Genomic DNA, 72,089 nt, shown 5'->3' with positions numbered 1-72,089 from the left:
ACAACGGCCGAGACTGTCTGTCTCCACCCAGCAACCTTCCGATTACAAGATGAACTGCCAACTGCCACGATTTCCCCTATATCACTTTAGGAAGTCCACCCCAGCCTGCATAACTAACTTCTTTTTAAGTTTGCCTTGGAGCTAGCCGAGGTGCCAACGCATAAAGCATGGTTTTAGAAGTGTGCTACTGCTGGTCAGTCAGCAGAGTGTTTGCAAAGACTTTAAGAGGAGGAACATTACACCAGGAATGAGCTACCTTATTCTCATCAAGCAGCATGTCACAGCAATCTCAGCTCAGCAACAGCAACTTCTTCCTAGGGACATCCCCAGAACCATACATCCCTACATCCATGTTTTTTCTCACCCTACACCGAACTTGAGGTCAGGGTGTGGCTGTGACAGGCCAGGTAACCCGGATGGGTCACCAACACATGGAGACCAGAGATGGGCTCCATCTGATTACTTTTTTCAAGTAACGAGTAAAGTAAGGGATTACTATTGCAAAAACGGTAATTAGATTACCGTTACTTTCCCGTAGGAACGCTGCGTTACTGCGTTACTAAAACCGTGATATTTTTTGCGAGAATGTCTCACGACAGTGACGTAAGCGAGTGCGACGTTCGTGACAACAGCTGTGTGCAGATCAACAGTGGATTACATATCGATTGTGGGAGAGAGTATGAGCGTGCAGCGTTTAAAGCGTGGAAGTACTGACCTTACTTTGAGTTTGATTCCATAAAAAGTGACAAAAACATTAGTGTCCGCTGTGCGTGGGAAGAAAACTTCTTTTTACAGCGAAAAAAAACCCTAAACTTCCAACAAGCACCGAGTAGCTACGACGTAATGGGAAACTCACAGAGAAACTCGCAGATTCTTCCACTGACCGCGGCACACCTGCACCAGGGTAAACCTCCGCCTACCCCACTCCTGCTTTACAGGTGAAAATAGAGCAACAGGACCGCTGAGTCTTTGACTTTATTTATTTTCTGCTGTGTTTTACTTGCATCTATTTGAAAGACTGAGTGTAAACACACACACAAAAAAAATTTATGTGCTGAAATGTGCAGAAAATAGGTTTAAATGTTAAACAAATTTCTTCCAGTCAGAGAATGTTGCAGATAATAAAATGTTTGCTTAAAGTTAAAAGATTAAAACTAATAAAACAAGTTTTAAAAAGAGACTTTTCCATTTGATTACATTTTGTATGATGGATTATGTAGAAAAAGAAGAATTGGGCTGAAAGATCTATCACTTTATCACCTATTCAGGTTGTAAATCGTGTTTTTAAAAAGTAACTAACTAAGTAATTAATTACTTTTGAAAATAAGTAATCAGTAAAGTAACGGGATTACTTTTTGGGGGAAGTAATCAGTAATTAGTTACTGATTACTTTTTTCAAGTAACTTGACCAACACTGATGGAGACAGACAACCATGCAGTACCATCAGATAACTTAACAAGCACTGGACTCAGGGTGGAAGCCGGGGCACCCAGGGGAAAACATTAGAGCAAATTCTATGTAAACAGCAAAGAGGAAAATTGGACTGAAGCAAAGGGAATAAATCATTCTAAATTATAAAATGTCACTGATATATGTCAAAGAATGAGCTTTTCTTAAAGGTGGAAAGGGGCCATAATATTATCATTTGGGAGTAACTGCCCTAGCTAAAAAGTTTGCCATCAGTACAGGCATTTGTGTGTGTGAGGAGTCAGCAAGAAGTGTGTCAGTTCAGTGGAACCAAATAAGCCTGTGAGCAGTCAGCAAATTATACTGGAAACAATGGCGAACAACCTTGGGGCACATCCAGTTCCCTTAATAGCTGGTGTTCAGGGTACTTGAACAAACATTAGGATAAATATGGAGTCTCACATCATGAAAGTGTTTAGTCAGGTTACTAGTCAGGTGTAGAACTCTACAAAGCTTTGACTTTAACTGTTTAACTTTAGCAACCCAGTAGAAGCAGTTGGTGTTAACAAAGCACAGTCCCACACTGCACCAGGTAGTGAGTATTATACAGCACTGATATTAGGGCAGTCTTTCAAAGAGTTTGAAAAACATGCAGATGTAACCAAAGCCATCAAATATTAACTGGAGTAACAACAAAAGAAAGATGCTATCGCAGTTGTGTCTAGCTAAGAGGCATAACAACCTTTAAGATGTGAATTCTCTCAGAAGCAGCTGATCAGTTCTGCAGTGCACCAAGAATGCAGCCTTAACAATCTTTGGGTCCGGTACAATGGCTCCATGTGTTTGTCCTAGCCCCAACCTCGCACATTCTCCAAGTGCATTGATGTGTATGTCCTGCTGCCTGTCTAAGATGACAGAGATGGCACGGTGCCCGAAGACCCTTTGCTGCATTCCAATGGCCATTAATTGAGTACCTGCCCGTCATCTTGTCCCTGATTGATGACATAATTAGAGACGGGCCTGTTTGATGGAGATGCCTGGCAAACTCCTCTGTCTGTTGGCCTTTGTGAGGTTGTGAGGCCCAGGTCCCCAGAGCTTTGGTGTGTCGCTAACCTTGCCTCAGCACAAAGAGGACTATGCCTTCATGTGCCTGTGTGTGTGTGTGTGTGTGTGTGTGTGTACATGTGTGGACAGTGTTCCCTGGTCCTGCTCTCCTTAACAATGAGCACAGCTTCAAGCTTGGGGAAGCTGATTAAATTAAAGTGCCTCACAGGCAATCATGCCAAGGTCAAAGAGATGCTGTGCAAACTGCTTTTGGCACCAACTTTCCTCGGTGTGCGGAGACGCTTATCAGCAGATGTGTGTGGTTTGGTTTCGGGAGTGGCTGAACACTCGTGGATCGTGGAAAATTGAATTGTCACTGTTGATTTTGCTGCTTGCATATCAGGGAGAAAATGAACTTTCAACAATAGCACAATATGAGGTCCTGGTCTGCACTTTGGATGATAAAGACGAGCGAGAGAATGGGCCCTGCCTGTATCAGTGAGATTCAGTCGAGTGTTTTTGGTTGTTGTTGGTTTTGTTTCTTTTTTTGGTTTCTTACACCATGCGTCTTTTGTCCTGTCTCCCTGCATTCAGCTCCAACCATTCATGGGAGATGAAAAGGTTTCCTGCAGCTTGAATCTACCAGAGGTGTCTTCCTGTTTAAAGGGAGTTTTTCCTCCTCACTGTTGCCAACTGCTCTGTTGCCTTATTGTTGGTCTTTCTCTGTACTATTGTACCTTACATCATAAAGCACCTCGAGATGACTCTTGTTGTTATTTGGTGCTAGTGGTGCAACGGATCAAAAATGTCACGGTTCGGTTTGGATCGGATCGGATCACGGTTTTAAGTCACGGATCGGATCAATTTTCGGATCAGCAAAAAAAAAAAAAAAAGTCAAAAATGTAACATTTACTTATTTACTTATTGAAGTATTTTTTGCCTGTTAAAAACATTCAACTCTAGACTCATTCCATGCAATTATTAAAAAAGAATGATGATACAATATAGGGCAGTATAGGTCTTTGTATCTACCACTCAATTCAATTCAATTTTATTTATAAAGCGCAAAAATCACAACAACAGTCGCCTCAAGGCGCTTTATATTGTAAGGTAGACCCTACAATAATACATACCGCTCATTATATCGCACTCCGCTGTGATACAACGAGCGGTCACGTAGCTTTCCGTTGACCTGGAGCTCCACCCATTTGTAGTAGTTGGGCAACAGAAGATGCCTGGGACAGTTCAGCCATAACTTAAATCTTTTCCTGCTCATACATGCTTGGAACGATCTTGCCACTAAAGTGGACGCGCAACAAGATATCATAGCGTGGCTCAAGCACGTTCATCGTAGTTTAAACCGCTTGTTTTGCACAGCAGAATACGGCCTCCCGTCTGCAGCTAAACACCCCAGCAGCTTCTGTAATAGCTTTAGCCCGGTCGGACTGGGCAGCAAAGGGCTGCTTAAATACCACAAACTCCTCTGCTCCTCCGCTTGGACCGCTAGCGCTGGCCATAACTATCGCTGGACTGACCCAATACGATACCATACACGTATTTTTTTTCTTTTTTTTCGAATCTTCGGATCACGTGCGTACCGAACCGTGGAGTGGGATCGGTTCGGATTACGTATCAACCGTGATCCGTTGCACCACTATTTGGTGCTATATGAATAAAATTGTATTGAAAGCTGTAGTGTAGCTATATTTTTGTTAAGCTATGCTAACAGTAGCATATAGTGAGTCATAACGTTAACAAATTGATTGGAAAGTTAAAGAGACAAAGAGCTGTTTTGTATGCCACCAAAAATCAAAACCATTCGAGGGATTTAAATTAAATATCACACGTATATACGTCGACCAGTACTATTCAGAGTACTGTGATTCTTTTCCATCCCATTACACCGTCAGGCAGGTAATGCTGCAAAATTATTGTCAGACCAACAAACCTGAAAGTGGAATCATTTTTGGAGTTATTATTCTTAACATTAACATTAAAATTATTCTGCAGAATACTCAGAAAATAAATAACCTCTTAGGGTACAATAGCTTGTCACTGGGGGGCTACCCTCTAACGCTGCCATTGTACGCTTGAGAGCAGGTACATGTTTTTGCTTTGTACCTTACAGCTGAGGTGGTGACAAATCTTTTATAACAATAATGATTTTTTTAAATAAGACGTAAAAATCTGAAGCTTGCTTTTCATCTGGATGTCGAATTAAAAAAGAAACACAATGTAACACAGTGCACAGCAGTGCTCAGCAGTGCCGGCAGCATCGGCGGTTTGTCTCTTTCTTAACATAGCATTAAACATGCATTGTAGAATTCTCCATCAAGGCTTTGAAAGGCATCTGTGGCCACTAAAGGGCGAAAGGTTCAGCAGCTCCCTTGTGCAGAAAGAGTGCTTACTGTAGAATTTCCTCTCAGTGAAGTGAGTGTTGGCAGGACCACAAAGTCTCACATTCAGAGACTTGTGGTGACTCTTGATCACTTCCCTGAGAGAATTTTCCCTCGACTCTAAAACCTTGGCTAAAATGATGCTGCTGATTTGAGTGTGGCGGCGAACGGAGCCTTCAGAAAAAAGCAAAATCGATACAAAAGGTTTTCTGTCTGGTGGAAAGATAAAACAGGGGGGGGAAATGCTATCGCTGAAGCAAGCTCCCTTAATGCATTTGATTACTCGTCCACCTCGTTCATATTTGCTTGTTTACCAGGAATAACTGCTTTGTTTGAGGACCTCTCCTGTGGCTCGGCTTCTTGTGGTGTTGACACAAGAAGTGGCGGCACAGTTATTGTTTGTCTGTCCTCTCTGTGGCCTCATAAATGCAAACCCTTTTCTGTGTTTCTTACTGTGATCGAGCTGGCTATTACAATTGCAACAATACTAAATAAGTCCAATAATTACTACCTGTAATAACAAATTTGTGCCTTAATGTAACAGTAAAAAAAAAGTTTGAGTACAGTATTTATTTTTTTTATTTATTTAATTAGCTATTAAGTAGCTAGCTTTAGATTTGTATTTGTATACCACTTTGTTTTAGTCTGATGATGAACCTCTTCATCATCACGCTGATGACATGTAAACATATACAGAAGAAAACAAGTCTCAAAGTATTCACTGCTTTTCATTTAATTTAGATGAAGAATATCTAAATGTAAAATTGACATTCATATGGATTTCTTCCTTTTCAGCGAGGGGGGCACCACAGACTGTCTCACCTTCCTCACTCTAGTGACGATTCCACCTGAAGGTTCAGAAATGAACTCATTCTATAGCCCATATGTTCTTATACCTATACACCAATTTAGTGTACAGCATATTGCATTATTTATCTTGTGTGGTGAACACAGATGCTTCCATGCAGGGTACACAGTGTCACTGAGTGGTTTAATGAGTGCTAAAAGATCTGAAACATGCTGTATGCTATAGCCTTCAAAGTCACCCAATCTCCCAGAATCCAATTAAACTCCTACATAAGAATTCAGAGGAATACGCTCTTCAACATCAAAACACCACATGAGCGAACATCATTTGAGAGACTGTTGCTTCATTCGGTCCCTGTTAAAAAACTGTGTAACAAGATCACAGAACACAATTCTAAATGTCTAACCAAAAACAAATTTATTAATGTATTTAAATATATTATATTTATTTAAGTTAATTAAAGTCTGTTTTTTTCTTTTCTGTACATTTCAGTAGTCATCACATTTTAAGATTAAGTTTTCATGGTTAAAAGTCTATATGAGAAAGGCACGATTAAAAGAGGCCATGTTGAGATATTGTAGCAATAGAATTGTGTGATAATAGCACACTGACTGCTACATAAGCAAAAACACTATCCCCAAAGTCTGGTGGCAGTCATTATGCTGCAGGGGAAGCGTCTCTGCAGCTTGTTCTGAACAACTTGTGAAAGAAAAGGTCATCTAAAAAACAAATAATAATAAAGTGTGCAAATCGGTCTCTAAAAAGATAAAAAAAATTAAGGTCAAGTAACAGCAAAACATTATCACACCGACTGTCATGACACAGGCACACAAGAATGCAGATGGACTGCCTCACGCAGCTTCACAGAGCTGGAACAGTTTGGCAAAGAAAAATGTGGAAATTCTGCAGCGTCTTGGCTAAAACCTGAGACAGACTGATACGCACAGAGGCAGGCCTACAACTGCTGCCAAAGACGCCTCGACTGAGTATTGATATAAAGTGGGTGAATTATGCAATCAATTGTTTTGTGTTTTTTCCTTGGGCTTAATTTAGATCAATTTGTAGAGATTTCTTTTCACTTTGAGATTTTTTCAATTTTTTAGAATAAAGCTTAATTAAACATACTCTGAGTCAATGTAGTAAACACTGCTCAGTGGCACACCACCGGTCCTATCTCCCCTGCCATGCAAGACAGTGTAACAATTTCTTGGATGCGCACATGCGCACACACATACACAAAGATGTACTAAACAACCACAAAGATGCACTAAACAAAAAAAAGAGACACTAAACAACCAAAAAGATGCACTAAACAAAAAAAAGAGACACTAAACAACCACAAAGATGCACTAAACAACCACAAAGAGACACTAAACAACCACAAAGATGCACTAAACAAAAAAAGAGACACTAAACAACCACAAAGAGACACTAAACAACCACAAAGATGCACTAAACAACCACAAAGAGACACTAAACAACCACAAACAAATCAAAACAACCACAAACAAATCAAAACAACCACAAAGAGACACTAAACAAAAACAAAGAGACACTAAACAACCACAAACAAATCAAAACAACCACAAACAAATCAAAACAACCACAAAGAGACACTAAACAAAAACAAAGAGACACTAAACAACCACAAACAAATCAAAACAACCACAAACAAATCAAAACAACCACAAAGAGACACTAAACAACCACAAACAAATCAAAACAACCACAAACAAATCAAAACAACCACAAAGAGACACTAAACAAAAACAAAGAGACACTAAACAACCACAAACAAATCAAAACAACCACAAAGAGACACTAAACAACAAAGATACTAAACTACAAAGGAACTACAAAGGGATCAAAACTCCAGACTTTGTAAATAGACACAAAGATCCAGTAAACAGCAAAGAGGATACTCTAAACAACCCCAAAAGACACACTAAATAGCTACAAAGAGCTCAAAACAGCCACAGAGACAAACTAAACACCAGAAAATGCATTAAACAACTAAAAGATACAATAAATACCAGAAGAGATCAAAACAACCACGTGCCTTGGTACGACTTGCTAAACAAACACAGAAAATGCACTAAATAGCAATAAGAAAACTCTAAATGACCACAAAGAGGCACTAAATAACTACAAAGAAAACTAAAAAGCCACAAAGATGCTCTAAATAACATCAAAAGGAGATCTAAGCAACCACAATGGCTCCCTGATCAAATACCAACAAATACTACTATGTGTCCCTACAGATGATGAAGTCCTGTCGTAGAAAATGTGACCAGAAATAATGAAACTTCGTTATTATTATTATTATTACTAGTAGGCGTATGTCTCAGGCGGCACGGCGGCGGTGCTCTGGACCAAAATGGTGCACAACGCTCAGTGTTTTGCACATTTCTATTGCACTGTTGTGTCTGTATCGTTCTGTTCTGTCTGCTGTTGCACTGTCTTTGTTTGTTTTGCACTTTTTGCACACTTGCACTTCAGTAGTCCTGTGTTGATTGTCTGTTATATTTCATATGTAGCACCATGGTCTCATTTTACTGTGTACTGTGCCACTGCACATGGTTTGAATGACAACAAAGCCACGTGACTTGACTGGTATTACGTTTTAACATTATTAGACGTCAACACTTCCTTGTTTTAACTGATCAAATGGAGTATTTGCTCTATTTGCCTTTTTAGGATTTCACCTCAGACGCTGTCGTTTCAGTTTCTTCACTCATAAAATGTTCCGGCTTTTGATTGATACTTGCTGTCCACAATCCATTTAGAATGATTGTGATTCACTAACAGCTACACAAAGATAAGAACTAAGCTGTTTTATGTCCTTATTTTCTGCACAAGATATGAGCATATCTATACATATACACTGATGTGACAAAGATCCAAACCTACAATGTCCTGTGTGAAGATGTGATTTTTTTGATGATCTAAAACATTTAAGTGTGAAAAACATACCAAACAAATAGGAAATGAAGCGGGGGCAAACACGGTATTAGTGAATGAGCCCCACTGTTTTCATCTTCTTAAGAAAAATACCAAAAACTGCTCCAAATTTAGATATCTGTCTGGATCCAGGCACTCAATTCATGCATTGTGCTAGTGGAAGTTTGGTGCTTGGAGGGGGTATACAGCCTCACATTGATCCTAAGACGGGCGAGGACCCTTTGGAAGCCTGTGGCCTGGAGCACCTAATTGGATAATCTGTTCGTGGCTGTGAGATATTTGTATTAATAGCACATCATTTAATCTAATAATTGTCATACCAGAGCTGAGGACCAAAACAGGTTTATGTTTTTCTGTATTGCCTAAACTGTGACAGTAGAATAACTGAAGCTGTATATTTCATTTTATATGCAATGTATTTATTAATAATACAGCATTTAGCTATAACCGCAGCTTATCTCGTATGCAGTTTATAAATCGACAGCTCTTCGTTAAAACGGTGCCTCAGGCTGAAACCTCAATTCAAAAGTTTCTAAATCTACTCTGATTGTATACACGAGCTGCAAAAACACACAAGAAAACTCTGAAAGAGTATCAATGTTTCTAAAGGTAATCCATATTAGAGTGCAGTATTTTCCCTCCACATCAGTATTAACACCTCTTTAATCACAAGCCACTCAGCACTTTGCAGAGCAATTGAAGAGGTAAGGCGCTGGAGTGTTGTTTGCTTACATGTTTACAGGCAAACACCATCATCATCACCACCAAGTGTTTGACTAAGCAGATGAGTGACGAACAGTGAGCCCGTCATAAAAGGACGGCGCTGATTGAGCGGTATCCAATCAGCAGCTGCTTTTATTCCTCTGTGGTTTTCAGGGGTTGTCTGTGGCTAATGACTCACCATTGGAGTGCCTCCACGTCCCATGGAGAGATTCAGATCTGCAGGCCAAGCTTGAACGCTATCAGATGCTTGTGTGTGAACACCAGTGGCGTCTGTAGCATATGCTTAATTGGCAGTTTGAGCCTCTGCTCTGCTGTGTGTTCCAAGTCATTAACATGTAATGTGCACTCCGGACCCGGGGCTCGTAAGAACCATTCCTAGTCGCCATAACATTTAAACAGTTTTGAGGCGCACTTCCCCCAGCTGTGAGACAAAGAGCTTCTGCTTTTTGTCGTGCAGTCTCCTCGCCAGTATCGCCGTGTGAACTGTCACCACCTCTCCCCCAGCGAAAGCCTCCTTTCACTGCGTTTTCTCGTGGGATCGCGCTCCCGTTCGGGCCACGGCTGTTTTTTGTCTCTGCTATTTACAGCAAAAAAGGGAGAGGAAAGAGAGAGGATGGGGAACAGCCAGAGTTGTTAACAGCTTGTTAAACATGTCTGTTTAATTCAACACCACTCTCACCCCTCGGCCGGCCTCAAATGCAGCGTTTGTCTTCTCTAATGCTAATGCACTCAGCTTTTATAGTCCAGATATAGAGAAAATCAATTCATAATATCTCGCTGTTCTGTGCTTTGAGTGGATGTGTGAGACCCTAATGAGCTCCCAATTTAGACTGAAATGTTTGTTTGGGGCTGGAAAAATTTGAGAGGAAGTAGGCAGGTTCAGGGAAAAGACCAAAAAATAAATAAAAAGGCGTTTAAGAGAATAAAACAGGCACTTTAATTCCCAACAGGTTTAGATATTTTGTGTGTGCAGGTAGTTAAAGAGTGGTGGAAACCTCAGCAGGACATTTACTGTATTCCTCAAAGTAAAGCGAATGCTACAGGAATCATCAATAAAAACATGCACTGTAGCTAACACGCACACAGCGACACACATACTTTGTTAAAAATCATGTGAAGAGCTTAGAGCTCATTAGGTACTGCAAGCTCCGGGGAAAAAGAAAACAACTATTGCATGACAGGAAATGAACAAAAATAATATTCTTCAATTATGTGGAAACCAAAATTTTCCACATGATTTAGAATCAACATGATCACGAAGAGATAAATATTTGGAAACAAGTGTCTGGATTTTTCCCTTTTTCCCTCTGCTTTGGGAAGAAAATATAAACTCTGGTATTCAAAAGAGTATGAGGTCAAATTAGGGATACAGAGTATTTGTGGCAACAGTGTTACATGCCAGGATTGCTGGATTACCCTAAGACCCTCCCCCAAAAAACTGCCTAAAGTTGGAGATGTGTCTTATAGAGATTTACATGATAATGTTGAATATTGGATATACTCATATATTTGTATTGTTCATGCTATGAATGTTAAGAGACATAAAAGTATAGGTGTCTAAGCCTGCATTCTTTGAAATGGTCAGCAGGGGGCATTAAAAAAGACTTCTGATTGTTTAGAAGTATATGGACAAACGGAACTCCGCCCCCTGCTCTGTGACTTCCTTTACAGCTTTATGGGCTCAACACCTAGTTTCCAGGTAATCCTGAATAAAACCTGAGTGTCATTTTTTTAAATTAGCGTCATTTTAGAATCAGAAAGGAGGGCTATCCAGTGTACACTTTGATTTTAGATCAGATCAGCGCCCAATGGGAATGGAGAACACGCTTCAAACTGGGTCGTCAGTAACCAGTGCGTGAGATCATGGTGGCGCCGTCCATAGTTTTTACTGTCTACATTAAGAAAGCTAGCTGTAGTGCGTTTTCCTGTACGTAACCTACAGGTGTATTTCAACAAGATGAATGTATTTATAAGCTTGTGCGCTTTTGGCTACCTAGCGCCCACTTGCAAGGTGTTAGCATAAATATCCTGGGTGTGATGTAATGTTTACTGTAAGCTCAGTGACTGCATTGTCCAAGCTGACAGGAAAGGCTAAGAAGTGTAACCATGACCTTTTGTTCATATCCACAATTTGATTCACAAACAGCAAGGGTGTCATGAAGGAGTCAGAGAGCGCGAGCTTGCATCATTAACTGCTACTGCTGCCGATAGGAGTAGAGCGTCGAGAGTGGACGTGATGCGGACAGGTGTTACAAACTGTTAGCCAATAATGTTCGTCTTTATACCACAGATAATCCTCCAATCTGAAACACGGCATGATCAAGATTTACAAAAGAGATTTACTTTTTTTATTCAGTAGAACCCAAAATGAGAGACTGAGCCCATAACCTCCACAAGACAGTGCATAGAGAGGTCAAGACCTATAGACTCCTGCACAACATATTCCACATGTTCTCCTTAATGATTCATCATTTTTTTATATACTGAAAACAAACCCTGCCAGTCAGAACCAAGCTGCCATCCCACAGAGAGCGTCAGCGATGACGGCACTCTCGCAGCTAAACATAAATAGAACTTCTCAAAGGTAAATCAAGTGAACTGTATTTATTTAAGAATCCCTTCTTTGGATGCAGTTTTGGATCAATTCAGTGAAGTCGATTAAGGACGTGCACAGCAACTCGTGATTTCTAACAGACTGCAAATGAGCGCACATCAAAAGCAACTTTCCTGCGTTACATCGACTGCAGATGTTTGCCTGGCGACAACCACTCAGCACTCTTTCCATCACAAATGGGGGAATGTTTTGCTCATCAAAGCCGTGTTTCTGGGCCAGCAGTACTGCAGCACCACGGGTTTTACTTTCTCCAAGGAGGGTATTTATGACTTCGGCCTGAAGAATGCAGCTGTGAACAAGGAGTTCATGACTCGGGGAGATTACGTGACTCGCAACGATCCTCGCTGCGGTCTCGCATCGCAGTTGAGCACTTTCTCATGTCGCTGTGGTAAAACTTGGAGGCAGCTTTGTATGCAAACCTACATTTGCTTATTCGATAAAGTACGTAGAAAAGTAGAAAGCTGACAAGATGAAATGAAACACAACCAGCACAGGTTGCTAGTCATTCACCAAGCTTAATTGCCAGTTAAATCAGTTTGGTTGCTGACGTTTTATATATCACTATTGGACCATTTCAAAGCAGTGGTGAGGTTTGACCCACGTCACACTCGGCTGGGGACGATGGATAATTATCATATTTTAAATCTTGTTCTGAGGAACCTATTATAGCTCCAGAAAGGCGCAAACTGGCTAATATTATTTCTTTGTCTTTTGATTGGTCAGATAAACACAGCTGAGGTGAAACTCAAAGAACAGCCAGTTTAGTCTCAGGATTTCCTTCCATTGGTGATATTCACCCTCATAGACGCTTCAACCCTACAGAGGTTAGATTTTCTGCTTCTTTTTAGATGTTTCTAAATGTGAGCAAAAGAATAATTATAACACATTTTCTTTTGCTTTCTCTAAAGCAAAACTTCACCCAATCGTCTCAGCAGAGCTTCAGTGATGTCGGTGAACCTCTCTGGGCTGAGACCTTGCACATGCTGAACTTAGATCTAACATGAAAACAAAGAGAGAGAGACCATTTCCTCCTGGTCACCTCCAGAAAGCTGGGAGAACTTTGCTTTCACTATTCATCACAGTCTCCATTCATTATGGGCACTACCAGACGGCGAGTAGCGCTCAAGGTCACAGCTGCTCCGTCCCACCTGGAACGGCTACTCCTCTGACCCACTGGCCCGGCATATGGAAGTGCTATCTTGCTCCGTGTGCTCCAGGAGAGAAAGTTAAACTTTAATCTGGCTGGCTACTGGGGAATTTGCTCAAAGTTTCCTTGGCAGGTGGCGTTTTAATTATTTAAAATGTTCACATTTAGTCTTGCCACAAATGACTTCTGAAGAACAACAACTCGAAGCCAGAACGACCAATTTATTCCATTTCGCCCTTCCTCCTTGTTGTGATTGCTGCGCATGCATAAACATCTTCTCTATTAAAAAAAACTCATCCAGCTCAACATCATTAATATTGTATTTTTTTTTTTTTTTATTTCAAGCGTGCCAGACGCACAATTCCTTTCAATCAAGCAAACCAGACAGAGACGAAGTGCTGTTCAGGTCCAAGCCAATTATTCCTCTATACTTGTGTTAGAAGACATCACCTTTCTTATGATAACAGGTTCCCCGAGGAAGCCAACACCGCAATGTAAGCTAGACAGAGAAATCACCAATTAGCATACAAATGCGCACAAGTTCCACTCTGCACAGCTTCATGGAAAAAAGACAGTGAGGACATGTACATATATTGTGAGCTTGAAAAACAAGCTAAATTAGCAGGTCAACGTGAGAGTTTTTACCTGGCAGTACGACACAGAGCTGTGCTGTTACAGGCGTCCAATCAAAAGCAGTTTAGGCAGCGTTTCAAATACTGTGGATGCTGCAGTTTGTAATAATCTCTGTAAACTCATTGAGCTAGCATGGCAGGTTACTTATCTTTCTATGAAACATTAAAACCAACATGCTACACTTCATAGATCTCAATAAATATACATGTTTTTCTTTCATGTGAGGCGCACATCCTGAGGGGGGTGCAAGTGAGTTGGCTATAGAAAGTTGAGACTGTGAGTTAAAAGTGCATTCAAACCTCTCAGCACACAATATGCATCATTAATACTTCCACTTTAAAAGACGGGGTTGGATAAAGTGGGCCTACGTTTGTAAAATGTGCAACATTATACTTTCTATTGATGCACAAAGTGTCCAGATTATGGCAACAGTAGATTTAACACAAGGCCAAAATAAGACAAATAATATTAGTAGATGGCAAAACCTATTAAAATGATTACTAACCATCTTGATTCATACCTTAGATACAGTTCACTGCAATCTGCTACCATTGGCCGGTCAGCTCTATTATTGCCTCCAGGAAACTGCCGCAACACAAGCTGACCATTATAAGCTTCACAATTGCACCATTTGTTGCAATTGTTGTCTGGTTGTGGGTTGCATCACACTGTAAACAGCGGGGGCTGCTTTTTAGTGTGTCTGCACCTGTAAACACCACCCAGGTCAGGCAGCCACACAGCAGTTTTCAGTGTAACCCCTTATCTTGTCACCAATTACAGTGCTCAGTATAGCTGGTGGGCAACTTTTCATAAGTTGTAAAAGGGAAGAAAACAGTTCATATTATGGAGAGTGCTGCAGTTTTTAAAGGCAAGTCTCCTCACAGACACTAAACAGCTTGTCAGGCCTGATTTAATGCACTCATTTCAGTGCTGAAAATATCTTTCTTATTTTAATGGTGCCGAGCACATTTTCTGTGCTGAGATACAGAGAAAGAAAAAAAAGGCTGTTCGCAGCTCACATGGCAATCTGTCGCCGAAAAATCTAAATTCAGAAGGACAAATTGAATTTACATTTCAAAACGGTCCACTGATCAACAACCGCTGAAAAGACCACCCCGCGTTCAACCCTTAAACACTGCCAGAGGAATTCCTGCAGTGTCAGTGCTGTGTTTGCTTTAAACTCAGAACATCCCATTTTAATGGCCGGCATCAAAAAGGGCGAGCACCTTCAGCAAACAGTGTCGCTTCGTGAAAGGGAAAAGTCGCCGGGCCTTTTTTCCTCCTTCACCTTCACGCAGGAATAATCACACACAGTGCTGCCTGTTCAGACCAATTTTCCATTCATTTACTTTCCATATAATTTCATCACACAGCAAGGTGATCCTAAATTGATTTGGGTGGTTTTTACTTAATGTTCATTGTGTCCACTCTTGGCAACCAATAGGCGGAGTCCAGTGACCCATTGTGACACACAATTAGCCCGACATATTGTGAAAGAGGCAAAGGCTTCACCTGCATTCAGGCTTTAATTAAACACTACTGAGGGCAATGAAAGACGGGATAACGCTGGAACGCAGCTTTAAACCAATCAGTTCAATGTTAATTCTGCCAGATGTCGACGTTTGTAATACCTGGAATAAGATTGCTTTAATGACTTTTCCACCATATTGAGGCTGATTAGAAGATGCTTAAATGTGGATCACAAAGTAAGGCTGTTATGGAGCTTTTACAAGGCACAAAATTGAAAATTCCTTTAGGGGAGCGAAAAAAATAAAGCTACTCGGCGCTAACACCTGTTCACGGAACGATTCAAAGGCAGAAATTCACATTTGATTAGTTGCAGCCATATGGAATATGACAAACCACTTTCTTTGAAATGATTTACAGTATTCACAAAAAACATGTTCTAGAAAACTGAGCGTACCAACTCTGTTCTTAGTGAGGACTTATCTCTGAGTTTTCAGATAAGTACTCACTGGGTAGGTGACTACTCAGCAGAGCTTACCAAATCAATAGATAAGATGGGTTGTAGCACAAATAAGAGTTTTTAACAAGAGATTAGTTTTCACCAGACTGTACGCAGAATAGTCTGTCCTTTACTTACAATACATAGGAGCATAAAAGAAATATATAACAGTGAAATGCTTCTTAAGCAGCACTAATATTAAAAAATTTAAGTGTTACAACCCTATAAACTAATTATTATAACTAATGGTTAAGCAGCACTTTATCATAATAATACATGTTATAGGTTTATGCATATAAACGTCCCTCTATAATGCAGAGCAATACTGAAATTAGCTGACAGCTAAGGGAAATAAGAGATCATATAATTAAGTTAGCGAATTTAACAGATTCAGGATATTGTTGTTCTCATTTGCATAGCCTAACGTGATAATCGTGTGGTTAAAAATCAGATTAATTTCTACACTTAATTATGTGTGTTGCTAATTTTAGCAGCGTCTATTTTATACTTCAATGTAAAATATAAAGCAGCAAGAAAACAATAAAGTCAATACTTCAAATATACCTGCTCGATTAAATGTAGGTTTTAAGCTCCAACACTGACAACGGATGAAGCACCGAGTAACGTGTAACTAACACAACGAACTAGCTAAAGTATCGTTAGCTAATTTGACCAGGTTCAAATTTAAGGTCATGTGGTTGATGCGTCTGGAACCTGACATTTAATGTCATAACCAGACCACTGTAACAACTGTAAACTGTTTTAAGATATATAACAATAAAATTAGCCAAAATGAATTAGCTTAGCAAAATTTGACAGTTCTCGGTTCCATTTTTATTTATTCTGAAAAGCTGTTTCTTAACTTTGAATACTTTACATGGTTTGGACGTTTCTGTTAACATATAATTTTCCCTCCTGAAATTGTACTTTTAAACATTTGCTACAGTTTGCTACATTTCTTGATGGCAGTTCTGATTTTCTTGCAAACATTTGTACACATCACTAAAGATTTTAATGATTAATCCAAGCTGCGTGAATAATTTCTTTATGACTAGCTTCACCTCAGTGAAGAAGCCAGTCCTGGAAAATGCACAGGGGGGAGATTATACACTAAATCTTTCAAAGCAAGAGTTGCACAACACAGAAAGAGGGAGGAACAGACAGCGGATGATCCGAGCGCCAAAGCCTCGATTCTTTTAACCACTTGGCCTCCACGTAAAGCCGACAATTCCGCAATAACAAATCACATTTTGACATTTGGGGATTTTAAGAAATATACCCATTTCCAGCTCAAAATACCAGAGTGGCACACCCTTTTGTTTCAGCTGTGGTTAATTGTCATAGTGAATTAAGACTCTGCTAACGTGGGCTTCTTAGCAGGCTGGAGGTTACAGAGGCCACACTGGGATGCGGTCACGTGGAGGGAAAAAAGTTGGACTTCGAGATCGAGCCCATCCTGGGGTTTAGTTGTGCCATACAAGCAGAATAAGAGAGTCTCCTGGATTCTCCCCAGCTGAATGCTAAGCTGCAGTGGCTACGCTAAGACGGCACAAGCTTCCCATATAGAAATAAGAGGATAACTTGGCATGTTGCGCACAGCACAAATCTTTGACACAGTATTGCCAGTGTCTGACCCAAAATAGATTTCGCTCCGAGTGTGTTTTTGGGGAACATGTAGAGCAACAAGAATGCAGGATCACTCCAAAGAACACATTCACTTCTTTGCTGGATACAAGGAAACGAGTGATCGCTCAAATCCAATGGCTCTTTTATTTTCAAAAAGCTTCACTTAAGTATTTACAGTTTGTGCAAAAACATTTAAAGGTTTCAAGGACTTTACATTGTAAGTTCAACCTCAAGGCACATACATGGAACAACATCAATATTTCATCATGAGAACAGAAATTTAACTTTGGTTCCTAAGAAAACGTCTCGGTGTGGATGGCTAACGTAACACTGTGTCTTGGATGAGAAGCCAGAAACCAGGATGGCGACGTATCCCAACATAGCCATTTTACATGCACTGTAAGTTTCCAGCCTACTTCCTCTACACCAAAGAAAATCTCTGCGTGCTGCATCTCAACCGCGTGTGGCGATCGACTGGGAAGAAGAAATATTTGAAAGTCCAAACCTCGGTGTGATAACAAATGAAAGGCTATGAAGCTAAATACAGTACATGCAAAAAATTCTTGAATGAACATCACTGGCTAATAGATATTTGCAGCAAAGGTTCTGCCTGCAGGAAGAAACGGGCGACTTTCCACCTTTTCAATTTCACGTGTTCTGTCTGAGGTGACCTCTCAATGATTAAACATAATTATTCCAACGTGAATCAATGAGCTTCTCGGCACCCTGAAACTGTAATAAGACGACATTCGCAGCCGTGTGTAAATTCCATTGGCTATGGCACTGCAGTCTCTTGATCGAAATTAAGAGTAATGTATGCTGCAAAACAACCACCAAAGCCTCTTCCCAGTCTGGCTGAATCATTAGCAGTGCACCGCTTAATTTCTGGCACTATGGATGAACAGTCTCTTCGTTAGCTAGTGTGTGTGTCACGCTTCCTGTTAACGCCGTTATTGTTACTGCAGTCGATCGGAGAAATGTGCTTTCTGTTCTTGCTGCCGTCTCTTTATGTCTCATGTTTTCTACTCCCCTTTCTTCCTCCCACTTAACTCCCTCGCTCTCTCTCCCTCTCGTTAATTATTCATTCCTGCATAAAAGGTAAGGCAAATATCTGTCTCCGTTACACATTCACAGACAGGGGGAGATGCTAAATGTTGCAATGGATTCACCTGGCTTGCTTGATCGTGGGACTAAAATAGGGCTTTATATCTAAAATGAAAGAAAAAAAAATCCCAGTGGTAGCATGTTCAAGTGCTGCGTGGGATTATGGTCAGCTGTTAAAGCATGTAGCGAACAGTACATGGTGAACTGTCGGTTAGGTACCCAGCAGGGGAAAGCCGAGCACAGGTCAGGGCAGCCTGGTGTGTCTCGATGGACAGCATGTATTGGGTTGGCTGATATGTGTATTAGTAGAAAAAGAATTAAACAAAAAGTAGAGATACTTTGATAACCACAGAAGATGTAGAACAACTTGAGATAATTTTTAAAAATGATTTACATACTTGAATAGGAGCTGAGGAGTGAAAGATGGGGTTTGCCGTTTTACAAAGTTCACTTTTTTTTTGCTGAGATTAATGAGAAGACTCACATCACTTTCATGTCTGTATAGCTTAATTCAGTGATAAGCTAAAACTGTTATGTTCAACTCACCATTTACCAGCACCAATGCCAACACCACTAATGAGCACATTAGTTCACATTTGTTTTTAATCTGTGCAAAAATATGAAGTCTAAAAACAACATTTTATAGTAAAGTTTTTTAGCATTAGCCTGAGCACACTAGCTATTTTCCAGTTTTCAGACTTGAAGCTCAACTAGGATAATAGGCAGCCAGTGACAGTGTCCCTTATAGTGAGCAGAGTAGTATGATTGTTCCTTTTTCACATGATTGATATTGTGATTATTTTGGTTAAAAATATTCACAAAAAAAAAATACATTTGGATATGATGGCAAAAAAGAAATTAAAAAACCCGACAAATCAATCATCGCTATCAATCATCCTTAGCTTTAAATAAATTATCTAAACCACCTGCATATTAATTGAGAAGTTGGGGAATAATAGGTGGTTTCTTACTAAAGTAAGGAGAAGATTGATGCCATAGACACGAAGTCGTAGTCAAGAGCAGATGAGCTTAGCTTGAAACAGACAGGGCTATGGCTAATCTCGCTATGTCCAATATCTACATTAGATCACATTTGTTCAATCTGTACAAAAATTAGAAGTCTAAAAATGACCTTGTGGTTTTACAGCGTAGAAGACTTCATAGACTTGTTTGCGAGTGCAAACAAGCTGTTTACAAGCTGTTTTCATGTTTTTACTTTCCAAGCTAGGTTAGGCTAGCTGGCTGCTGGTGCTAGCACCTTTTTTTAGCATGCTAACAGTAAAGTGGTGTTAATTAGATGATTTTAATAGATTTTACTGCACAACTATCATGACCAAAAAAACAGATCTGACAAAAATAATGTTGTGATAGCTATAACATATCTGCTATTGGTCCTTGTTCAAATATTGCTATGCTAGCTAAAACGCTTTTCTGAGAAAACAAATTATATATCTTCGGTTTTTGTTTCTTTTTTTTGTGCAAATGAACAAAGAGCTGCAAAGAGTAAATCTGTGACCTAAACACACAACAACTGTACAGCAAAGAACAATTAGGCTACATGATAATATACAATATTCTGAAATGTTACAAAAAGTTTTTATGATGAAACTCTAGTAGATTTTTTTTCAGCTAAACACTCAGAAAAAAATGTCATTAAAATCTCTGTCATTAAAAAAAAATTAATGACAGAGATTTTATCTTTGAAAAAGAAATTACCACTTCCATCTAAAAAACAAATGAATTTTCAATACGTAAAAATAATTTTAGGGTGACCTTAAATTACATTTTAAGATGGATGATTTAATTCATTAAAGTATTCAATTAAAGGTTGAACAGATTTTAAGCACTGGAATTGCAAACAGGCCAATTTATCACAAACTGAGCTATTGCTGGAGTCATAGGAAGAGCGCTTACTTTTAATCTCAACGCTTCGCACGAGCCCTTAAAAAAATCTCTGAATTGTAAAAAGTGATCTTAGGTTGTGCCGACTCTGTCGGGTACAGTGCATTTGAACAGCTGAATCTGTGTGCCTCGCAAAGAGTTAAAAACTACCTCTCAGCATGAGCTTCGGGCAGCCATGTGAAAATAAGGCCTACATATTTCTCTCCCTTTTTTGGTTGAGGATTATGGGAAGGGGGGAAAGAAAAGGGAAGCAGCTCTTTAAGCCTGGCCCCTCAAAATAAAATCTTGTCAAATCAAATAAAGCTTCCTTAAGAGGTGCATAATGAAGACCTCACACTGGCACCCTCACATTCGATGCAAAGACAAGCCACCAACGCTTACAAGCTGAAGGGCAGGGAAAGCGTTTTAACTGAGCCGTGCACAGATCGGAGCGAAGAGTTGGACGCTGACACGGGAAGGCAGACAGAGTGGCAATCATCCTCTCAGAGATGCTGTTGTGAAGTGAGCAGCTGCATTGTTTTGGCTGAGCAAAGCGTGAATGAAAAAGGCCACACTATAAGTGCGGACAAAAGGATAAATAATGAGAAGGTAGATGAAGCGCTCGGTCGCAGCGCAGTGTGCGATGATGGGCGGGGTGCGAGTCCATTGTTGTAATTTCCTAATTTATCACAAAGTCTAATGGACGATGGGACAAGGTTGAGATAAGTGGCTGTATAATTAGTGTTATGTGTGAGCCATATCAAAATTCATCATGCTCTCCACACACACACACACACACACACACAAATCATCTCATAATGGACCGGAGTGGTGAAAATCCATATCATTTAGCCAGCAAACACAGAAACACTGTTAGTTTTAAATGATTCCACATCATTAAGTAGCCCAATGAGCAAAAATACTCGACACAATGCTGTTCAAGCATGAGTAATGTTGTCTGGGTAATGGGCTCGGGGGAAATGGTGGAGGTAAAGTGATCTCTCTGGCCTGTCTATGTACCACACACACACACACACACACACACACACACACACACACACACAAAACGCTGAGGAAAACTGCCCCCTTGTGGCCTCACTGGCCAAAACATTTGGGGGGGAAAGAAGCTGAGCGAACGAATGTTTCTTCGAAAGGAAAGGATCAGCAAGAATCAGCACATTCAAGCATGATTTTAGAAACAATAATTTTTCCAGAGCTGTCCAAAACCCACTAATTCTACCTGGAAACAAACAGAACAAAGATGCTTTTAGTGTCAAGGAACTTTCAGCCCAGGCTTTTCAACAACACCGATGATATTCCCAACCTGCATGGCCGTGCACAACCCCCGTCACACGCCACCACCGCCTACCTCTGCTCATTTCCTGCCTTGCTGCCATTAATAAGAACGTGCACTTCAATTCTCACGTTTTCTTTTTTTCCTTTTTAAACACACCGTCACTGAACCAGCGCCATATTTCCTCTAATCAGCAGTGTTTGGATTTCCCCGTCTGCTGTGTTGTTCTGGGGAGGGTGTTTTTATTATTCTTTTGATTTTTTTGCAGGGTTTCAAAGTGTGAAAAGGTCCTATTTTTGCTTCTGTGGTTAGCAAAGGATCCCAGCCCTGCTAAAGCGCCCCCTCCCCCAAAAAACATTTCCAAGGCTGACAGCAAATTTTTTTTTTGTCAGAAGCTACACCCAGGGTGCCGTGATTGTACAAATCCATGTTCATGTACAGTACTGACCGTTAAAACAACTTCCAAAACCCTGCTGGTTATAAAAAAAAAGAAACACTTGTATCTGTTTTTCTAGGAATAAAAAAGATAGCAGAGAATCCCACATTATTATCCACAGTATAAATTACATCGTAGACAGAACTTGGAAATATATATAATACAGTTATATTTCACTATAATTTTTTATATTTTTCAATGTCTAGACAAACAGTGTGTGTGTTTATGCAAGTCTTTTTGCTTTGCGTGTGTGTGTGTGTGTGTGTGTGTGTGTGTGTGTGTGTGTGTGTGTGTGTGTATGCTGCTGTACTGAGTGTCTGCAGCATCACGTGTGGCAGAACTCTGTACTGGGCACGTTGCTGCTCTTGCAGTAGGCTATGCTGTTGTTACTGAGGTGACAGTCTCTAAATCCAATGCCCCCGTTGGGAGTGTAGATGGGCTGGATGCGGAAATCTCCCTTGAGCAGCTGCTCATTGTTCAGCGCCACTATCTGGAAACTGGTCTCAGTCATCTCCAGAATGGAGTTATCCTTCTTGGTTCCAGCCTCGCAGTAGTCGTCTTTTCTCCTGCCGCGGTTGTATTTCCACTTGGTCGAAGACGACCGGTTCTTCCTGTGCATGTGCCAGCAGAACAAGCTGAGCAGCGTAACCAGGACGATAAGAACAGCCCCTCCTATGATCCCAGCCATTAGCAGCGTGGAGCTGATGCTGTCCTGAGGAGCCTGCTCTCTGCCCGGAGGCTTGGTGGTCACTGGCGGCTTGGTCCTGGCCTCGGAGCATATAGTATCCTCCCCAGGCCTATAGGAATTAAGGGTGTCCAGGACGTGCACGCAGATCCGATACACAGACCGGGGATCCAGGTTGGTGAGGCTGATGCGCCGCAGGTCCCCGCTCACCGTCCTCTCCTGCATTCCTTCGTTGATTTGGCTTTGGCCCCTTTTGACCCAAGTGACCTTGTAGGCGGTGACAGTAAAGTAGGAAGCCCAGCTCACGTCGATGTTGGTGGAGTTGACCACGTGGAAGGAGATCTGAAGAGGGTCCTCGTAAGGAGGCAGGGGTCCGGCAGGGTTGTTAAGTAAGGGGGGCAGCGTGGGGGAGGGGGAGTCAAAGTAGTAAGGGATGGATGAAGTGATGAGGGTGGAAATCATGGTGGTGACAGGGGTGGTGGTGGGTGGGGGAGGGGGTGTGGAGCGGAGGGTGGGCCAGGGCGGCTGGTCGGGTTGAATGGGGCACTCAATAATATCCAGCGTGAGCTCTCTGATTGTCATGCCACGCACCTTCTCCGGACTCGAGCACGTAAACCCGCGGGCGTTGACAGAGGAAGGCAGCGATTTGAGCCACACCACCACCCATTTTACGGTGCAGTCACAGCGCCACGGGTTGTTTCGCACTATGAGGTGCCTCAGGCTGGACAGGCCATCGAACACACCTTGTGTTAGAGTTTGAAGCTGGTTGCTGGAGATATCCAGTCTTTCCAGCCTGTTTAGACCCGCAAACGCCGCCACGGGGATCTGGTCGATCTGGTTCTCCTGTAGGCTAAGTTTGACCAGCGACTGGCTGGGCAAGAGAGGAGGGGGGAAAGTTAGTGAATTGCGGGCCAGAGCCAACTCACGGAGGGTGGCCAGGTCCTGGAAGGTCCCTGGTGCGATGCCCTCATCTGTCAGCAGGTTCCCGTCCAGCAGGAGGCGCTGTAGACGTGTCACATTCTGGAAGGCCTCCTCTGCAATGACAGCAATGCGGTTCTCATCTAACCGCAGCTCCTTCAGGTCTTCGGGAAGACCAATGGGAACGCTGCTTAAGTGGTTCTTGGTGAGGAAGAGGAGTTTGAGGCTTACCGCCTCCCTGAAGGCCCCTTCTTCCACCCCTACTGTGGAGATGGAGTTATCGTCAAGGTGTAGCTCCTCTAGTTTAGTCAATTGGGCAAGAGCTGCCTTGGAGATTGTTTGGATATTGTTCTCCTGGAGGTGCAGGACCTTGGTGTTTTTGGGCAGATTCACAGGGAATTCGTCCAGCTGGTTGCCGTACAGGTACACAGTTTCTACGGAGACCAGATTGTGAAGTTCCACAGGGAAACCAGCATTGTTGATCTGGTTGTTGTGGAGGTAGAGGACCTTGTAGCCCTCCTGTATCCCCAGAGGCACTGATGTCAGGCTGCGTTCGTTGCAGTACACAAACCCTTTGTCACAACGACACTCTTGCGGACAAGAGGCACCTGGGCTGAATTGCATTTGGAGGCTTAGGATGACAGTCAACCAAAATTGCAAGAACGAAGCCCAATCTTTATTCCAGGGTCCAGCCAGAAACTCCATAGTGGAAAAACAAACGGGGGAAAAAAGGCAAACCAACAATTAAAAAAAAAAAAAAACTGGCGGGAGGGAATAAAAAAATGAAAATCAGAGAGGCAAATGACGTATATATCCACCAAAAACCAGACCCATGAAAATATATAAAAAAGTCCAACTAAGATTGTTAAGTAATGATGCAGTTAGCTGGGAAAAGAGCAGGAAACTGTGGGAGTAATCCTGTAAATGCTAGTCCTCAGCCGAAGAGCGATGGTCTCATTAGTGGTGGCCAGGCCTCCGACTGACTCCATCCATGCTGAGACATCAGACCATAGCAGGACTCTTCTCTCGCTGCTCCATGCAGAGCTCAGCCAGGGCCAATTTGAGTGCCACCGCAGGCTCCGCTCGCCTGTCCGTCACACACTGCTGGTCCCAGACCAGGGCAGAGTCCAAGGGGGGTGACATTTGGATCCAGAGACCTGCGGGAAAACAAAGAGAAGCTAGATGAGTATTTTCAGAGGTGGCCTGTTCTCGGAAAAAAAGAAAAGAAAAATAGGGGGCCTCCCTTTTCCCTCTGTCTCTTTATTTAAAATACAAACACATACCAACTGACTTCCATTTTGCTCCCACTCTTCCCTTCTTTCCCAAGACAGACAGAGGCACAAAACATTGCACTGTGGAATTATGCACTGACTATGTAAAAAAAAAAAAGAGTCTGATAAATATTCTGAACAGCTCCTGCACATCCGGTTTCACAGACATAAAGAAGGCTTTTATCCCGTGCGCTCTATCAAAGGCGGTAATAGAGCACTGCAAGGACACACACTCGTGGATTCACAGGGTTTCTCAGCAACATCACCGCTGCTTAATGGAAAACATGCTAAAAAGAGGCGAGGTTAATAAAGATATGAGCTGTCTGTGTGCCAACATGGACACGGAGGATATTTCCTGGGAAAAGAAAACAATGCCGAACAGAAAACAAGCTGCAACAGCCTCTTTTCTGCTTCCCAGCTGCCTGAGCAGATTCTCGAGCAGAGGTACACGGGTAAACACACAAGTGCTTACAGTAAACACAGCCAATTGTTTTTGCCGGTGGCCCGAGGAAGAGCTCGTTATTACGTGCAAGGCCTGAACCTAACGTGGCCAAACTGGAGATTTTGAGGCTGTGGATGTTTGGAAAACAAAGACGAGGCAATCGAGGAACAGAGGCGCTGCATATCAGCTCCCCTCGCGCCCCGGATGGAGTGACAAGCACAAGCTGTCAAAAGAAATGGGATTGAAAAATAATTTAGCCCCTCCACCTGCAACAAATGATCGATACAGGCTGTTTTTCCACCTCGGAGAGGTTTGCAGTGAAGCACAAGGCCACTGGATTACAGTAGACCACCCCTCCCTAAAATCCATTATTCCAACTTTTATGAGCCATCAAATATTTCCCTGCCCCCCCCCCCCCCCCCTCTTTCCTTACCATAGGGAGCTTTCAGCTTAACTGCAGCTCCACCCGAAGTCAGCATTGGATGACACACGACGGTGGGAACGACTGGTTGAATGTTAAGCACTGCAACGGCCGTGACTGTGGATTAAGGAGCCTTGCAGGGTTATGGGGCCCCTCATCATTCAGCGAGCTCAGAGGAATCTGTTCAGTTTAGGGGCCGTGTTAAACAACTAAATCCAGACTTGGTATATCAGACAAGCAGCTATATTTAGTAGAAGGAGGGGGGAAAGAAAGAAGAAGAAATCTATACGCCTTCATGGCTCCGCTTCCTTAAATTCCTCCATTTGTTTGTTGACTAGATGGAAGCCCGCATGGGCTCTTTGTGGCAGGGATGGAGAAACAATCCTCTGACACACATCTGTGATCTACTTTTCTAAATTGAAAGAGCTAAATTTAATCAAATAAGCTTGTGGTGGTGGGGATAAGCAACCACATGAGGTGATAAAATGTGCTGCCACAGCGACAGAATCAACAGCAGAAGGCAGCAGCATCAAGATTACGATAGGTGCATAAATAAAATGTCACCAAGAATCCAGATTCAAAGAAGCACAGTGTCGAGTTTACTTAACACCACCAAAGAAACACAGATCAATGAGCTGCAGTGGCTTGATAAAAAAGGAGAGAAAAAACTACCCCACCAACACTCTGCTTTTTTTCCGTCTTGATTTTCTTTTTAATTTAATTTTCAGCCCAGGGAGCACAGTTTCTCACCACCAGATGAACGCTGTGATATGTGGCCAGGACAATCCGATTAGAACTGGATTTAGCCCCAGAAACGCAATTAAAAGTTTAAAAATGGATAAGGTATTTAAGAGGCGATAAGAGGCGGATCAGGTACACTTCAAAGGCTGCCCAGTGAGCGGTGTTCATTTGAATGAATTATTTCAAAGCGGGGAACGGGGGGGGGGTCGAAAACCGTGCAGTGCACAGAGGGTGAAAGCCCCTCTACAAAAAGAAAGAGGAAAAGAAGAAAAAAAAACTCAGGTTTTCACTCGAGTGGGAAAAATGTGGAGCTGCGTGTTTTGTTAGCGCCAAAAACTCGATGAAATGTCTCATGAACCGCACAAATATAAACTGAACAACCGTTTTTCCTTTGCTTTTTCTCTCTAAAAGTGTCTGGGAACCCGAACGCCTTTCCTTACCATACGTAGTTCTGCTGGATGTGGGTTCGGTTACGCTTTCTGCGCTGGAATAATGAATTTCGAGTGAAAAGTGGTTCGTTTAAACGCAGCCCGGGCCCGATGTAAAGCTGCATTTTAACACACACTTTCATTATTGACCGAAAAGCATCCATCGTACCTTTGCTGAGCCTTTATCCATCGCAAACCCCGCAACCGCAGTCAACTTTTCCCCCGTCTTTACGCCTCCGTCCTTCATGCGGTCCTGCTGCAAACCCGTGCGTAAAGCTCTGTTCGGCGACGTTTGTGCGAGTCGGTTCCTACGAGCAGCTCGAACCCGGCGACTCTACGGAGGAGCATATTTGCCCGCATGGGTTATGTCCCCTTCTGCCTCCCCGTGTGTGTCTCTCGGATGTGGCTGCGAGTCCGTCCGCACTGCCGTCGGTACTTTTTTTTTCTCTCCTGCGTTTTCCCAGCTTCTAAAAGGAGAGCTCCCTCCGCTTCGACTCAACACCGTGAGCGGCGCAAAAGCACCGGAGACAGCGGCAGGGGGCACTTCTCTCACCTTCCACACTCTGGCCGAACGGTGAGGACGCACTCGCCGAACTGTCCGCCGCCTGATCCGCCACGGGCCATGACGGCCAGCTGCGTCCGTCCTGTGCGCTGTTTTTGGTGGGGAGGTCAGACTTGCCTTTCAGTGCCTGGCGCAGCTCAGACCCGGACTCCCTGCGAGTTGTTTTCTTAGATGGATTCAGCTGATAGTGCGACGTGCCTTCTCCGCTCACCTCTCTCTCTCTCTCCCCCCCCTCTCTCTCTCCTGTCCCTCCTCCCCTCCTCAGAATAAAGAATGCATCTCCTCCAGAGCGGCTCCGTGATGGCTTTAAGCCACAGATCCTCCCCGCTGCCCTCACACTGCAGAAAATAGTTTGTCTCTCAAACACACTCTATCCCCACACACGCTATTTTGCCCGGCCTACCTTAACCCTCGCCACTGATGTCAGATCCGAGCTCCCCAACCACCCACACACACACACACACACACACACACACACACACACACACACACACTTTCATTTTAATCACAAAATTCCGAAATTAGTCCTGAAGTCACATTCCCGCTAAATAAAAGCAAAAGGAAAAAAATCTGCCTTTCCTTCTATATCATCCTGGATTTTAATTTCCAGTGTCAGGCAAATGGGGCTTTCTCTTTAGCTACGGTGCTTCTGTGCTGTTCTGTTGGCCCGCTGTAATGTCTTAGGCTTCTTTAACCCCTGTTCTTTTTGTGAAGTGTTCCTCTAATTAGCTTAAAGCTGGATAATTAAGCCCAAAAGTACGGCTTCATCTTTGCCCGCAGCCACTCTCTTGTACTGCCTCAAAGCTTCCAGACAGGCGCTGACAGCCACGGTAATTTCATCAGACTACATTGCACCCTGGCGTTAATACCGGCTCACCGGCGCACTGCTGCCGTGCCCGCGCACGTCCCCGGCGTGCGCTAACGCTCCTCGTGTATCAGTGCGCCAAACTTTGCCTAATTGCTCACGTGACGCTTCTCTCACTCATGCCCACGTAAAGTGTGCATGAGTGAGGACGTTTAAAGTATATGAAATTCATACGTCACACTCATAAGTACAGTGAGTGTGTTGCAGCCTGGCTAGCTGTTAATGACTAACAGCTTAAAGTGGCTAATGTTAGCAAACAGCTGGCCTGCTGTTGCCACACTCAGGTCCTGTTGTGAGATGAGCTTCTGACGCCATTTTGCTGAAGAGGTCTGATTCAGGGTTGTGACTCATTCTCCTGTGAAAGGCCAACTTTTGTACTGTTTTTATGTTCGGATGAAAGAAATGTCAAAGCTACCAGAGGGAATAACCTTCCACAGACATGAAACGATTCCATGTTTTTCTGCTTCAAATGTGTGACATGTGACTTAGCATAATATGTTTAAAGCTAACTCAGTGTGAAGTGATTGACATGAAAATAAGCCAACTACCATGTCAATCATTATTATTATTAATGATAACTAATAAAGGTATCACAAATAGCAACGATTTAAATGTGTCAGTCAGCTTGTATCACTCCACGTGTTATTGTCGTAAGAAGGCCTGATTTACCTGTGTTTCAAATATATTTTTCAGTTGTGCACCTGAAGCTAGGAAAACATGCAAAGCTGCAAAACGCTCTTTAAATGGTTCGGGTTTGTGGTTAGATGCCAAAAGATAAAGTCAGAAGACGATAATGGACGGCAGAAACGAGGAGAAGCCACTAAATGAATCATGTCAACTCTCGCTTCAAGTCAGCTTTGACAGGACGGGTTAGGCAACTCACAGACGTGTTGGGAGTAACTTTAAGTCAACAGAAGACAAGAAAAGCAGCAACAATAATATTTAAACAGTAGTTTATGTAAGTACAAGATACGAATTTTGTCATGGAATCCGACCTTCCAGCTCATTCTGTAAATCCTTCCAGGAAACAGCAGCAGCACATTTAAAAGCTTTTTTTCTTCCCTAATTCTGACTCTGGGGACAAATGTTTGTGTAATACTGGGAGAGTGCAGGCTATACCGTTTATGTTTTTGTACACATATATGCAGAGATAAGGACGAACCAGCCCCAGCAAAGATGTACAGATAAAAACCAACCAATGGGAAACTTTACAGAGACGGTCACTCAGCAGCAGCATACAGGCAACTGTGATGTACTCGAGTTCCACGGCGTCGTAAAACATAGACAACATAATCGTAGACAGGCTCCAATAATGGTTTTGATCTTAGGAAGCGCAGACAACTCCAATCCTCTTTGTATAACCTCCCAAATAATTTGCTGACTTTATGACTCTGCGCTACTGTTAGCAAACGCCACAATGCTAGGCATTCACAACTGCCAACATGGCTGCAGCTAAACAAAAATATAACTACATGCATATATGTGGTATAATTTTTAGTTGAATTCCATTCAGTTTTATACATAAATCCCAACAACAGTCATCCCAAGGTAAAATAAAGACTCTAACAATCAGACGACCCCCTGTGAGGTAACACTTTCTAGACTGTAGGAAGGAAAAACACCTTTTTAAAAAGAAGAAAATGAGGCGCAGCCATCGACGGTTGGGGATGAGGGCAACGAGACAGGACAAAAGACACACCGAGGAAGGGAGCCAGAGATTTATAATAACTAATGATTACCTGCAGAGTGGTGTCTAAACACAGAGAGAGTGAAACGAGGTGAGTGAAGAAGAAGCAGTCAGTACTTCATGGGAAGCTCCCAGCAGCCTACAGCTATTGCATCGTAACTACGGGAGGACTCAGGGTCACCTGATCCAGCCATAACTATGCGCTTTATCAAAAAGGAAAGTTTGAAGTCTATTATTAAAAGAAGAAGGACCTGAAAGCCAAGGGCTCGGCCTCCCGTTCTGAATGAAATATTCTAAGTAAACCAGCAGTCTGACATTGTTACAATTGTTACTATGTTACCATGTGATGGTAAGATGGGAACACCTGCTTATAACTCTCCTTTTGCCCATGTAAGTATTGAGCCACATATACAAAACCATAATATGTTACATTCCAATTATTTATCTACTGGAATTTATCCTGTAGTGTCAACTCTGTGTTCTCCAACCGTGCAAAGGCAGGCTGACTAGCAGTAGTTTGCTAGTTTCCCCGTCCTCAGTGAACTGCAGTCTAAACAGCAGAGCGCTGAAAGTCGTAAAAGGTTTGACAGCTGATTTGTGCCTGAGATGGTAGGGAAACATGCAAACAGCATTTGTAGGCTATGATGTGTGTCTTTCATGAACGGCAGAGGTTTGCAGTGCGTCGCCTCGGAGGGCTAGCAAACATGTCAGAGGCAAAACCGGTCTGATCCTGCTAGGATGTCATTCTAATTTATATTAGCTTTCACAGGAAAGAAATATAAATTACTAACAAAAGAGGAGGCATTTAAATGTCAGCTTTTGCCTTAGAAATACTAAAAGCTGTCATGATCTGTGTGCTGAGCCGGGGTCAGGAAGCCGTTCAGGTCAGCAGGTGCGCCTGCCTTTGATCTTTGCCTCCATTTGCCAGAGAGCATTAATGATGGACTTGCGGTGACCCATTTCAACAACGCACATAAGTCATGAACAACCTTTCCAACAAATCGGGCAGCTCCCGCTTAATCACCCCCGTCATATCGTCCAGTCAGGCTGTCCGGTGAGCACGTGTCGCTCAAGTCTTCTAAAAGCTACAGTCCTTCCACGAGATGATTCGGTTGTTCTCGCGTTTGCCTTTCACGTTTAATTTTGTCCGCCGCGTCCCCGAGACAGATGGGCGGCCGTTGCGAGGCCCAGTCCACAACATTTAATTCCTTCATAAATCAAGCGTCTCTGCACGCCATGAATTATTGATAAAGTGAATTTAGAGGAAACAGCCTATTTTTATTTTCTCCTTGATGGACGTGTTTTGCAGCAGTGTGCTACGTTCACGGTCGCTGCAGCGCGGCGGTATGTCTCGTTCTCTCTCGAGCACACAAATGGGGATGAAATGACAGACATTTAGATGAGCAAAGGAAGGTGGGGGGGGGGGGGGGGGGCTATGGGCAAATACGCTGAAGCCATTATCTGGCTTGTTAATTTGGTTTTGCTCATTGTTGTCAAGCAAAATAACAGAGCAGAGGTCAGATGTAAAATTACCTGCAAAATAAATAAATAAGAGTCGCAGCAGATCAAATTCATCAGGATTCCTTCTGCATGTGTTTGAAACTATATCGGACAAATGCAGGAACATACTGGAAGTGGAAATTCCCCTTCACTTGCCCAGAGACCTTCCCAGGGATTTTAGTTTTTTTGGTGTGGTGTATTTACTCTGCACGCTTGTGTACCTTGATAAAACTGCAGATACACACATGACCCGAGCGCACATCAAAGCCTGCTCTGTCCATCTGCTCCTGTTCAGGGCCCCAAACAGTGTTAAAGGAGGGCAGAGGAAGGAGAAGCGTGGGGGGAAAGTCCACTTAGATATGCAGATATGTTTATCCCACGGTTATGTTAGCTGCAGTCCCCGAGAGACATCATTAGCTTATCACATTTCTCCCTGCATGAATTTACATCTGGACACCTAAAGGCACTTCAAAGGTGGCAACAACATCAGTGTTTAAAAACCTCCGTGCACGTATTGGCAGGATCTCTGAAAAGCACTAACTGTGGGAAACCACAGTAATATTGCGAGCTGTGATGCAATCGGGGGCCCGCCGCTCCAGATTCCAGTGGCTTAAAGAAAAATATGCTGATTAGGTTTAGAGTGGGAGATCAATGCGTTCATTAATTTCTCAGGCAATGTAATTATGTTTGCCCTCGTCGATTATCAATCCACATGCATCTAACAGCACGGCGCGACTCCTAGAAGGGCCGCTTTTTCACAGCCAAGGGAAATAACTTGGCCGACAACACGATGTATATTATATCGCCAAGGAGTGAGCTGAGAGGAGGCAGGGGGCTGTGAACAAACTCTTTAACCCCTCCAGATTTAGTGCTTTTTTTTACCACTTTTAACTTTTTGATCTTTCGATTTTTTAACAGGCACAAACACAAAAAAATTTTTTTTTAAATTTGTGCCTTGGATTATGTCATTTAGAGCATCCTGACATCTGAAACATGGGTTTCTCTTTGCCAGGAGCAGCCAATCAGAACAAAGGTTGGAAGATTAAAGGAAAGATTAGGAAACCAAAAAAGCTTGTTTTTTAAATAGCAGATGTTGGGGCGCACCAAGGTCTCGTATAAGGTAATGGGACTTCTTCTCATATAAAGCGTTTCTACTTTATTCAGTCAATAATTCACACACACACTCATACAAGTATTTTTTTGTATCAATGACATTCGCACTCATTCATACTAGGATGAACTCATCAGGGCTCAGCATCTTGGCTAAGGATACTTTGGCATGCAGACCGGATCAGCAATTGAACCGCCAACCTTCCGATTAGCCACAGGCACCCATCATAAAAACAAAAGGTGAAAAAAAGAGGATTATTTTTAACTATGAATCATGCAAAGCTACTCTGGTGCAGTCCAAGAATGAAACTATGGAGCTGGAAACGAGCATAATAACAGGCCCTCTTTAAAAGCGGAGGAAAAAGTCAAGCGCACAGCGTCCTGTACGAATCCAGCTCCACTCCATCTGCCTCTTTAATGTCATGGGGGCTGTTTCGTGTTGGCATTTAAAATGTAAAAAGATTTATCGGCGAGGAATAAAAGTTGCTTTAATAAAATGAGCAAAATGGTCAGCGGAACTGTCGCGGCTCAATCAGGGTCGTTTCACGAGTAGCACCGAAGGCAGCGCGCTCCAACGTGAGCATGTGAATTATAGGGGAGCCAGAGTGAATGCAGGGTCCTGACTGAATGCTGCCCTGTGCTAATGCCAGGCTGTAAAAACACTGACTTGACAACAAGCAAGCCCCTGTAGTTCTGCTGAGGGAGGGATGGGGGGGAGAGCAGCAGAGGAAGGGGGAGCGGAGGGGGTGTAGGGGGAGAAAAGGGGCAGAGTGGTTTGAAATCAAAGGAGGTCAAAAGAGGACTGGTTCTTGATATGTGGCTGCCATGTCATCGCTGCCCTTCTACGATTTAATACCACTGACGAGTGCCGTGCAGTGTCTAATTGTGAAGATGAGTGGCGGCCTTTTTGCTGACGTGTGCTGCTCGCTGCTGTGAAAAATATCTTAAAAGGTGCCGTCCACCCTGGGAAATCTTTACTTTAGTTTACACAACAGGTCTGTGATATTTATCTCTGCCAGTATGTTGCAGTCAGTGCGTCTCAAAGCACTACAGCAGTGCAATCTGCTCACAGAGTGAAAATACTTTTCTTTATTTCTTCAATCCTCCAAAGCCTTCAAGACCATCCCGATTAAAAATATTCTGTTGAGCAATAAAGACATAAGTAGTTTTCCAATCATTGCTGCTTTTTTGGCCTTGCTATGGCCTTGTTGCTCCAGCACTTTGATAGCTGCTGACATATTTTTGTCTGGAGCAAACAATCAAACTTTAATGGTCCTTAGAAGATTAATCATATTCATATAGCTGACTCGGGCTCATCGGCACAGACTCACTCCAATTGACTGCAACGGGCTGGCAATATGTCTGCAGTTATTTGCAAACTATTACGAAACTGTCTAAGAGTGTCAGCATTGAATCCAAGTCAGACCGTGATTGTTTGGAGACCGGTTGACCTTTTCAATCAGCTCGAGATCAAAAGTCGCCCTAGGGGTGGAGTCAAAGGAGCTTGCAAAGAAAAGCGTCTGGACTCCTTTAAGTTGCTTGAAGACGTTTCATCTCTCATCTGAGAAGCTTCTTCAGTTCTAAGGTCAAATGGTGGAGAGTCCCAGATTTAAACCCAGTGGGAGTGTCCCCCCACAGAGGGACAAAAGGACCCCCTGATGATCCTCTAATCGCCTGAGCCAAGGTGTGAAACTGGGTGTGGGTCCCAATCAGCCAGAGTTGCCAGGGGTGGAGTGTGTCGGACACTCAACTTCCAGGTAAACATTTGTAATTGCCATGAACATATTAAAAGCCAAACTAGGAGAGCTATTCCAGTAATTCCTTAAAAACTGAAACAAAACTAAATTATATTCAATCATTTTTTTGCAGGGCAAAACGTGCCTGAAAGGCGAGTGTTCTGCTAATCTATGCTAACAGGTCAGTTAAGGATTTATGACACGGCTCCCTTAATGGCACTCGTTTGTAAATCAGAACTAGTTGTTGGAAGTTCAGCCAGAGAAACTTTGTATAAGAAGATGACTGCAGTGGTCAAAGGTGATTGCTGTCAGGTTGCTGCTGCCTGAAATTCTGATGCTCCGATCATTAGTTTTTTTTTCACAACCTGTTAAAAATATGAAATAAAAAAAAATTAAAATTAAACTTTATCATCTCAACCCTGTTTATAAAAAAATGCGTCACATTTCCATGTATTCTGAACGATCCCTGTGAAACTACAGATCCACGGTGTGAACAACAGAACAGTAATCACGAGTACGTTAGCTTTGTCACTGTGACGCATGTGAACTTTGCCTTATTAGCATTTCGTGTTTAGGCGGAGCCTCACGGAGCTGCTAGTATTTGCATTTTTAAAGATGACGTCAGGCTCTCATGGAGTAAGGAAGTTACTAAGAATTGAAACTGGCAGGAGAACAGTGCACTGTCATACCAGAGCGTTCAAAACACATTTAAAGCCAAAAACTGTCATTTTAATGTAAAAAAAAAAAGTTTCTTTTTTTCTTCACAAGGGAAATAAAGAAGAACCACTGCAGAATTTTTATTCTGATATTTCATGACTACATATGTTTTATCTTCACGTTTGAACCTTTTCTTAAACACCCCCACAGCTCGTTTGATATTTCTGAGAAGAAATAAAATACCCGGCTGAAAAGCGTAAAGCAGGCCAACTTCATGTAGCTGTTTTTAGCTAAAAGGCTTGAAGTGTGTTCAACTTTACAAATCCTGGAATTTCACTTTATTTGGTGAAAAATGTGCTTCCTCGCAGGATTTCCTTGACACAGCGCAGGCTTGTTAAAAACAGCCAGGATGTTTAGGAGTAAAAGTAAAAAGACCCGCGAGAGAGAAACTTACAAGAGATCAGCAGAGAAAGAACAGTAGAGGAGAAAAATAGACAGATGCCAGGAAGGAGCAGGTCTCGGGGTCACGCGAAAGATGGGCCTGATCCCACCTCCAATCCCTGCAGCTTTTCTTTTGTTTGAAGTCACATCTGGGCTAAATTTCCCCTTCTGCACGGAGCATAGAGGAAGTCTTCTGGGTGGGTGGAAAAGGGTCTCAGGGCCGCTCCTGCCTCCCAGGCTAAACACTTCTAAATACCGTACATCTATGAGTCACTGAACCAGGCACTGCACAATCCCATAGCCAGACCCTGAATCAGTGCTCATCACTCCATGATGACTGATGCAGGCTGGTCACTCATGTGACACGTTAGCAAACGCCTGTTTTGACTGAAGACAGATGCAATCAGTTCAACAGGTTCAAAAGATCACAACAGTTACCACACCAGAGACAAGGTACAACTCGTGACTTATTTCATCACACGGGTCATGACGGCCTTACTGCCTGCGAGGAGGAAGTCACGTGCACATTATTCTGTACACAAAGGGTTGCAACACTGATGAAACAGTTTGAGCTGCTTCTCTGTGAGGTAATATTTAACTGCATTATGGGAAATGTAGGTTCATTTCATACTAAGGACTGAAAGCCTGCTAGTGATTCAGTTTCAGCCAGACACATGCCCACGTGAGCGGAGAAATAACTTTGTAGAAGTGCAATAAAATTAAAAACAGTTAAGGCCACTCCACTGATTTTATAAGAGAAAACACTTGGGTGGTGTCTTTCAGGGTCGCCTCGGCCTTCGCCCAAAACATACTCTTTGTTTTTTAAAGAAGTGGACATACCAATGATATTATTGGGTTGCATTATGGGAAATGTAGGAATTTTTTTGGCTGACTCATAAAAGTTAGAGAATCTAGACTTTGATATCAGCAACGGTAAATGAGTGCAAAGCCAATGAACAAGTTCATCGAGCTGCCAAAACACAATTACAAGCTTGGTTTACAGTAAAGATGACAAATACTTTATGTCGTGAAACACAAGGACTGCTACGCATCCAATGAGCCCCGCACATATTTCTCTTTTTCATGTTGCACGTGAATAAAATGAAACTTTCAGTGTCTGAAAACGAGGAACTCGGCAATAAAACACTGTTTTGCCAAACTGGATCGGTAGCAACCTAAGAAGATGAGTATGCGCTGCAGCGCTGCACTGCTCTGACCACCAACTTGATTTGATCAGGTCTCAGCAGCTGCTTAAAGGCTCTGCCTGTGCTCGAATGACAATCTGTGTTTATCTTTGGCTTTCCCCTCCAACTAATTAACTAAATCCCCGGAACACCAAAACACCACAGTCCCCTGAACCTTTTCCTCTTCTGACAGCTGATTTATTAATGCACCATTTCAAATTAGAGCCAAGTGGAGGACGTCTCGAGACAATTTATGCTCGCACGACCTGAGACACTTATTAATTGCTATATTTTAATTAAAGATAATTACACTACCTAAGCATATAATGGGGGTTTCATTGTAAACCTTCTTTATTTAAATAACCCTGAGTAAAATGAAGAGATAATTGTTGTTGTCGTCCTTATTACGATCATTGCTTCCTTTTTTTTTAATTGAGCAGCTTAAATTATCCAAACAGTCGCGCACGCCAGGCACAGACGCACACGCTAAGGCTGTTCTTCACTTCCTCTTTGCTTATGTGCTCCCACGTCTTCACTTTCAGATTAAACACTCTGCCAATCTCTATTCCTCGTGGAAATGTTTAATTGCCTGGGAAGCGAGGAGACACTTCAGCCTGCGGTACGTCCAAAAAGTAGGCATTGCGGTGGATGTGCGAAAGGCTCCTATTATCCGTTTTAGCCCTCCTCTCGCCCTTTGGGTGTGAAAAATCCCCCGATGCGTGAGGCAGGACTTTGGATAAATCCAGATTACATCAGAAGGCAGGTGAAACGGCTCACAAAACAGTCAGCTAAAAATATAATTACGCTGTCAGACACCACTAAGCTACAGCCGGTAATCCTCTGCCACGCCGATGCCGTTTGCTTGTCTTTTCCCATCAAGTGCCGTAATTTAATATCCTTATCCTGTGTCTTAATATACGTTTCTTTCCTCTGGTTAATTCATCATCATCACATTTTTTTTGTTCCACTTTATTTATTCTTGCAACAATCACACTATTGGACTTGGCGAGCTTCAGTGTAACCTCATGCGTTATGGTATTAAAAAGCCTGGCGAGTGTTCTTTTGCTCTTATTTTGGAGTTGAAATTAAACAACATGAGATGTGCACATGACCGCTTTTTTAAATCTTCTTCTTTGCAGGATCCCAAAGTGCTGCTCACTATGTCCTAAAACACAAACATGAGATTTCAGTAAACGTGGTTTTGCTGAGGCAGTAGCCCCTTAAAACAATCTGCACTTCCATCTGGTCGCTGTGGTTTTTGCCCCTTGGTCTGGTTGCCTCCTCTCCCTGCCTCCCTGCTCTGCTTCCACTAACTGCCGCAGCGTGCCCACCTCACTCTCATGAAACATCCCGAGGGCGTCTCTAGAGGTGAACGCCTACACGAGAATTAGCACTCCTCTCAGGGTGCTTCAGGGACGCCCGGTGATTCAGAGCGTCTCATCGAGCCTCTTCTGGCCTCGCGTCCCGTGAAGAGGGAGAACAAAGAGGCTCAGCGAGAGAGGAAGAGCAGAGCGATCGATTCGAAGGGATCTGTTTTCATCGCTCATCCCTCGCTGAGCAACAGATCACTCCTCCTTTCTCGCTCAGGTGGCACGGGGCCCAACCCCGGTGCTGCCACCCTGCCCAGATTAATTGAAGCATGCTGTTGTAAATGAATCACACATGGCTAATATCTCCCCACTTTACCCTCTCTCCGACACACACACGCCTAGCGTCACCTATCTTCATTGTTTTTCTATTTCGGGAACAGGCGACTTCACCGGTGCCTCTTATTTTCTAAGGAAGTGATTCTCGATGGAGGTGTGAGTGTAAAGGTAACCGAGGTCAGGTGCTCGTTGGGTTGAGTTCACTGTAAAATTCATGACTTTCCCTTTTGGTTTTTCATTTGTCTCTTTCCACATCCCTCTCGCTGCTCTTAACCTGGCACAAAGCAGATTAATTGCGCTGTCCTACAAAAGGTAGAAATAAGCCAGCACACCTGCCCCTGTTGCCACTGTGCATTAAGATGAATACATCACGGATTTGTCTTTATTAGTTATTTATAAGACCCACTGCCCAGAATAACAGCGCTAAAGGAAAGGGACGGAGCGAACAGGCGCCAACGGCCTTTTTTAAGTAATACGAAAGCGTTGAGCACAGTGACATCGGCCACAGCGTCCTGCCAGCTGGCTGCATCGGACTCGTGTCGACACGGTGGATCACGTAAACGTCAGGCGTCATCGAGGCGAGGTGACAGGATTCATTTGTCTGCAGACACGAGTAAGTTTGTTTTTTAAGTTGCTGTCGGCAGTAATACTGTAACGTGTATTATTATCTATCTGTTCATATGTAACAAACATCCTGAGAGTTGTAAACAATAACAGATCAAATTAGGAGCAACATTAAAGGGGCAGAAAAAAGCCTTTTCCCCCAATTCTGTTCTGATTCTTGGGACAATCAATTATATGATATTGTGAGAACGAAGGCTGTATTGGCTGTGGTTTTAATAAGATAATTACATAAAACAGAAAAACACATTTTTATAAAATGTTTACTGAAAACTGAATCTTAGGACTTTAAAACTAAAAAAATAATAATCAGAAAACATGAGTAAAAACAACTCAGTCATGGATCGGCCTCCCCAGAGCCCAGGCCTCAACATGTAGAGCAAAAACGGGCAGTCAACCCATATGGAAGAGAACTAGTAAAAACGTATATGATTTACTCATGAAAGTGGCCACTTTCTCATTACTTTCATACATTGTTTTACTAAGTATCCAAAACATACAAGTTTCATTATATAATTTTTCAATGGATCTTATATCTGTTTTCACTCTTGTATGCTTTTCATACAAGTTTCACACAAAACAGACACAAACTTTATAAGATTTCTATTTATCTTTTCCATATGGGAACGCCCAAAGAAAATTCCAGAATGCATCAAATGCCTCGACTGTAAAGTGCATTTATTTGAGATAGATAATATTTTATAATTGTAAGGTCTCAGTGTGACTGCGATGTACATCCTGTCACCAGTGAAAAGCTGCTCTTGCGAACAGTTTAAAAAAACCACCATTCCCACTTATCAAATTAGATTTCCAGGCTCTGCAGCACAGGAAGTGTTTACTGCCTGTGAGCTAATATTTTATACCGACTCGAGATGTTTGATGGCTAATGAGAGCGCAGTCTTTCACAAAAGCCACAGTGCCCCGTTGGTCCCCTCTTATCGTCACACTCATCACGGCGTATTCACTAACTTGGCAAAGCCCCTGATTGCATGGTTAGAAATTCAAATGGTGGATGTATCGGGTTTGATATGAATATTATGTGGTTTGCCCATGGGGACAATTCCATTTGTAAGATCTGCTGCCTTTCTTTGTTTGAACCCCTTTGGATTTGTCACTTTGCATTAGCCTTAAGAGGTAAAGCTTTTAAATGCTCCCAATAATGGAAAGCATGCTTCGGCGGTGACACCGCTATGATCTATATCAAAGCCATCTGGAAAATAAAACTTGCCCGCTTGCCTTTAAAAGTGCGTTTTGTGCTCAGTAAATACTTATCTTGTGATAAACGGGCAAGTTAACAAAAGTGTAAATGTATTTACAATTTCAAACGATACGAGGATGATGCTAACGAGCTAAATTTGGGCTGCAGTACACTAAACCCTTGCGTGCGCACCAAACAACAGGCCTCTTTTGAATACGCTCCCCTGTGTCCTGTATGAGAGCGTGTCTGTTTTTTATTAAACGCCACCTTGATGGAATGTCATTTGTACACTAAATACTATGTTTCGCTCCCAGCGGCCGCTGCCCGCATGCATTTGTCAGGGCGAGCCACTTGTTCAACACGCCGATGTGATTAATTGTGTGTCTCTGCACAGATTTACACTGATAGCCCCTGCTGTCACAGACCGCGTGCACGGACGTCTCTACAACATCCACAGTGGCCTGGAACGGTTAAACAAATGGCCGCGAGGCAGAGCATGCTCGCTGTGCACCGGTGGGAGTTTGTAGGTGCTTATTCTGCACACTGAACTTCTTTGTTCTCCCGCCGACCTTCATCCAGACACTTTTATTTGACAACAAGGTGTGCCCCGCAACAGCCGATTGGAGCTGATGTCCCTATGCAGCTGCCAGGGGTGGTGATTATGACTGTCATAAAACAGCCTTGGCTCCATCTCCCTGGTGTATAAGGGAGGAAAAACAATAGCTGGCACATGTGCCTGACCAAAAAAACAAGGAAGGCAAAAATTCCCCCCGTGTTATTTAAAACTGTTAAGAGCTAGCAGGTATTTCTCATGACTATCTGCTTTCCCCCGGGTATCGGGTATCTTCAGGCATAGTCTCGGAATGATCCAGAAAGGTAGGCGGAATGCAGGGACTGCACATGGAAGCATTTTAGACGGCTGCAGAGCAGGCGTCCACCGGAGAGATGTAAGACGAAACATTGCTCAATATCCTCTTCAATGTATCTCTTGGAAAGAGTGTTAACACATGTTTGGTTCCTGGGCTATCTAGCCGTGTGTGTGTGTGTGTGTGTGTGTGTGTGTGTGTGTGTGTGTGTGTGTGTGTGTGAACAGTAACTGCCGTGTCACAGCGGGGGCTGTGCAGAAATACTCCCCTGGGACTTCAGCTCTGGCGTGGGTCCAGCTCTACTGATACATTAACAAGAAGAACTTGTTCTTATCAATGGGGCGCTTTATTCCTGCTGTACACACACACACACACATGTGCGTCCTCCCTGATCAACACACACAGAAATGCAAACATCAAACATTCCAATAAAGACACACACACACAACAAATACACCCAGCTGACTGATACACTCGCAGACAAACAGACAGTAGAGCACATAAACTGGTCTCAGACTGATAAACACACACACGGACAGACGGACACACAAACACACAGTCTGCCAGTACAGAAACAGTGGGGACATCAGGAATGCCCTTTATCACAGCACCTCTCACACACACACACACACACACACACACACACACACACACACACACACACCGCCTGCTTGTTGTTGTTCCCAGTGAGGTGAAACTGAATCTTTCAACTAGAAAAAAATATGCAAAAAAGATAAAATGGTAACAAAAAGTGCAGATTTGCATCAGTTTACACCAGCGGAGTCGTAGTGTTTGGGTCAGTGTGCAATAGCAGAGCCAGAACGCCAAATAATTCCACCGATAATGTTATTTTGTTTGTAGCTAATGCGCTGTACTGTTGGTGGACACAGCCTTAGATCGATCCATTTTCTGCTATTTACCCTAATGATGGTGTCAATACTAAAACGAGACTTTAGTCATCTTGAAACGTTCAATGTTGATCCATCCTCCGCTGTTTTTCAAAGACTATAACACAAGGAACAAAGAACAAGCTGGCTGTTCCTCTCCTGGGAAAACAACCCTTGACGGGCTTGATGGAACAAACAATTAACCCCATGAGACCAAAGTGCCCAACCCTAAACACAACCTCATGCTTTGGGCAAAAAAATGACTTTTTAGGGGAAAAAGGTTGAAAAGTTATTGATGTCTTTCATATGTTGTAATTCGGCAAAGATTAAAACATGTACTGTTAGAAAGACGAGCTAGCATCACAACATCGACGGCCTCAGTGATTCCAGCCATGGATGTTTACTGTGCACCCAGATGTGAATATTGTTTTGTATGTAAAACTTTATATTCAACTTTATATAATACTGCATAGAAGCTTGCAGTATTTTTTACTTAAAAAAATGTAACCTTTTGAAGTCGGATGATTCTTTGTGACAGAGCTACGTCTGACTTCGACCTCTGTGTTTGTATCTGTCAGTCTGGTAGAAATCAATTGTGTCAATGCACACAAAATAAAGGTTTTCACTTTTAAATGGCAAAAACATCCACAGTTTGAGACAAGAGAGCGAGCTTTGTGATTTGTATGAATTAAGTTGGCCGTTTACCTCAGTTTGAATCCCACAGACAGATTTTTTGTTAGGGTCCCTGGGTCGTCGACCCAGTGTTTTGTGTTTTTGGTTCTTTGATTTTGTTATTTCATTATAATCTAGCTTTGCTTTACGGGTTTTAGGATTATCCTTAGTTTAGGTTCTCTGGGTGGGGTTTGGTTAGAGTTTTAGTGTTCTGCTTTTCTGTCTGTGTTCCATAGTTGCTGTCTCCCCTGTCTGCTGTATCCCCACGTCCAGTCAGTGTCTGTGTCTGCCCTGGTCCCACGTCTCTGGTCCCTTTGTTATAGTGCTTGCCTGTGAGTCTGTGTTATGTTTCCTGTTTTACTTTGAAAGTCCATGTCTCACGTTAATGTGTCTGGTTTTGCTTCCTTTGTCTCGTCAGGCCTGATTTGCCCCAGCTGTGTCTCCCTCCTGTTGCCCATTCCCTGATTGCTCCCTCTGTGTATTTAAGCCCTGTGTTTCAGTTTGTCAGTGTTGTGATCTACTCTTATCTACCCTCCCTTATGCTGTGTGTTTTGGGGTTCCCTGCCTGCGTTAATGTTTGTACTTTGGAAGTTTGTTACTTTGAGTTCAACATTAAAGCTGTTTTTTGAGTTCACGTCTGTCTCCGGAGTCTGCACTTTGGGTCCTTTTCCTGCCTGCACACAGCCGTTCCATAAAATTTTTATAATTCAAGTGTGTTATTAGTCGTGACTGAAAGAGACTCAGTTAAATAAAGAAATATGATCATTGCCATGACATGAATCATTCTTCCTGTTGAAATAAATTAGGTTCAAAGTCTTGCTGACTCTCGACAACACAAACAAATAATTGCTTTTTGTGACTATTTCACATTTTTCCATGAGACTGTTGATATTTAATGTGAAAGTGAAAGAAAGGAAACAGATCAGGTCACGCTTATATATTAACCATACACGTGATGGACGTGATGCTGTCCACATGCACCCCACTATGTTTTTACGTGTTGTGGCTCTGTTGTGTAAACGTCAACGCCATTTTACACCAGTGAAAACGGAGCTTTTCAGAAAATCCTTCCAAAGTGAAAACTTTCATAAAATTTTGCATTTATATGTTGACAAGGAAAAACTGATTTTGGTGCTCTTGACGTCATTTTGTGTTTTCAAAAACAACCGGAAAAAATAAAATTCTGGTTTAGAAAAAAAAAGCCGTGTGCGTGTGGAGGTAGCCGCAGTGCTTTGTTGCTCTTGGCTGGTCGGAGCTGGTCTATCCAGCTGTGTCCAGAGGCATTAAGGTCCTTGCACATTGATAATACCCTTGGAAAGCAAATGGCATTTGCACATTTGTCTGCCGTTGCCGGGAGTAATAGGAGTAAAAGCAGGGAGAGTGCACATCTCTGTCACCTCCTTGGCTGCCGCTGCCTTTAAGGTGAAAAAGTGCGCAGCCATCCGCTGCCCTGCTAATGTCTCGACATGGCCTACCTCAATGACAAGGCTTCCTCTCAGAATTTAATTATAAACCTCTGTTTTTTCTTCCTCTCTCGCTTGTTTGGCGGCCGACCTCTCATACTTCCTCTTCCTCTGCAATCAGCCTTCTTTATTCATGCCAATAAAAAATTTTTTTCTTTTTCCACAGCTCGGACTGCTGCCCACGTGCAGCACAAACACAAGTACACTGGTGTAAAATAAAGCTACCACTCTCAAGCACCAAGGCCAAACGCTGCATTACTCACACTCTGGCACTTAATGAAGAGTACAGGTGTGTGTGGAGGAAAGGTGCTAATACCTTTTCCTGCTCTATTTTTGCTGGAAAACGTGTAAAGGTGCTGCTCTGCTGTAAGAAACCTTTTGGTCTTTTATCTGTTCCGCTCGGCGCCTTCCACCCCGGATGTCACGTTTCTTTTTGTTTTCAGAAAGCGTTTAGAAACCGCCCGCCATCACTCACGCACGCCATCGTTTCTTTAAACAACACGTGCATTCTATTTTCCTTTCTTTATGTGACTTAATCGCACGGCTCATTATCGTATTTAATGCGGACTGCTTTCACTCGTTCCGTTGCGGAGCACTTTTACGACGCACATACTTTCAGTTCGTCTGGTGAACATAAAGCGTTTGGCGATTGCACACAATCTCTGCATCGTCTCGTTCCACTTCTATTGTTGCAGCACAGACGTGGGTTTGATATGCAAACTCAGCGCAGCAGTTGTGGTGCTGTGAAGCCACACCAGCACACAGTACATGTGATGCTGTAAATGACGGATTAAATTAGACATTTATGGCCAGAACAGTTTTTGAACAGGAGCCTGTTTTCTGGGAGGTACGACGACCCACACGAGACTTTCTAACTGATGTGCTTCTGTTTGAGCACTTAGACATAATGTTCAGGTCCTTGACCGTCTAGATGATATTCTGCCAATGTCCACATGTATCCCTCTGCAACAATTAATTAAATGAACTGATTACACACACACACACACACACACACACACACACACACACACACACACACACACACACACGGCTGCCGCTCTTTCTTCACTCATGAAAGAATACATAAAAACACAAGTGGGAATCAGATTTTCACTTTCGTGTCTCTGTGCAAAAATCGTTATTTCTTTTGACAATCAAGCGTAAGCTACATTATAACTACTGCCATGGCAACAAAGATAGGTCGCCTCATTATGGTGTGGTATACTTGCTGTCCTTAACAACATTTTTAAGTGTTAAGGACCAGTGGTGACATTACGCTCGTTAGTCCAAATATGTTCCTTCACTTCACCTTAATTTCAAGATTATCCTGATTTTAAGAGGTGATATAAAATGAAAAGTTCAGTGAGAGTCTGGGTCAGGTTAGCTTTGTGTCAGAGTGAAGTGACTATGATGAGGCTCGCCCAATCCACAAAATTCTAAATGAAACACGTGCCAGCATTGAGCACATGCTTGTGGACTTTGATTAGCCCCAAGAAGACTTAATTTATGAATCACCTTTGTTAAAGTCTGGACTGTTAGTTCCCTTACCAAAATTTTCAATGTTCCCTTTTAGTCAGCGTCGGCAACTGGAGCATTTCAGCTGACTTGCTAACAACAAAACGCCGGACGCTTTTAAGTGACATGCTAACTTTAGCTACTAATTAAGAGTCCTTCAGGGATTATGTCGATTAGAAAGAGTGGAGGGTTTGGGTACCTTCACATTTTTTAAACTAAAGGAGCATCTGTTGTTCAGTATATGCTACCAAACATGTAAGCTAACTTTTTGTTAGCTGCTTATTAAACATCTTTAGCCAATCAGTATCTTGTTTCATAGTCGGACTCACCTCACATCCAGTTTCATAACACAAATCAGTGGCTGATGCTGCAGCAGACAGGTCCATGTTTTACACTATACGAGATGGACGGCCTTTGGTTTCAATCAGCTGAGATTTAATGGAAACATGTAAAGGCAGCACCGTGCGCCAACTCAACTCAACTCACTGGAAAAAAGTGAAAAATGCTAAAACTAATTTACCTCAAATGTATCTGTGAGGTGGTTACTTTGTGCCTCCCCTGGTCAGAGAACAATGGAGAGGGACACAGAGTGGCACTTCTGCCAAAGGCCTCTCTTGATGGCTTTTGCCCTCCAGAATTTCCTGAAGCTGCACTGGTGTGGTGGAGGACCAGCGTGGTTCTGCATTCATTCAAACCATGCCCACAGCCCCAGTAATGCCTGAAGCCGGAGTTCTTACAGCCAACTGGCAACATAAGCACAAAACGTGGGGACGTCTCCGAGTGTCAGTGTGATGTTAGCAGCAGTGGCGTTGCTGCAGGGAACATCCTGCCATCTGCAGCCACTGCAAAGCTAGCTTATATCTGCATCTGCAGGGGACAAATAACCCCTCAGTCTGATGTCACGATGTCGATAAGAGTCGTTTGACAGCATTGGTCTTGGTTCTGCATGATTTTAAACAGTACATGTTCAGATCCATTTTCACCCACAAAGTGTTATTTTTATATATTTCAGAGGAAATAAGAACACCGGCTTTGATGTGGTTTCTTTTTTTTCTTTTGGTCCCCCGCTGTGGTTGATGGCTTCCCCTCCCTGAGCTTGGTTCTGGGAGAGGTCTATTCCCTTCCCATTGTCACCAAGTCCTGCTCACAGGGATCATCTGATGGCTGGGGTTCTCTCTCTCTGAAGTTGTATCCCCTTTACAAGATAAAATACTAGGGGTGGGGGAAAAAATCGATACTGTGTAGTATCGTGATATTTTGTTTGCTAATAATGTATCGATACAGGGACAGCAGAAATCGATATTTTGTTACAAAAAGGTTTTTGTGCTCTGACTTCAGAGCATGTTGATCCTTTTTCTGAGCAAGAACCCTGACATTCCTTCACTGTCCAAATGTGTTTAACTTTTTTTTTGGCAGCAATAAACATGACAGTTTACTTATTTTAATTTAAGACATGTTTTATTTTAATTAAGTTTAAAACTTTTTTATTTAATGTAAAATTATATTTTGTTTTAATTTACTTTCAAATTCTTCAGTTGCTGAAGGGGCTGCATAGTTTTCATAAATTGCATAGTTCAGAATAGCTCGACTAATACAAACCGTTCAGCTTGTCAACAATAAAACTGAAATGAGAGAAAGACTGAGTGTGGACTTTGATATTAGATAAAATTAATATTGATAAAGTTTACCTTTATGTACAGAATCTGAATATCGCAAAATATTTTTAAAAATTGCAATAATATCGTATCGTGCGTTAAGTATTGTGATAATATCGTATCGTGGGATGTATGGTGATTCCCACCTCTATAAAATACGATGAGGAAGTTGTTGGGATTTCATTTTTTCGGTTTCGTATTAGACATTTAGGTGATATTTATTAAACATATATATTTAATCATTATTCCAAGAGCCCAGCGTGCACACAGTTTCTGCCTGGGGACACATTTTGCTCGTGTTATACGATTTCCGGGAAAAACAAACCAAAAACATATAGCTGACCTGGTATTTGTTTAAGTACATTTCCAATTGAGTTTTCCTTCTGAAAAGCCACTTAAGGCTTTTATGAAGGCAACTTGTCATGCCTCTAATGCCTGCAGTGCTTATGGGACAAACTCCCCAAACTACACCTCCTTTGAAACAGTTTAGTGCAGTGATCTCTGCAGCCGAGTCAATAAATAGGAGCATATTACTTTCTCTCTCTCGCTAACTCTCGGCTCCCAGAGCTCCCTCCTCTCTGCACGATCCAATTTCAGCCCGACGGAGGAGATCCTTCCTCGGGGCTCGTTCAGATGGAGGCCGCGGGGCCGTTTACACACAGGGGCGAGAATGAGGGATTTCTAATGACTCTGCACTCTGATAGTCTTCCAGTGGTGCCCAAGGCCTCTTGCCAAGGACCTTCCAACTTGACACAGCTACTCATCAACTGGTCGCATAACTCCAGAGTGTAGGCAGAGCACAGGGAGGGCTCTGAGTCCTGGAAGCTCAGCCTCGATGAGAGTTGGGGTCGTATAATGATCCCAGGCTGCTTCTCTCAATGGCTTTTTTTTTTTTTAAAAAACCTCGTTGTTTAAATGTCTGAATATTTTTGGAACTTTTTATTCCATAATGTCCTATTCAAAAGACAAAAAACCTTTTCTTTTAATTTAGCGGGGACTTAACTTCTTATTGCAAATGTAATCCATGAATACTGAGGACTGTGTCCCAAATATTAACTTTGACACTGTCCTGTCGTTTTAAGTAACACTGAGGTTGCAATGGCTGTCCACAGTGGTAGAGGAGGGTGGATGCTTTTTCTCTGTTTGCTTAAGGTTGTCAGATTCAGTTATAAACTTTGCAAGATTTCAGTTTTGCAGAGTTTTGCAAAAAAAAAAAATCAGTATTTGTAAAAACACCTGAAACAATCCTGCGTGACGTGGAAAGATTCACCGTAAACTGGAATCCTTGTTGGTGTTTAATTTCACGATTCTCATCTTTTCTCTGTTGTTTTGATTCTTTAAAATACAAAAGAGGTCAGCAGAGCTGTTTTTGTGTGATTTCTTTCACTGCATTCCTGGTGAAGTTCACTTTTTAAACTTTTATTTCATTTTAGTTTGTTTTGGTCTAAAAACCTGAAGTATCAGGATTTTAATTGATTAGCTGCGGTTCCACTCACATCTCTGTCTTTCTGCAAGAAGCTTAAAAGATTTTTTATTAGTTTGTTTTTCTTGGTTTTTTATTAATTTCCTCATTTGCGTGTTTGGTGCCGTGTCGTTGAAGGTCAGCTGCTGTTGTGCTGCACCTGTCACTGATGACTTTGTTTCTACGACTTTATTTTCTTTTGCATTGTAATGATCATTATTTGCACCACTGTCCAACAATTTGTCGTTTTAAAGGATCATTTTTGTTGCACTGTCAGTTACATTTCCAACATTTTCACCATCTTCGGCTGCTTTTCACTGATCACACTCATTTTACAGCTGTGTTTATAAATCAGCGGACATCTTTCAGTTTGTGCCCTCAAACTGACATCATTTCATTTAGGATTCAAACACCCGACACTTCCAGCTTCATTCACACTCACACGCTGACGTAATGTTCAACAGACTCGTTTTTAGCACTTGTGCATAAACAGCTATTTTTCCACTGTTTAAGCAAAAACCTGAACTTTCACTGATACAACGTGAAGCAGAGTCAAAGGTTCAGATTTTGCCTTTGTATCAAATTAATGGTTATTTTTATTTTTCCCATGCAGAAAATTTACTGTCAGTTTTGCTGTTAATCAGATCGTCCCAGCTACTGAATTATAGAAGGTGGGAAAAAATAATGTGTCTCTTACGTCTGATTAACACTCATAAATGTGAAAATAGTCATTTACAAAGTCGCTGATCATTTTTCCAGTAATTGCTCTTCAAATTGTTTTCATATAATAATGCAGTTAGCTCATCCTGTCATACCGACCAGCTGCTCTGATCACAGGAAACCACAAACTTAGTTTTTCAAACAAGCTTTTTTTTATAAAATGTAAATTTTATAATTATAGTTTAATTCCATATAAATAAGGTGAAATGAATTCATCACAAATTAATCAGAATATATTAGGGGTGCAACGATACACAAAATTCACGGTTCGGTTCGATACTTTGGTGTCACGGTTCGATATTTTTTCGATACAAAAAAAAATGTTCATGCCTTTTTAGTTTGGTATTTATTAAAATTATAAATATATATTTTAACTCAAAAGTACAGTTTTTAAATTTAATGTTGCTGAAACAACAAAGTAATAAAAAAAATAAATCTGATCGAGGAATCGCTCATCTTTGGAAAAGAGTGTTTATTACAGAGAAATGGCTCTTTCAAAATAAAAGCTATACTATACGCTTCTTCTGGGCTATATTCTCAGCAGCATATTAAACATATCAGGTCCCCATAAGGAGAATCCTGTGCTAACGGCTGTCTAAATGACTCGGGTACAGTTTGTAGCATGCTGCTTGTTGTTTTTGTCTGCTTCCACTTGTCTTTGCACTAGGATGATGTCGGCGTAAATGTGCAGTCATATTCGTTGTGTTCTCACTAGTGCTGTCAGCGTTAATCTGAAATGACGTTAACGCCACAACACGGCAAATCTCCGTTAACGAGCTACCGTGGATCGCCCGTGCGTGGGGCTGGACGGCCAACACGTTAACGAGCTAACTGCGCTAACACACTAGCTCCTACCATGTAATTGAGCATTGCGTGGCACATCCAACATACTGTTTTACTTTAGTCCATGACTCGCTTACCTTCAGGGTCATACGTCACATGAAAACCAAAATAGTTCCAAACGCCAGATCTGAATGAGGGTGGGGGAGGTTCAGTTTGCCATGTTGCAAGGAGAGCTTAACTTCTGTCTCGCTAGCTTGCCCTGCGCTCTTCCTTCTGACGATGCTGTCTGTGTTGAGCGCTCAGCAGATCTGCGCTCGACAGTGCAGCCTAGGCGGAGTAGTTGAACGCAGATCCACTGAGCGCTCAACACAGACAGCATCGTCAGAAGGAAAGTTGATCAAATAAATTACAAATTTTGTATTGTTCGATACATATGCGTACCGAACCGAAAGCACTGTATCGAACGGTTCAATATCGATACGAGTGTGTGTGTGTGTGTGTGTGTGTGTGTGTGTGTGTGTGTGTGTAGAATGTAGCAAAGGGAAACTCAGTTCTTTTCCCCAGAAATACTTTTAGTCAGTTTTCACATATTTGATACTTAGTAACTTTGAAAAAAAGAGCGCAGTATCAAACACGTGAAACTGAGTGAAACTTCAGCCTTGCACTGCTTTACAAAGAAGAAGAAGCCATCACATGGATACAATTTGATACCATAATGTTACAGTGCAGTGACGTTTCTAACATGTAGGCAACGAATGAAAAGTTTTTACAATTCAATTTAAAAAAAGAAGGCGTTTATTATATATACATTATAATTCATACATGGCACTCTGTATGAATTAAATGGTGCTTACACAGTGTTTTTATACTTTTATTAAGCACTCCTTTCACAAGGACACCTCAACAGATAGACGGGAGTAGCTGGAGGTCGAACCCCTCTATGTGCAGCCTCACCAAAAAAAACAAAACAAAATTTGTGTGAAAATCTGCACTTTACGTAACCAAACCCCTTGGATCAATGACACGTGGGGCAAACAAACTAAACAAGCAGAAAAACTCAGCATGAGATGGGGCGGGCACAGTGCTCCCATGAATGACAGTGAGCAACGAGGAATCTACGAGGAGGCCCAACAATGTGGCTGTAGACCACGTATCTGATGGTGCTGATGGGCCTGACGGAGCTGAAAAATGAGAGAGATTAACACAAAGGTCAGCACCACCATTTGTTTCTCCTAACCTGCATCAGTTGTGAACCTAGTTACACTTCCAGGCTTATTATTGTGACACACGGGGCCACAGACCTCAGCTTGTGTGCATGAATAAGTGTCGAGTGGTAGGGGAAAGAAGAGCAGCACTTGACCCTCCGTCGTCTCTGGGTTTAGTCATATTTCCCCGTCACAGTCACAGCCCGAGCTGAACTCCTCCTTCCTTTACTACATCAACATGTCAGAGTCAAAACATCACACCGCAGGCACGCACAAACACACACACACTTAGACAGAATGTCACTGTGATGTGGGTTCATCACCTCGATCAAGAATGCTGCAGCTCATCCTTTCAGGGAGGGAGTGAACACACACACACATCTCAGTTTGTCATCTGGGCATACTAAGATGTACATGTCTCTACAGCATTCATCCCTTGACAGTTTGGCTCCACTGACATTTAACCAAAGCAAAACAAATTCCACTCATGAGTGCGTTTTCAGTACACATGGAAAAAAAAGTGTAAAGTGATACCCGGAGTAATGTGAGTGTAAAAAGTCCCCTGATAATAAATACAGGCAGGATGGGAGCAGCAGAACAATGCTTCTCTCGCGGCTGCTGATGTGTGTGCCTGAAAATGAGGCCGTTTTGTTGCGAATAACGATGCGGCTTTCCACAGTTTACAGGCAAATTTGAAAAAGACTATTGTGAAGCACGACCCACTAGGAACGAGTGGTTTTATTCCTGTCAGAGCTGCTTTTAAAGAAACAGCTTCCCTAAACCGCTCGTTACTTTTACATGTCTGGGTCCATTTATACGAACGGTCCCTGTTGTGTAATTTTTCCAGTTGTTCCCTCTCCTTTATTGTTCGTTGCCCCCCCCCCCCCCCCCCCTTTTTTTTTTCTCAACACCATATGCTCGGGATGGAAAATTGATTATAAATAGCTGATGTGAGGGATCCACGGTAATGATGGCGGAGAGTGTTCTGTCCCACGGCACGATGTCACCACAAGCTATCAGCTGCCGCGGTGCAGCACTTTGATGCCGCCCAGCGCGTATTACGCTCTGACGCTGGTAAGTCTATCTGCCTCCAGAGGGCCTGCCTGGGGGTCAGCTAATGGGACCACTGCCATCCTGCCTCTAGGCTGTGGAAAACCTCCCCCCTCCTCCCCCAACCCGCCTTCTTTCCTGAAGACTTGGTTACAATAACTCCAACTCTGACGAACCCAGATGGGAGGGAGCTCTGTCTGTGTGTGAGGAGACGGAGTAAAGGTGTAAGCAACCGGCCCAGCGCGCCCGGAGCAACGCAAGCCCACTCGCGCCTTGGAATCTTTCAATTTGCCTGCAATAAATTGCAGTAGGAAGCAATCACATCGCCGATGTGCTGAGAGGGTTGAAATTGAAACCTATGCAGGGACAGCAGCACACTCTCAAAGAGAGCAGAGCCATGTAGTCTTGGCTTTGACTAGTTGAAGAAATGGAAACAATTCCTGAATCCCTGCATCTCTCCCTCTTGAGAATATGCGTATTCTCCGGGCCACGAAAAAAAATGTTTGTTAGGCTGAGCACGATCGCCGACTGATTAACGTGTCAAGTCGCTACCTCGGCTTGCATATTTTCTTGCAAAAAATAAATAAATAAATAAATAATACAGCTGACAGCGGCAGCAGCAAGTCTGGCAATTATAGAGGCAACAAAACGGCTTCGGGTGGAGGCTGCTGGATAAAATCCGTGCGATACTTGAAACATGCATGAATGTGCACACGTGCCTCGCATTTCTATACATGTACCCTTTCATCGACGTGGCCCGGGTCAGTTGACGTAGTAATGTGGAGCTAATATTGGACTTGCTCCTGTTCCAACCTCGCCTTCTTTGTGTGGCGCATTAGTGCCCGGCTGAGTGGTGGTCAGCTCTGTTTACTCTAACTGCAGGTGGCATCGGTGACATGCATTAGTTCCCCCCTGCCCCCAGAATGGAGGAGCAAATGTGAGCGCAACCCCCCCCTCCCCCTCAGGCTTCTTCTGAGCTACAAGTAAAAACGTGGATCGAATATAATAAGCGTCCAATCCGCTGCCACGTGGCGCCCTGACCAGGAGCTCCGTCTGTTCTCGCAGATACTTTGGCCTCCGATGGGCCCAAGCTCGTGTTGTTGTCCGTTCCCTCACGCTCCCCGTCCACGCGCTCTCTTTTACGCTCTGGTTCGCCGCTTTTACGAGACAAAAACAGGCGTTTGCGACCTTACAAATCACAATCTGTCACAATAAGGCACGGTCTGAGCTGAGAGCTGATTCGAGATTAATAACACCGTCAGTAACATCTTGTTCTTCAGAGGGGAAGCTATATCATATTTTTTGCGTCTCTCTCACAAAAACAACTTGCATCAATAAAGGCTTGCTTAATAAAAGACCCTTGCTTGCTCATGCAGCGTGCGGGTATCAGATAATGCCGTGCGTGTTTTATTGGGTGACGGACAAATAAAGAATAGCAGAGCGGCGTGTGGGAAGGCAGACACCGGTCTAAAAGCCTCCATTCATCCCTGAGTCATGTTTCACGGGGCCTGCAGTTTCAGTTTGGAGCGTAATCTCCTCCAGATGCCCTCGCGGGGGGGAAACAGCCCCCCCCGCCCCGCAACGCAGCAAAAACTACAGCCAGACCTTGATAATGTAATGGATTTGCAAGTTTTCTCTTGTAGCTGTTTTGACTCTGCGTCCGCGTGTTTACTCTGTTTGGTTTCTCCTGTCCTCGCGCTCCAGCCCCGATCACAACAGCGTCTCCTTCCAGTCATCAGCTTCTGCGCTCGCTCCTGCTGCACGGGAAGAACGAGGGAAATATATGCATAACCCTCCACTGACACGGCGCCTGCTTTGATGTGGGATTCGCAAACAGATGCCCCCCCCCCCCGTGCGTCATTATTGAGGATATTAAAGTGCTGCCTCTCTCTCTTTGTCTCTCTGACTCCTTAACACAAACACTCGAGCCGTCGTTTGCAAAAAAAAAAAAAAAGCCAATTCCATTTCCTGTTTTAGAAACAGGCTTTGGAGCTTTCTCCTGGTTTTTTTTTTGGGGGGGGAAACAAATATAAACTGGGACTTTTGACAGGAACTTCTCGATTATGTGAGAGACTCGCAGCGCAGTTTGCGGGCCTGCAGATAATGATGATTTTATTGCTAATAATAACATGTCGCTTTTTCAGGGAATAAAGGAACGGCTTCTTGTTTTCTAACCAAGATCGTGAGGTGTAACATTTACAGAAAGCTGAACATCCTCTCATTTAAGAAGCTGAATTAGCAAGTTTTACTTTTATTTATTTTTTCTTAATGAATGCCTGAGGAGAAAAGTTTCAGACTTTGGAGCGAGTTGGATGAAAGGCCACAGCATGAAGATTAGAAAGAGCGAGCAACTTCAGCCTCCGAGAACCTCCAAAGCTTCGCTAATTATACTCCAACAGCTTCATGGGCTAGTTTTACAAATTTGACTGAATGACAGAAACAGCGAGCGGTGCTCACTGGTGCCTCTGAAGTTATATCATGTTAGTAAATGTGAGGGTCAGCTGAGAGAAAGCACTTCCTTCTTTACAGCAGCGGCTCAGTGCAGGATGTTTACAGTGTGGGCCAGTTTGGCCTCTACTGAAGACAAAGTCGAGCCAAGAAACAGCGGTGAACAAAGTCAAAGTGAAAAATAACTTCAGCCTAATGATGACAATCCAGTAACAAGTGAGGAAACAGCTCTGCACTGGGCTGTAACCCTGTGGCCTCCCCACCAACACAGCCAAGCAAACTGCCAATCATGCAAGGAGCTGCATCTGCTGCATGTATAGTAGTAAATAACAATTATATACTTAACACGTGTCCTCAAAATAGGGTTCAAAAGTGCCAAAACATATCTAGCCCATCCCTTGGTATCACATATGGAACCAGAGAACCAAAGGCAGGAACACCTTCTCAGTGCAGCAAAGACTGTGGACGATGTTGACACGATAGCAGCTGCACATCCATGATGCAAATCTCCCAGTCCACCACATCCCGAAGGTGCTGTACAGGACTGAGATCAGGTGACTGTGTAGGTCATCTGAGTCAGCAGCAACACTCGGGAAGGCTATGGTGTTCAAACAATGCTCACTGATGGTTGTGTGGGAAAATCCCAGCAGGTCAGCAGTTTCTGAAATACTCAGTTGTCTGGCACCAACAACCATGTTGCGTTCAAAGTCACTTAAATCCCACTTTTTCCACATTCTGACGCTCGGTTCGGACGCTGTGTTCCTGCCACTTTATTGGCTGATTAGATATTAACATGGCCCTAATAATTTAACTGATGTTTGTATGTCACATGATGACTTAACTAGCTGGTTTTTACTAAAATGAAAGCTAACTTAGCGTTAAGACTTTAAACTGATTCCTCACGGTGATAAAATCGCTGGTTATCACCAGGGATGGGGTAATCCGATTACTTTTTTCAAGTAACGAGTAAAGTAAGGGATTACTGTTGCAAAAACGGTAATTAGATTACCGTTACTTTCCCGTAGGAACGCTGCGTTACTGCGTTACTAAAACTGTGATTTTTTTTGCGAGAATGTCTCATGACAGTGACGTAAGCGAGTGCGACGTTCGTGACAACAGCTGTGTGCAGATCAACAATAGATCACATATTGATTGTGGGAGAGAGTATGAGCGTGCAGAGTTTAAAGCGTGGAAGTACTGACCTTACTTTGAGTTTGATTCCATAAAAAGTGACAAAAACATTAGTGTCCGCTGTGCGTGGGAAGAAAACTTCTTTTTACAGCGAAAAAAACCCTAAACTTTAATGGGAAACTCACAGAGAAACTCGCGGATTCTTCCACTGACCGCGGCACACCTGCACCAGGGTAAACCTCCGCCTACCCTGCTCCTGCTTTACAGGCGAAAATAGAGCAACAGGACCGCTGAGTCTTTGACTTTATTTATTTTCTGCTGTGTTTACTTGCATCTATTTGAAAGACTGAGTGTAAACACAAAAAATATTTAATTTTATGTGCTGGAATGTGCAGAAAATAGGTTTAAATATTAAAAAAATTTCTTCCAGTCAGAGAATGTTGCAGATAATTAAATGTTTGCTTGATGCATAAAGTTAAAAGGTTAAAACTAATAAAACAAGTTTTAAAAAGAGACTTTTCCATTTGATTACATTTTGTATGATGATGATGCAGAAAAAGTAGAATTGGGCTGAAAGATCTATCGCTTTATCACCTCTTCAGGTTGTAAATCGTGTTTTTAAAAAGTAACTAAGTAACTAAGTAATTAATTACTTTTGAAAATAAGTAATCAGTAAAGTAACGGGATTACTTTTTGGGGTAAGTAATCAGTAATTAGTTACTGATTACTTTTTTCAAGTAACTTGGCCAACACTGGTTATCACTGATATGTTAAATCATCTAAAGAGACAATCCCGCTGCCATGCACAACTGCACTGATTAATTAGAGATTTAATAAATCAGTTTAAAGTCTTTGGTGAATTTTTATTCCATCTTTTAGGTTTTCTACCTTTTTTCATTAGCCGAGTGTTTTCGTGTATTTTTCGAGCTTAAAGAACGAAAGCAAACAAAACGATCTTGATCTTTCAGCTGCTGCCTTTAGGGGTCACCACAGCGAATCGTCTGCATCCATCTCATCCTATCCCAGCACCCTCCTCTGTCACATCTGCATGTCCTTCTTCTCTGTAGTCTTCCTCTTTCCCTCCTGCCTGCCAGCTCCATCTTCAACATCCTTTGTCCAATATATCCTTTCTCCCACGTCCGAATCATCTTAGCCTTGTCTCTCCAACTTTGTCTCCAAACCACTCGACCTGAGCCGTCCCTCTGATGTATTCATTCCCAGTCATGTCCATTCTGGTCCCCTCCCAGTCAGCATCTTCAGCTCTGACTTGCCATCTTAGCCAAACCATAAATCACAGCAGGTCTCACTAGCCTCTTGTAAACCTTCCCTTTCACGCTCGCTGTTACCCTTCTGTCACAAATCACCCCTGACACGACTGCATTCCCTAAATATTATCTAATCAATTAAACTGCTCGGCCACTTTGCAGCACTCATACTCTCCAAACATGCATGTACACAAACGGGCTGAAAACCGCCTGCACCAGGCCCAATTTTACACTCTCCCATCCTCTGAGAGGGATATGAATCTGTCCTTGTAAAACACAACTGTAAATATACATAGATGAAATTTACAAGCCAATTGCCTCCTTGGACTTGAGTCAAGCTAATAAACACAGAGAAGGAGGAGAAAAGACGAGCAGGCCCTCGTCCTATCTAGGCCAGTCGAACGGGAGGCGTGGCGAGGGGTGGGCTGCGCGGCTCTCGCTCCGGGCCAGGTCTGTCGAGAAGGTCATGTGAAAGTGGAATGCGGCGGGGTCGGTTGCTCGCCAGAGGCTGCGTTCAGTCAGAAAAGCTTATTTTTTTAAAACAAAGTGAAAACTGTATGCCACCTGGGAGAGATTATTCCTCACTGTTGTCCAGGTTTATTTGAATAATTGAGTTTCTGAAGCATGCGAGGCTACATCGCCACGGGGCAAAGATCTCAGTGTTTTATGCTTTGTTTGGTTTTTTTATTTGGCAGTGCATTGTTTCGACAGAGTTTAACTGACATAATGTGAGGCTGGGCTTTTGCACGCTGCATAACTGGACAAACAATTACCTAGCAATTACTGCGAAGCTTTTGAGATAGAGAGGAATGCATCGCTCAGCAGGCAGCTGACAGCGTGCGCTAACTCAGCAAGCGACATGCAAAATAGGAAAATAATGGCGTAGAGTGCCAGAAGTGAAGAGCGTCGGTCCAACGCAGAGACACACGGCAGACATGAAGGCTGCACACGAACAGGAAAAAGCAATTTATGTAGACGCACGTGCAAACATCGAGACACATCTAAAGAGAAGTGAACATGACTGAAAGCAGGGCTGGAGGTGGGGGCGTCTCAGACTAGGTTTGGTTTCATTGAGAGTGATTCCTGCATATAAAGAAAATGATTCAGTGTTTTTCCCACACGACAGGGTTGCTTCAGTTTGCCGTGTTAAGTTGCAGCGTCGTCATAGGTCACAAAGTTTAATAAAGACAAAACTTTAAGGTGAGTAATAACAGAAAGGTGGTGACGCGACGCCTGTGAGCTGTTGAGTTTGGAAAGATAGACGGCGTATTGTGTCAACTGGACCTTTGTTCTCACCCGCATCGCCCAGTCGAGGGTTTGGGTGCTGCAACAACAACATGATGTCATGTTGACTGGTAAGGAGGAAGAATGAGGGGGAGGGGGGGGGGCAGAGGTGATAAAAATGTGGGAGGTGAAGAAAACGGGTGAAGACGTGGATTTGGTTATGTTTGTTTTTTGGCATATCCAAATTGGAATCAGATTGCAGATTGTAAAAGTCACGCTGTCGGTGGTTAGGAATCTGATTCAAATCAAATTTTAAACGACATCGTGCCCAGAGCCACTCAAATCACATTTCCAACTGTCCTTTACGTCACTGCCAGCGCCTAACACAGAACACATGACGGTAACATCACACCTGGCTGCAACTGCTGGAGACCAAGGAGGTCTGTGAGTCTTTTATTTAAGTAAAAATACATCTCTATAAGTCTTGGAAACCACCTACTGCCTTTGGTGTACTGTGTCCATACACACAACAAAATAGACCCCTGCTGTGCTGAGATGTTGAGCTTTTTGGACGCGGTGATGTTTTGGCCAGATGTTAAGATATACGGCGCACTATAGTTCTCGCCCGCTCATGCAGCTTCAGGTAAAATCGCCTCCTTGATCGAGGAAAAAGCAGAGTGGGGCCTGTGTTATTGTTATTAGTGGTGCCTCAGTGTTACCGTTAGCATGTTACTGGTGGAAATGGAGCCAATTTGAACAGCTTTAAACAAATGATGCAGTGAAGTGGCAAATAGTCTTTAGGTTATCAACAGGATACACCCTGGAAAACGCTGCCAGAAATGCAATTGGTTTCAGCTGATGCTAAACAGCCTCAAAGTTACAATGGCATCGACTTTGGGGCAACTTTATCTTTGATAAAGAGGCGTCAACGCCAAACGACGATGTGGCGACCAGAGCTGATGGGATGTCGATGAGATTTTGGGAGTGAATTTGTAAGTTTGCTGACTTACAAAGAAATGAACAGCCTCTAACTGGTATGGCATTAGTACCAGTTAGAGACTGGCCCCGCCCAAACGTCCACACAATCAAGCATGAAGGTGGAACTATTATGCTTCGGGACTGAGGGCACAGGACAACTTAAACACAACAAGGAGGCCATGAACCGTAACATCTTGGACAGAGCAATGAAGATGGGTCATGGATGGATCTTCCATCAAGACCCGAATCATGAGGCCCAGGCAAAAATGAAGTGGCTAAAGAAGAAGAACATTGAGCTCATAGAGCGGCCCAACAAGTCTCCAGACCTTAATCCTATAGAACAGCGGTCCCCAACCCCCGGGCCTCGGACCGGTACCGGTCCGTGAGTCGTTTGGTACCGGGCCGCGAGAGTTGAGGCTCAGGTGTGAAATGTGTGGTTTTCAGGGTTTTTATCGGTTTTCAGCGTTATTTTGTTATCGTTTTTATCGTTAACTCTGTTTTCCTGGGTCTTTTCACGTGTGTTATGAATAAATCTTCTTTTTTTCAGTACCGGTACTAGTTTTATTTTGTTGTATTTATCCATGATACCTTAAAGGCCGATCCGTGAAAATATTGTCGGGCATAAACCGGTCCGAGGTGCAAAAAAGGTTGGAGACCGCTGCTGTAGAAAACCTGTGTAGAGAGTTTAAGCTGGAGACTTTAGAGAGTTTGTAAAGATTAGTGAACCAAACCTTCATAATATGTGTGCAAAACTGTCGACCAGGTACAAGAAACATCTTGCTGCTGTACTTGCCAACAACAGTTTCTCCACAAAGCACGAACCTACATTTTGCGAGTTTCAGTTGAAACTTGTTATTACAACTTTAAATATAAAGCCTTGAGCTGTAGCAGGATCACTGCTGTTAGATCAGAGGAGAGAGGTTTGAATGAAGGAGAATGACGATTTCAACCACATTCTTTGGAAATATAAACATTTTTTATTTTTTGTCATCAAAAAAGGAAGTTTTGCCGCATAAATGTGAGTCCATTTTTGGAGTCTAATGTAAACAGTTATTTTTAAAGCCTTCTGGGAAGAGGTCTGCTGAAACAACCCAGTAAATGTGAAAAAGAACCAACGCCATTGCATGAAGCTGAGCAAAAAGATTTCATGGAATGAAATGAACTCGGCGTTGAAAGAAGCAGAAACGGAGACAAACATTCCTGGTGTCTGATACGACCTGCATCACCACGACTACTGTGGTGTGAGACGATTCATCGCCCGTATTCATCTAATCTGCAGCCTTCTGTTTTGGTTACATTTGAGAGAAATACCCTACTCTCACACTTGTTCAGTGTGTGTGTGTGTGTGTGTGTGTGTAGCAGCACTGCTGCCACAAAAATAATGCTGATAGCTCTGCGATGCCTGAACACCAAATGCAACATCGCTTGTAAATGACAACAAGGATTTCACAACTAAAGCTCAACTTTGAGGAATAAATTGAGTTTTTATGAGGTGTGAACATAAAATCTAAGATAAGGGGGGGACATGAGGGTGGAGGGGGGGCGGCTGAGTCCTGAATGCGCCAGCAGCACGAAGCCTGTTAAAAGTTCAGTGTGACTGGAGCAGAAAATCAAGGAGTGCAGCTCCGAGTTGCGTTATGTACGCCTGCTGGCAGCCCTTCTGGCTGGCATTCGCCGGCGCTTTTTTGGCCACTTTCAGAGGTTTCCAAAGCAAACAGGAACGGCTCTGCTTACGCGCCATAAAACCTGTCCTCAATTATAGGCAGCGCTGTACTCACAGGGTAAGAAAATGTTCAAAGTACTTCAGTAACTTCCAAATACGCTGAAAATCTATCAGTTACATTTAAATGTGGAGTATCTGTTTTGGCCCATAACGAGGTATCATGATGCTGGTTTAGGCAATACTCCGAATGCTGTATATATTATTATTATCATTATTATTATTATTATTATACATTATCTGTGATTTAAAAATAAATTCATCAGGTATGGTAGCACCAAATATACTAGATTGTTGTTAAGACAGGGGATACGATCTGTGCTGTTTATGTCTGTGGCATAATACCATAATAGCTATACTGCCTGTTCAGAAGCCAATATAGCAGTAAGCACCACAAAAGTACCGAATGCACTGGCACACATGTTGTCCCATCACTTGCTGAAATAATAGCTTCAAGTGTCTGAAGACTTCCTGCCAACTCTCTGTACTCATACTGCAGTTTAGAACCATCGTTAAGTGTTTTACAAAGGAAGCAAAGGAACAAGAAAAAACTGATGTAACGTCCAATTTTTCCGATCAAAACTTATTTTGTGGTGAACAACTTCACTCTCAAAATATACGAGTCGCTCCAACAACTATGAGACTAGTTTGTACTCAGAAAGACGGAGCATTAGCTTATCTTGCTTAAGGTCGCCATGACTGCAGTTAGATGTTGTGCTTTTCTTACAGCCGTCAGCTGCAACATGCGTGCCTTGTCATTCACTCTGTTACTCCGTTCATTTAAATTGCTGGGTTTCTATTGGCAGCACGATGCACAAAACACAGAATAAATGGAGGTCTCACCTCAGAGGTCTGTAGCCCCACAGGATCTGCTGCCAGTGTATCATTGCCACCACACGATACCCCCAAAGGGCCCGTCCTGATGTCCTGATGTGTCCGAGCTGCTTTGGTCTATACGCTCGAAGGTTCCAGCTTTAGACAAAGCAGCATTTGCTGAGTCCTCGGGAGGTTTTCATATTCTGGCTGAACTCTAGTTATGCATTACACGATGTACGCAAAAAGTCATTGTGAGGATGTATAATGGTAATTAAATTTTTCAGTTCAAACCACCAAAACTGACTCATCAGAATTAGATTTATGCAGTAATAACAGTCAGCTGGTGGATGGATTTAGGTCCAAGAAGAAGGCACGAGGAAGCCCACAGTCCCTCAGGGCTACGCTAAGCATGGCACATGTATCCTCAGACACATTAAGACATCAGGGGCGGTAACGAGCCAACAACCAAAAATCGCAGCTCTTGAAGAAAACTAACAAAGCCGGTTATAGAACGAAGGACTTACAAAAAGAAGTCTTTCTTTTCCTTGCTAACTACAGCGTGTGACCAATCAGCTTTAATCCAGAATCCATGGTCACATTTTCCACAACTAATATTCAAAATGCCTTTTACAGCGTGGCGGCTCCTGGGTCTCAGCCACAGAGAGAGAAGGAAGAAGGGCCAGACTGAACTGACTCTTCTGGGTGTTTACGGGGTTTCTTTGTCTGTAAGTGGTTTGAGTTGTTTTTCAGGACATTGTTACTGCAGCAAGCAAAGCTGTGATTTTCCCTTTAAACTGCTCCGTAAAGAACAATCAAAGGTGCAGCTAAATGTTGAGTCGCTCACTTTGTGAAGAAAACAACCCGCGTTGGTCACCTCTAATCGTCAGATACATTTGATGCAACATGGCGAATGTTAGCGCCCCCCACCACCAAAGAAAGAAAAGAAAATCAGCTGCTGTTCCCTGATTGGTTCAGTTCTGGTCGAATCTTTCAGAGGTCACGGCTGCAGCGCGTCTCTCTCTGAACGACAGGTCCCACATTAATGGGGCGCCAGCGGTCACAAGTGGGAGATTATGAGTGTTTGATGAAAACAGCTATTGGTGGGATTCATCATGGCTGATGTTGACTCAGTTCGACCTCCAGACGTGTGCGTGAGGTCACTGTTGCAGCTTTGTGTTTTTGGGGCTTTTTTCAGGTACATCGGTCTTTATGGTATGTTAATGTCTAAGCCGTCGACTATAACCTAATGACTGCGCGCAGGTATTATCTTCCAAAAATATACATTCACAACATTCTTTCTGAACTACCGAGTTATGTTTGTTTTAATGGAGGCAGAAAGAATTCGAGCCCGTCGATGGGACGGAGGCTGAAATGCAGATGTATACACAGAGACGTTTTTTATAGACACTTAACTCTAATTAACCTTCGTTCTCCTATTTGCCTATAATCACATTATCCTCTGGTATTTGACTCTATTTTCCTTTCGTTCAGGAGAGGCCATGTCCTCCTGCTACATGCCCAGAACAGTGAGACGGAGCGAGAACAAGCTTCTCCTTGTGTCCGATCTCCCAGTCGGCCATAGAAGCAGCCTACGGTCTTCCTTCTCCCTCCCTCTCTTTCTCGCTCTCGTCTTCGTCCTTTCCTGCTCTTCCATCACTGCATATCTGAGCTCTGCCCTCAGGCTGCGTCCAGCAGTCGGCCGCTGCCGTCAGCTGACTCTTCAGTGCTACAGGTTTGGGCTTGTATAGGATTCAGTCTTCTGTCAGGATGTTAATAAACGAGAGTCTAAATAAAGTAATTCAAGACAAAAAAAAGATCAAACTGTTTTTCTTCACTGTCATTTCTAACAGTCTCAGACACGGTGAGACATTCCTAATGCCAAAGTCATGTGAAATTATTTTTTTTGCAACTAATTGTATCAAAATGTTTAAAGAAATAAAATAAAAAAGGTTGAATCTATGCGTCTTTTATCCCCCATGTTGTAGAAAACACACTGCAGCTGTCGAATGTGTTCATTTCTATACTGGTGTGTAAAACCCTTCTGCCTGTGCCCCAAAGCAATGATAGGTGGAGGTGAAAGCTCTCACTTTAACCTGAGCTCCAGAAAGGTGCCTGCTGAACTGTCAACTGACACATTACACAATGCATACTTTAAAGAACTGATGCAGAAATGAGCCTTTAGACCATAGGTGTCAAACTCTGGCCCGTGGGCCAAATTTGGCCCGCAGCCTAATTACATTTGGCCCGCGAAGCCATGCCAAATTATTATTAGAGCTGGCCTACTGGTATTATACAGCTAATATATTGTTTAGTATTAAGCTTTGCTTGTTCCATATTCAGTTTTTCAGCAAAACGTGTTTGAGTCCATAAGAAGAGATTCATTCTTAAATCTGGAGGAATAAATATATTTCAATAAATATTAATGTTAGCCCGCGACTTTGTTCCAGTTTTGAATTTTGGCCCACTGTGTATTTGAGTTTGACACCCCTGCTTTAGACGGACACTTTACACTTGCGCTTCATTGCATTTAACAAAGACATCACGTACAAGTTATTTTACAGTGTAAAGATGATATGGAAAAATGATGGAGCCTCAAAAATGATGTTTTGTAAAAAAAAAAAAAAAAAAAAAAGGAAAAAATGTTGAACTAACACCACCTTGACCACTAAAATATGAAACTCATGGTTACATGTGAAGCCATCTGTAATAACTCAATAATAATCTGTATAAACTACAGAAGGACAGACAATTCTGTTATAGCTGATTCTCTGTATAAAATACTCAATAACACTCAACTGTCTTCTTGAAGTTTGATTCTATTTACTTGATTTTTGTTTTTCGAGGGATTTTTTTTCTCCATGTACTGTTAAAACGTCATAAATCATAAAGAAATAAGATTTCTCTGAAATGTATTTTCAGATGTGCCGTCTTTGTTTGGCTCAAAGATTGTTAGTAAACCAGAAACAAAACGTTAGCTAAATGTAACAACAAGAGGTAATATATAAAAACTGCTGAAATAATTAGCAAAGAATTTTAATTGTTTATGTAAAAGTAGTTAAAAATTTAAATAGAACTGTAAAAATAAACAGAGCACTAAAGCTCATATTTAGTTCAAATAATTAGCTAAAAATAGGCTAAATACAATAATTGAAATGGTAAGCTAAGAAAGCATTCACGTTTCAAACACTTGGTGTAATACATGACGTTTTAAATGGTTAACCCAAAATAACAGATCAGAGCCGGTAAAGACTCCAAGTTCAAACAGTTAAGAGAGGATTTGCATTTTAAACAGACACTTTCTAAAATAGTCACTTAAACCCAACAGATAAAAAGTTAAAACAGCAAAAAGTAGCGTGATGAATAAAAGCTCCAAATCAGACGCAGCCTCTCAGCAGCAAACTTGACCCAGTGACTGTCTTTAAAGCATTACTTTGCAGTGAGTTAAAATGCATATATGTGGAGTGTTTCCTGCGAGCTGTTTGATGACTCTGTATGAACAATATGATTCTGAAAATAAAATCTACAGGGACAAAAACAGCAGACATATCCAGGCTACTGCTACACAATATGGAACAACTGTGAACATGTTAGGAAAATGAAATATTAGAGGTCATATGTGGATGCTGGAGAGGTGTGTGTCACTACTCTCTGTATGCTGTAGCCTTATGTTTCCTCATTAATCACGTTCATTGGCAGGTGTGGTCTGGGACTTGGCGTTCTGGAGGTTTGTTAAGTAAAAGCCGGTGAATAAAACAGCTTTGTAAATGGAGTGTAATCAGGGCAGCTTTCCCCAGTAAAGAAGAGGAGAAAAGCTTTTGATCATAGAGATGTCATTATTTCCAAAGAAGCGTGGAGTGTTTACCTGTGAGAGGCAGAGGAGGACTTCACACCCATTTAAATAATGAGACCATCGCGAAAGATGTTAAGAGATAATTGTTTCTATTTCACCTCAGACATTTTAAAAGTTATTGCTGGTATGCTCACAATTATTTTCAATCGCTTTCTGCTGGAAAAGGAAGAAGAGCTGGTGAGGTTACACAACGTAAACCGGCCCTTACCCTGTTCTGAATGCTTTCTTCTTTTTCAGCCACCCCTGCAGAGGCTGTGGGTGCACTCTTTTCATCACGCTCTTTAAAGACAGTAATAACGTGTACTCAACCTTTTATTTAGCGTCTCCTGTAGGCCACCCATTACATTCATCAGCCCTGTTTAAAACTTTGCTTCAGAAACCATTCGTCATCCCAAAGGTTGACAAGACAAGTGCAGCAGGTCAGGAAGAAGCACAGTGAACAACGGCCAGTGAGAAACAGGCAGCCGTGAATAATGCATGCGTGGAAAAAACAACAACTTCTGAAAGTTCATTTTGCTTTCAGCTGAAGATGCTCTCACATGAAAGGAAAAAAGCGCCTTTTTGCCAACTTCTATGCAGTCGTACTCCGAGCTCAGCTTGAGATAGACACTGATTAGTTTAATTATGTGTGCCGTGATTAGGCATCTTAATGGTACTCATCCCAATATGAGACATGACTTACAATGATTTAGAGCTGTGACATTTGCGATAAAGCTTTGGGAAGAAATCTGCTATTTTTCTTCTTTTCTTTTTTGTTTACAGACACTAAAACACATCCGAACACAGCGGGCAATTTAAAACACACACACACACACACACACACACACACACACACACACACACACACACACACACACACACACTTACCGTCTCTAAGCACTCGGTGGTCGTAGCGGGGTCAAAGGAGAACAGAGGCGAGGAGCCCTCACGGCGTTACGCTCTCATGTCAGCCCGGCTCACAGACACCGACGGGCTCGTTAACTTGAGAGCTCGCTGAAGTGTGTCAAGAGGAAACTGCAGGCACAAGTCGGTCAGGCCGGCGAGGAGCAGGCAAACGAGGCAGACACAAAGCGGAGAGAATTCAAAGACGCCAGCAGTTTCTTCTTCCTCGCTTTCTCTGCTGTAACTTAACCCCCCCGAGGAGCTCCGGCGAGCAGACACACACAACCAGTTCCAGACCTGTCCTGCTCCGGCGGCGTGCCTCTCCCCTTTTCTCCCTCTCACATTTCTCAGGGTTTTTTGGTATCATTTAACTCTTGATTTTCGATGAGCTCACCGCGGGCTCAGGTTTCAGCGCCTTTTGCTGGAATGCGAGGGCAGTCTGGAAGAGGCGAGAGGTGGCGGGGAGGTCAAAGGCTACCGGGCTGCAGTGCGGAGGAATGGGGATGACAGGGGAGTCCGTCATCCCGGGGAGTTCCAGCGGATGGATATCTCGAGAGGGGGGCCCCAGAGAGCCGAGAACAAAACAGGAGTCTCAGGGGTCACGGGTTACGGATGTTGAAACATTTGACATCTCTGGAGGCTACAGACTTCAGGAACACCGAGTACATTTACACGCTCACATACACACATATTCATGTCTAAGTGCCAGATTTATTGCTCACTTAGGGGGTCGGGTGTTTTCCTCCGGGACAAACACTTTGTTTCTTCTGCTGTTTTCATATTTTGATTTGGGTCAGAGGCACGAGTGTGACCACAATCAGGAGAATAATACGGTCATTTGCATAGTGTAACTTTAGCAAGGATTATGAGGAGCAGGGATTTGTTTAATGGCGCCTAGTGCCCCCTAGATCAGGCAGCTACACCGAAGATTAAGAAGAACAGGTAAAATATCACCGTGGCTTAGCCAATAAGCCCAAAATGCATATCAGTGCTTGTAAAGACTCCACCATAATTCACAATGATGTTGTGCGGTTAAATAGAAAGCAGTTCTGTCCCTGCCCTGGATTTTCTTAACCAGATGTGAACTAAACCCCGTTAATGCTGTTTTTCACACATGGCTTTACAACAGTCAGGTGTGGGATTGTTACAGACTCAATAATTCACTTTGTTTCTGAAAATATGCAACCACTGGGTCTTGATGAGTACTTAAGAGCGTGGTAAGAAATCAGGTCAAACCCTATTTTCAAACTCCATAATGGGACTAATTTACAAACCCCTGGAGGCTGAAATTCCCCCTTGACACGTTCAGAGTGCACTCGGTCGTGTGTTTGAGAAATCTTACCCACATGTGTCCAGAGTATCGATCCACCTGCAGCTTTGATAGAACTGTCGTGGCTGCAGGTATGAATCTCGCCACATTAAGGTGATCCACAAGGCAGCTGAGGTGGACCACTGCCCTGCCCATTCCTACAGGAAGCACACGTATAATCCTGATTTCTTGGCTGTGCTGCTGCCATGCAGTCGTGTACGTCTCTGTGAAAGCCTCTGAGCTGACATCCTGTGAGGTCCCTGATATTGTGCCCGGGTACATTAATAAATTAATGGGGAATAAATTATTAAAGCTGTAATCAAAGTGAGAAATATTTAGCAAGTGGATGAAATCTGTCTTGTAATTACAGAGCCTGAATTGATTTTCACCTCTCGCATAATGATCATAAAAACTCTATTTTTAACCTTTTTTTATTCTTTCTTAACAAACAAAGGACCCCCTGATATCATATTGTAAAGCACTTTGAGGTAACTGTTGTTGTGATTTGCTGCTATATAAATAGAACTGAATTGAAATGTTCTGTTTAAACTCTCTCATATTGTAAGTAAATGCCAATAATATGCCAATGAATAGATTTTTCTGTTGTCAGGATTTCATATTCTTCGGCTGCCATAAAAAACAAAAAGGCCACTTTTAGCTTGTGGCCAACTTGAGGGTGAAAGCTTTGGCCATATTGGTGCAGTTTCATATGCAAATGCAGAGCTGCTGACGATCACCGGCACCTGTTTGGTGGCACGTTACACTTTGTGCTAATTACATGCAGTTTGCTGCAGCTGCGGTGATGCTGCAGAGGTGTGAGCAGGGGTTGCACTGATAGCTAAATGGACAACACACCAGAAAAAAAAAGAGAGAGAGAGAGCAAAGTAATTCTCTCAGAGAGGATCAAACTATATTCCTGTGTAAAACAAAAACAATCATAATGACGGTGAATCACAGATGCAGCCTGGCGTGTTTTTCCTGCTGTTTACTCTTTCCCCCCTCTTCTGCCGGCCCAGCTAACTTTGAACTGCAGCCCTGGAAGCCGCTCCAGTCGCCGGGAATGTGTGGTCTTTATTAAGGAGAGGAAGTGTGCGAATGAGCACCGCGGGCCCAAAATCTCAGGAGTCTTGATCCTTTTCCCCCTTGTGGCACTTTTCACAAGCGGGGTCCAGCTAATCGCTTATACTGATAGCAAGTTTGTGTGTGAGGCCCCGCGTCTCAGAGAAACAGGCTGACGGGACACACACACACCCCTCCCGGTCTGTGTAACATGCTGAGGACTGAGCTCATATACTGTTTGTGCAGATGAGTGTCGGAGCGGGCACACCCTCTGCGGGCCTGTTCCCATGGGAACAGCAGTGATAGCGAACAGCTTGTTTTTGTGGTTTTTGGCAGTGTTGCCACTGCTGGAATACTGACAGGCGCTGGGGAGGTCTGATATGCAAAATCTCTGCCAGGTAGGCTTTATGTGAAAAGAATGTTTTCTCTTTGACTTTCTCCTCTGTGTTTCTAAAGCCACGCTGAGCTATTCGGTCACACGGCTTCGGTGGAATTCCACTTTTTTCCTTGTTTTTTTTCCTTCCACCTATCGTTGATCAAACGGCGCTTGTGTTTCAGAGCTCGCTCCACGCCACAAGCTGACAGACTGAACTTGTTGTTGAGGGTTCACAATCCCCCCCTCAAGGTGGATGCGAGATCGGTTTTAGTCAAATGACTTCAGGTTAGTGTTACACGTCTCTGCACGCTTGGCCGACAGACACTTGGCTTCGCTTCTGACCTTTCTGTGTCTCGGAGGGAATTCCACACAAGCTGAACAGGAAAATGTGTTTTGGGTTTTTTTTTAAAATCACATAAAATTTCAAACGATAACATCGCCGCATGGGTTAGCTGACTTCATTAGCATATTTGTAATCTGAAGCCTTTTCAGGAAGAAGCAGAAGAAAAAAGGGTGAAGAAGTGGACAGGTTTAAAACTCATTTGCATCTCAGCACTGAATTTGGCGAGCGTGGCGGTGCCCACGTACCGACTTAAGAAGTCAAACTGTAACTGTGATGGGAAAAAACGCTTCTGTAGGTTTATGAACAGCAATAAAAAGAAATCAGTGTTGGCTACACAGAAAAATCACTCGCCATCTGTGTCCAGGAACAAAGAACAAGCATCCCCCGCTGACCTTCATACATCAAACACAACTGCAAACCTATACTCAGGCTTTTTTTGCTTTTGTTTTGATGTGTTTTCTCTAATAGAAGACCCACACTGAGCTTGAAATGAAATTAAAGCGCCGTATGTTTATTGTGCAAATGACTACCTCGCTCTACGGTATTTGGATTCCTAAATGAAAACATTCTCCCAGAAACTCTTCGCCAGGGTTCTCGCTGAGAGAGCGAGCGGCACAGAGGCCAGCAGACCTTCCTCTCCTCTCCTTCCTCCCTCTCGCCTGGGACGGCTGGGTAATTACATCATTTGGAGATGGAATGAAAGCACTTTACAAGCGAAAGTAAGTGAAATGCTTTATTGCTTGTGGAATTGCCAATTAAAAAGCAACACCTGGAACACTCAGCTAAAACAGCCTCCTCCCCCCATGCAAGGCCCAAACCGGTCGGGCCCCCAGAGAATGTTTTTCTTTCCGTCTCTCACGCTGTCGTTATTGGTGAAAAGGTGCCGACAATGCACCTTCACATTGGCTTATATAGACCATAAGTCACCAAAGCCTGACGTGCTTTTAAATGTATTAATAAAGCCCATTTCCTGGGCAGAGCGTATGGCAGGGCTACAGTGTAAATCTGCGTGGGGCACGCTACTGAGAAAGAAAACAGTGGTGATTCTCTCCAGCACCCAGTCTACAGTAGGTACCTCCATCCAACACACACACAGTCTGCACCAGGCCAGTCCCAGATGTGTTTCATGCTCTGATCTGTTTCCCCCACGAGAGCGAAACTGAACAAACAGAGAGGTGGAGAAAAGAAAAATGTCTTTCATATTCCACCGCCGCTCCTCCAGACCAGAACAGACCACACTCGGTGCTTTACAAGGGACTCTTGTCTTATAAACCTTGTCACCTCTTTAGATGAACAGAATTATTTCAAGGCTCTTTCATCGTTACACAAGCCATGCTTTTATCTGCAGTCCACAACCACACCGTGCTCGGGGCTTTGGGCGTTTGCTGTGGTTTGCAGCTACAAGCTGTCTGACATACTCTTACTGTGAACATTGGAGCATGCTAACTTTGGCTGCTCGGCACCATTTTTAGAGTTGTTAGTTTTATCTACTCCCTGAACAAAGTAATACACTACTCTTTACTTTTGTGTTACATGCCATCATGGCCTGTGTGATTGCCGGGTAAAAATAGAGCAATAAACTCGTTGTGTCTGCACCCTTTTCTAAAAAGCACACTTACAAGAGTGTTTATTTATAGCCTGCTAAAGTACATCGTATGGACAAAACCTCAGGGCCAAACTTAAACTTTGAATGCAGGTGTTTGCAGTCTCATGCTTTTTGGCGTGAGTTTCCATGGCAGCAGCTCCCATAGGTGTAAGGTGTAGATGGCCCAGTACCTTTGTACACACAGTGTATTACCACAAAACTGAAAGACCATAAAGCACAAAAGCTGCGGTGACAGCAGTGTGACTGTAACAATGAGTTTAGTTCAGGTTTTATATATATATATTACATATATTTTTAAATAAATCACAACAACAGCACAGCCTCTTTATTTTGTAAAGACCCTACAACTATAGAGCAAAAATCCAACCAATCAGATGGCCCTTATGAGCAAGCACTTGGTGATAGTGGGAAGCAAAAACTCCCTTTTAACAGGAAGAAATCTGAACCAGCCTCAGCCAGCTGGGCTGTGAGGGGAACCTGTTCGTCTCCGCTTTTGTTACCTTTTGACGCTTTGGCTGATTGGTGGTTTGAGCGCACACTCTGTGCGTTGACATAATCAATACAGGAAGAGTCTGGACGTATCCTCAGGCAACTATGAACGGCTTTCTGAACGTGTGGATCAGCTCTGGCTGGTGCTAAAGGAAGATTTA

The 72,089-nt window shown here is 42.9% G+C and overlaps 1 protein-coding gene across 3 annotated transcripts; it reads right to left on the bottom strand.

Moving 5' to 3' along the window:
- Nucleotides 1-17,451: 17,451 nt before the first annotated feature.
- On the bottom strand, nucleotides 17,452-68,176 carry flrt2 (fibronectin leucine rich transmembrane protein 2). 3 transcript variants are annotated; one of them, XM_082505450.1, is made up of 2 exons: nucleotides 68,089-68,176; nucleotides 17,452-24,801 (listed from the first exon to the last, which is right to left on the bottom strand). In XM_082505450.1, the coding sequence occupies exon 2, from the start codon at nucleotides 24,347-24,349 to the stop codon at nucleotides 22,367-22,369; it is 1,983 nt and encodes a 660-aa protein (XP_082361576.1). In that variant the 5' UTR covers nucleotides 24,350-24,801; nucleotides 68,089-68,176; the 3' UTR covers nucleotides 17,452-22,366. The 3 variants fall into 3 exon arrangements, with proteins under 3 accessions (XP_082361576.1, XP_082361575.1, XP_082361574.1); XM_082505449.1 differs by lacking the exon at nucleotides 68,089-68,176 and adding an exon at nucleotides 66,732-67,302; XM_082505448.1 differs by lacking the exon at nucleotides 68,089-68,176 and adding an exon at nucleotides 27,117-27,776.
- Between the last annotated feature and the right edge of the window lie 3,913 nt (nucleotides 68,177-72,089).

The sequence above is a fragment of the Aulonocara stuartgranti genome (genome assembly GCF_965226115.1).
Source record: "Aulonocara stuartgranti genome assembly, chromosome: 15".
NCBI lineage: Eukaryota > Metazoa > Chordata > Actinopteri > Cichliformes > Cichlidae > Aulonocara > Aulonocara stuartgranti.
The sequence above is the reverse complement of the archived record's forward strand: the minus strand, read 5'-3'. Positions and strand labels throughout refer to the sequence as shown.

Coding starts and splice junctions, on each gene's coding strand:
- flrt2 (XM_082505450.1), bottom strand. CDS start 24,349: ATGGAGTTTCTGGCTGGACCCTGGAATAAAGATTGGGCTTCGTTCTTG.